General features: G+C 42.1%; 5 protein-coding genes across 6 annotated transcripts; all 5 read right to left on the bottom strand.

The window, feature by feature from the left end:
* Nucleotides 1–4049: 4049 nt before the first annotated feature.
* wnt7aa (wingless-type MMTV integration site family, member 7Aa) lies at nucleotides 4050–16812 on the bottom strand (the record flags this gene model as incomplete). The annotated part of the gene is made up of 4 exons (XM_080548212.1): nucleotides 4050–4529; nucleotides 10194–10465; nucleotides 15926–16152; nucleotides 16742–16812. The coding sequence occupies 4 exons, from the start codon at nucleotides 16810–16812 to the stop codon at nucleotides 4050–4052; spliced, it is 1050 nt and encodes a 349-aa protein (XP_080404338.1).
* Nucleotides 16813–33572: 16760 nt separating this feature from the next.
* On the bottom strand, nucleotides 33573–35638 carry LOC308173459 (H-2 class II histocompatibility antigen, E-S beta chain-like; the record flags this gene model as incomplete). The annotated part of the gene is made up of 4 exons (XM_080548491.1): nucleotides 33573–33715; nucleotides 33977–34258; nucleotides 35118–35387; nucleotides 35575–35638. The coding sequence occupies 4 exons, from the start codon at nucleotides 35636–35638 to the stop codon at nucleotides 33573–33575; spliced, it is 759 nt and encodes a 252-aa protein (XP_080404617.1).
* Nucleotides 35639–40383: 4745 nt separating this feature from the next.
* On the bottom strand, nucleotides 40384–56904 carry LOC308173653 (H-2 class II histocompatibility antigen, A-U alpha chain-like). 2 transcript variants are annotated; one of them, XR_013937905.1, is made up of 5 exons: nucleotides 56768–56904; nucleotides 55772–56020; nucleotides 54932–55213; nucleotides 54330–54669; nucleotides 40384–40456 (listed from the first exon to the last, which is right to left on the bottom strand). XR_013937905.1 is itself a non-coding variant. In XM_080548692.1 (4 exons), the coding sequence occupies exons 1-4, from the start codon at nucleotides 56823–56825 to the stop codon at nucleotides 54548–54550; spliced, it is 711 nt and encodes a 236-aa protein (XP_080404818.1). In that variant the 5' UTR covers nucleotides 56826–56904; the 3' UTR covers nucleotides 54207–54547. The 2 variants fall into 2 exon arrangements, 1 of the variants encoding a protein (XP_080404818.1); XM_080548692.1 differs by lacking the exon at nucleotides 40384–40456 and having other exon boundaries at nucleotides 54207–54669.
* LOC308173460 (H-2 class II histocompatibility antigen, I-E alpha chain-like) lies at nucleotides 40475–42926 on the bottom strand (the record flags this gene model as incomplete). The annotated part of the gene is made up of 3 exons (XM_080548492.1): nucleotides 40475–40802; nucleotides 41040–41321; nucleotides 42869–42926. The coding sequence occupies 3 exons, from the start codon at nucleotides 42924–42926 to the stop codon at nucleotides 40681–40683; spliced, it is 462 nt and encodes a 153-aa protein (XP_080404618.1). The 3' UTR covers nucleotides 40475–40680.
* Nucleotides 47418–51098, bottom strand: LOC308173234 (H-2 class II histocompatibility antigen, E-S beta chain-like). Its single transcript, XM_080548232.1, has 6 exons — nucleotides 51030–51098; nucleotides 50279–50548; nucleotides 49101–49382; nucleotides 48725–48838; nucleotides 47652–47678; nucleotides 47418–47555 (listed from the first exon to the last, which is right to left on the bottom strand). Exons 1-5 carry the CDS (start codon nucleotides 51091–51093, stop codon nucleotides 47653–47655), a joined length of 756 nt encoding a protein of 251 aa, XP_080404358.1. The 5' UTR covers nucleotides 51094–51098; the 3' UTR covers nucleotides 47418–47555; nucleotide 47652.
* Nucleotides 56905–72089: the final 15185 nt, after the last annotated feature.

Genomic DNA, 72089 nt, shown 5'->3' on the forward strand with positions numbered 1-72089 from the left:
GTTGTCATCTCTCGATTCTGACAACACTCGCACACACTGATCTGTGTAGCATTACTGCATTACAGCATTACACACGTGTGTGTGTGTGTGTGTGTGTGTGTGTGTGTGAGGGGGGGTAGGGGGTTAAGCTATGTGTATATGTTGATGTTCAGTTAATCTGTATTACGTCATTTTATCTGATCTTGACAAGAGATGGAGGTGTCATTCTTCATTCTTCCAGGCCTTTCCGGAACGTTCCGGGGGGAAGAAATACTACAATGAGTCGGGACTAATTCCGATTAGTACTAAAATATGTTAAGTAGTGGTAAACATCTCATTCACACTCCTCTTCTCTAAGAAGCAGGGGATAATGTTATTCAGCTGTGAGTAACAGAGCCGTGGTGTTACTCTAACCAGCGCTTGTTTGGCCAGCTGCCCTGGGTCTTTTTTAAAAGCGTCCTTGTCTATTGATGCGGTTTAGCTAAAGGAATGTTTTGTGCCGATTATTCCGGAGGAGTTAAGATCTTCTTCTCTATCGTCCAGGATTGAAATTCTCCCTCTTGACATCATCCTTCACAATTGTAAAAAGCTTTCTCTTTTTTCTTTTTTTTTTGTCGTCCCCCTCTTTGGCCTTTTCGGGGGGGAACAAAATAAATAGCATCCCAAAAGTTATCTTGGGGTTTTGCATAGTTAACATTTTGCTAATGGGTAGCCTGGCCTTCTCCGGGAGACCGAGGAGCATTTTCGGGGGGCGTGAGGCGTTGTCGTAGCAACGCGGCCGAGGAGTGAATGAAGCAGATGTCAGAGCCATCCATCACCCCCGCAGCTCCCACTCTCTGAGACACCCTCAACACTGCCTCATCAATTACCTCTCTCTCTCCCCCCTTCTCTCTCCCTCTCTCTCTCTCTCTGTCTCTCTCCCTCTCTCTCTCCCTCTCTCTCTCTCCCTCTCTCTCTCTCTCTCCCTCTCTCTCTGTCTCTCTCTCTCTCTTTCTCCCTCTCTCTCTTTCTCCACCCTCTCTCTTTCTCTTTCCCTCTCTCTCTGTCTCTCTCTTTCTCTGTGTCTCTCTTCCCCTCTCTCTCTCTCTCTGTCTCTCTCTCTTTCTCCCCCCCTCTCTCTTTCTCTCTGTCTCTTTCTCCACCCTCTCTCTTTCTGTGTCTCTCTTCCCCTCTCTCTCTCTGTCTGTCTCTCTCTGTCTCTCTCTGTCTGTCTCTCCATCTCTCTCTCTCTGTCTGTGTCTCTCTCTCTGTGTCTCTATCTCTCTCTCTCTCTGTTTCTCTGTGTGTGTGTGTTTGTCTCTCTCTCTCTCTCTCTCTCTTTTTCTCCACCAGTCTACCATTACACTCCAACTTTCTTTCAGTATTGTCCTGTCCTCCAGTCGTCTAGATTGTAAATGATGTCAAACATACCAGGCGACAATCATTTAACAATCTCTCTCTCTCTCTCTCTCTCTCTCTCTCTCTCTCTCTCTCTCTCTCTCTCTCTCTCTCTCTCTCTCTCTCTCATCGTCTGGCGTGAGAGTCAGTTACAGATACAGGAAAAGACCCCACGCTTTCTGGACTGCTGAGGCGACATTTATTAACACTGTTTGACACATAACTCATAACTCTGTTAAATCACATATGACAATACAAACATGGACTAAAAAAATCAATTTGGCAAAACATCAGTTGGAAAATGAAACTTGCAGTATTCTTAGACATTTTGTAATTCAATTAGTCTTTGGTAAAACTGTGTCACTTTACCATGTAAGAAGTACCATGGTGGTGTGTATGACGTGGATGATGACAAGTGACTAACATGACACCACATCTCTTGTTGGTTTAATGACTTTTGGGATACCAAAAGACTCAGTTAGGTCTCTATGTTTCTAGGGGTGTTTTCATTAAGACTGAGCGATGACACATACCCATCCTGTTCTGCCTACGCAGTGACAAGGCACATTCTGTGTGACAGATACGCTACAATTTCAAAAAAGGTACATAACAAAATAAAAATCTCATTCTTTTCGTCCAGGTATCGGCCATCTTCCATCTCTTCTTCTAGACTCAAACATAATGGAATACAAGTTATGAAAAAGTGTGTGTGGATAATTTGTACACAAAAGGAAATAAAAAATAAATAAAATATTCATATAAAAATAATCTCTTACAAAATATATTTCTATCAGCCAAAGTCAACGACGGGTCAATTTTGTCTGGATGGATCGTGGGTGTGCTGCTCACGGTTGTATCAGGGAGAGAGTTAGCTTCGAGACTGTTGTTAAGAGAGAGAGAGCCAGCGTTGGTTGCACATCAATCACAACCTGCATGATTTTTCCCAGACAACTCGTGAGCTTAGAATGATAAGGTTCTATCTCCGTTTAGGGCAGTTCAGAGATATTGAGCGTCAAAGTTTTTACATTCCATTATGTTTTGTGAGATGGAACCTTTGTATTTTTATTAATTACTAACTCAAAAATGTCAATTTTTTTTAAATAACACCACACAGGCATTAATAAACACCTAATGGATCAGATTATGTAGAAAACTCAATTTTGACAAAAATGGAGATAGAACCTTATAATTCTAACGTCACGAACTAGCAGCAAACAGGGGGGGGGGGCTGACAAGCACAATAGGGTTATTAATAACAGCATCAGTCTGCCCGCACATTTCAGTAGTTAAGACTCTTCCTGCTCTTTCGTATGGAAGCTATTTTGTGCCAAAATGATCATCTGTATGTGTGAACTGTGAATATCTCTGTACGTGTCGTTGAGGACCTCCGCCTCCTTCGTCGAGCCAATCACATTGTCATGTTTGTGTTAAGCCATAACAACGATTTTAAGAATGTTTGGATTTTTGCTGCATTTTTGTTTTTTTAATTCTCCAAAATCCAGATGGATGTACTTGTTATTCATTAACGTTGTTTTGGCACAAATTAGCTTCCATGCTGACAGTATGTGCAGCTCCAGTGTATTACGTTTTTTGTTCATATAGCTATACAGTAAAGAGGTTAGGTAAAAGGGTGAGTGTTTGTACATCTATGGTTATGTGCACATAGTGTGTGTGTGTGTGTGTGTGGGGGGGGGGAAAGGTGGGGGTGGGGGGTTTGCGGGGAGGGGGGGAATGTGGGTCTTAAGTATTCTTTACAAAGAAAGACTCGACAGTTAGTTAACAGTGAATTCTGAAAAACATCAGTAGTTTTCTCATTAAATAAATTAATATTAGTCTAGTTTCTACATAAAAATAAAACAGTTAAATATTGCCATTGCTGTTGCAGCTGATTCATGCCAGAGGAACATAGTGTATATCCACCTGCCCAACAGTCTGTGTGAGCGGGTGTGTCTCTATAGGATCCTATACATCCATGCAGTATGAATGTGTCACATGGACAGACAAGGTGTTTGTCCAGGCTGGCAATAGTTTAGAAGCAGGTCCAAAGAGCAGCTTGTCCATAGAGCAGCTTGTTCAAAGAGCAGCTTGTCCATAGAGCAGCTTGTCCATAGAGCAGCCTGTACCAGTCAGTGTGTTCAGAGGCAGTACTGTCCAGGGCTCTGTCCTGGTACCTGGTCCACATGGTACCTGGTCCAGTGGCATCAACACGATCAACACAACACAGGGAAACCAGAGTCCAGAGTCCTCGCTGACATCACCTGGTGTTTGTCTGGTGGACCAGCTGACATCACCTGGTGTTCCAGACAGGAAGAGTCCAGCTGACATCACCTGGTGTTCCCCAGACAGGAAGTGTTCCAGACAGGAAGTGCGCCTGACAGGCAGTGATTGGCCGTAAACACCAACAGCATTAGAGAAGAAGAAGAAGAAGCACCTGGAGATGCGACGAGGATCAGACGAGGAAAAACACGGTGGAAGTTATTCCACTCCTCTCATACCTCTCTGTGTCTTTGTCCAGCCCAAGCCAACGCTGTGTTTGAAGTCAGGCACACACAGAAAACACACACACACACACACACACACACATACACAAACAAACAACACAACCAACCAGTCCTATGAGCAAGACAAGACGTTGCATATAAATAAAAAAAACGGTCCCAATAAATATCTTCTTTCCGTGTTCGTGTTTCTCCTCATTTACACGTGTACACCTCTGTCCTCTCGCTGCACGTGTTGCACTTGACGTAGCAGCACCACAGGAACTTGCAGTTGCACTGCCACACCCGCGAGTACTGGTGCGTGTTGTAGCCCCGGCCGCAGCACATCAGGTCGCAGCTGTTGGTCTGCTGCGCCGTCTTGTTGCACATGCGGCCCTGCGTGCCCATGCTGCCCGACACCGGGTCCTGCTCGCAGTAGTTGGGCGACTTCTCGATGTACACCAGGTCCGTGTCCATGGGCTTGCGGTAGGAGTCCTTGCGCTTCACCTTGAGGAAGGTGGGCCGCTTGTTCCGGCTGGCCCGGACGGGCTCCACGTGCACGGCCTGGTTGTACTTGTCCTTCAGGATGTAGCCCAGCTGGCGGAACTTGGGCAGCGTGGTCCAGCAGGTCTTGGTGGTGCAGGAGCCCGACACGCCGTGGCACTTGCACTCCAGACGCATGTTCTTCTCCAAGATCTGCAAACGAGAGAGAACGAGAGAAGGAGAGGGAGGGGAAGGGGGGTTTGTTAGTAACATTCTGTGTTGGAAAAGATATATTTAACAGTACCAGTCAAACGTTGAATTGTATAGGGTGTGTAGGAAGTGTGTCCAAGCTTTTGACTAGTACAGGATAGGATAGAGGATGTGGTATATGCTAGGGGGTAGTGGTGGCCCAGTGGATCGGTTGAGTTGGACTGGTGATCAGAAGGCTCACTCCAGATGTATGTTCTTCTCTAAGATCTACAATGGTCGACGAGAGAACAACGTTTTTTTTTTGGGTGACATTCTGTATTGAGAAGTTAGATAGTATAGGCTAGGGGAAATGTGGACACACTTTTCCATTCAATTGAATCGGGAAGTCTGTCTAAACTTTTGACTGGTACCGTATGGGATATAGTATAAGCTAGAGGTAGTGGTGGGCTGGCCCAGTGAATAGATAGTGAGTTGGACTGGTGATCAGAAGGTCATGAGTTCAAATCCCCACCTAGGGAACACCACCACTAGTGTGCCCTTGAGTAAGACCTGGGAACACCACCACTAGTGTGCCCTTGAGTAAGACCTGGGAACACCACCACTAGTGTGCCCTTGAGTAAGGCACTTAGCTCTGAGTTGCTCCAGGGAGACTGTAACCCTATAATCTCTAATTGTAAGTCGCTTTGGATAGAAATCCATGCTGTTAAATGCTGTAATGTAATGTCTCATGCTATGGAACACCCTCAACCTTCCTTATGAGTCACCTGACAGCAGGTAGCATGCGTACAGTGAAGGAATTCTAGCATATCTCTTAAATAGTTCCACAGGTTGAGACAAAGACTCTAATACATTCCGATAGATCTTAAACATTCCAGAGATCCTAAACTTGCTACGTCACCCGAGCGCCCTGTTCCATAGTATTAACTATCCGATTGTCTCGTAAAAGCTTCCCTCATTTGTGTCTTAAGTAAAAATGCATGGGAAACGCTTTTGTTTTCACAAAGCAGTTACTGTAAATGCAAGGCTGCTGTTGACTGTAATTCCCCAGTGTGTTGGGCAGACCCCTCTGTACAATGCCAAGAGGAATTAAGCAAAGGTTTGACATCAACACAGTATGAATGAAAAAACTAATTCTTGTGTGTGGTGTACACAGTCAAACCCAGGGATTCAGGTTCGTATAGTATCCTCTGTGTTGCCTATGTTTCCATGTATATGTCCACAGTCCACACCACGCAGCATTATGGGTAACTTTCTCATTTTGGCTGGTTTCCTAGACAGCGATTAACTAAGCCTGTTTCTGTACTAAATAACATTTTCGATAGAAAACGTCCATTGAAGATACATATCGGTCAGACTTTCCATTCTGTGTGAACATGTCAGTCAGCAGCAACTGAACAAAACATCTAGCTAAATCCAAAAAACGAGAGAAGACGCACACGCACACACACACACACACATATAAGGTAGTGAATTCACACACACAGAAGCTGGATGAACTTATGAATGCATGCGACGCACAGAAGGGGGGCAATTTACTTGTCTAGATACAGACGCATCTATAGAGCGCTGATTGGCAGGGCTGAATGGGCTTTTCAAGGTTAAGAGTGGAATCTTTTAGTGTGGTTGGCAGGGCGCTCGGCGCATTCTCTCTCTGCCCCGCGCTGAATGACATCAGACCGCCCCTGCGCCGTGTCTGGGAGAGGGACGCCGTACGTGCCGTTAAAAAAGAAGAAGCTTCGCCCGCCCATCTGTTTAATTATTCCGCTCCCTCTTTCTTCAACCCTCAGACTTCCTGGAGTCTCTCGGGGGTAGTTGTCAGACGCCTTTTGGGGAGCATATCTAGCTTTAACATAGTCATGCTTCCGATCCCTGATAAAAAAAACATTTAATTCAGGGAGGGGGGGGGGGGGGGCTATTGAAGTCAAATGCCCATGAATCTGGCACCGCTTGTTTAGAATTTAGAAGACCCCCCCCACCTCCACCCACCACCACCACCACCCCACCCACCACCACCACCCCATAAAAGCCTGCCATTGGCACCGTTTTACATCATTGTTTATTCTTCGGAGAAATTCCAAGGTTGGTTGGCTCAAAGCGCGCTGCTGACATCATTATATCTTTACAATATGATCACTGTGCCAAAGTTATTTGGCCAGGACAACGACTTCCTGGTCGGAAGACCCAGATGAGAGGCGACGTGTTAATGATTGCTAGGCCAGGTTAAACTCCCACTCACGCCAGTCGCTTAGGGTTATAGCCCCAACGATCTCTGTCCAGAGTGCTGAAAAACATCTCTATTTTCTGCAGAATGAATGAAGGCTGTTCTCAATGTGGAGCAAGCTACAAAAAGTTGTCACCCTTGTACTTATAAAATGAAAACCTTAGTGAGTACCGGTACAGTACGACCTTCCCTCATCTGTAACCTAAAACCAGAACTAAGATTTGAAACAACCCTCCTCTCAAATGTTCTAATAACCTTCAGTATATGCATCATGGGCACCCCCTCTGAAAACGATTACTCTACTCAATTCGTGCTTTTCTGAAAAAGAGGTAAAGATCTCTTAAAAGGAAGGAAGGAAGGAGGACATCGAAGGAAACACTTTTGCAGCACCCGAGCACACAGCTGCCCCAACCAACTGGCTAATGAGTAATCGACTACTTGGGCAACCTCCTTCTCCGACAGTCACTGTGATGGAGCTGAGAGGGAGGGCATTCTCCTCGTACCGTCGTGTTTAGACGACAGCATAGAGATCGAAGGCTGTAATCAAACTCCCCTGGTTTCCTCTGAAAGGCTCCTATCGTTTCATAACAGACAACCTCTTTAGTCTGTGTGTGACTCTGTGTAGCTCCAGCTGGATCTGATGGAAGCGCGTGCAGGGGATGATAAATAATCGCCAAGGTTACACGCTGTTTCCTACGATGGCTAACCCCTTGGCTACGATGGCTAACCCCTTGGCTACGATGGCTAACCCCTTGGCTACGATGGCTAACCCCAGCACCAGCACCACCAGCTGAAGGGTTCTGAAGTGCTCGCTCAGTGCTTCTCTACACACAAAACAAGATGCTTTAGAATTACAACCCACATGAAAAGAGGAGGCCGTGTTTCTGCTTTGCATTTCCATGTGAGGTAGAAAACCCTCCGTGTCTGTTCATCACATTTCTATCAATTCCTCTGTTATGTAAATGACGACGGTTTTGTCATCAATAAAGACCTCCTGTACCGTATCTGACGTCATTCTGGTCTCTGTGAAGATGTATTTGCTACAACTACACATGTATGGTTTTCACATTGGACATGCCGTTGGTAGGGTAACCACATACATTCCATTAAGTTGACCCTAGACATGAGTTCTAACACTCTACTAGAGTGGCAACATTGTACATGTTGTTAAATAGTGATTAGGTAATTACACGGTTATAACACAAGTGGAGTAAGGAGCAGTTCATAAGGAATAAAATCTAGTTAAGGTGGGAGGTGTGTTAAGGTGGTATGTTAAGATGGAAGGTATGTTAAGATGGGAGGTATGTTAAGGTGGTATGTTAAGGTGGAAGGTATGTTAAGGTGGGAGGTATGTTAAGGTGGTATGTTAAGGTGGGAGGTATGTTAAGGTGGGAGGTATGTTAAGGTGGTATGTTAAGGTGGAAGGTATGTTAAGGTGGTATGTTAAGGTGGAAGGTATGTTAAGGTGGTATGTTAAGGTGGTACGTTAAGGTGGGAGGTATGTTAAGGTGGTATGTTAAGGTGGGAGGTATGTTAAGGTGGTATGTTAAGGTGGGAGGTATGTTAAGGTGGGAGGTATGTTAAGGTGGTATGTTAAGGTGGTATGTTAAGGTGGGAGGTATGTTAAGGTGGTATGTTAAGGTGGGAGGTATGTTAAGATGGTATGTTAAGGTGGTATGTTAAGGTGGGAGGTATGTTAAGATGGTATGTTAAGGTGGTATGTTAAGGTGGGAGGTATGTTAAGGTGGTATGTTAAGGTGGTATGTTAAGGTGGGAGGTATGTTAAGGTGGTATGTTAAGGTGGGAGGTATGTTAAGGTGGTATGTTAAGGTGGTATGTTAAGGTGGGAGGTATGTTAAGGTGGTATGTTAAGGTGGTATGTTAAGATGGTATGTTAAGGTGGTATGTTAAGGTGGGATGTATGTTAAGGTGGTATGCTAAGGTGGTACGTTAAGGTGGGATGTATGTTATGGTGGTATGTTAAGGTGGAAGGTATAGGAGCCAACGGACCCCCATGTGGATCCGAAGTGATATAAAGAGTTTACCTCGATCAATTCTCTTCATCGATATCACATTTTTTTCACAATTTTGCATGCTATACGATGCCACCATTTTTTTCCCGAGACGGTAAACACGGCCTAAGTCACATCCAGTTTTCTCCAACTGGAGAATGTGTCATGTCCGGTTTCAACGCCGAATTTCCATACCATTGGTCGGCCAACCCAAAAAAATCCCCCCCCCCCAAAAATTCTGATACATGAGAAAGGTCAAAGGTCAAAGATGGTGCCAAAATATCTCCAAATGGCTTAAACATATAGGTGTCCGCCTAAACATACCTGTACTAAAACAGGTACAAAGTTGCATTTGCTCACATTACTAGCATCGACTTTGGCACAAGTACTAATAAGACCCTGGAGTACTGATTCCTAGATGATTTGGGCTTCGTTATCAGGTTTCCAAGGTGATATTCACTGTAAAAGCTGGGGTTTTTTTAGGCGGAGACTGAATTTGAGATGTTTTATAATGTTCTAGCTCTATTTGCTCTGACACAGTAACATAGATTTTGATTCTGACACTTCTACAGCCACCCCACAGGTGTTAGCTTTCATTTGATAACAAGATCATTATGAAGGCCCTTGTGATTGTGGAGATATTCTATATTCACTGTGGGCATGTCATTTCGAGCACAAAACCAGAAAAATGAGGTGGATAAGATGAGGTTAAGGTGGTATGTTAAGGTGGGAGGTATGTTAAGGTGGTATGTTAAGGTGGTACGTTAAGGTGGGAGGTATGTTAAGGTGGTATGTTAAGGTGGTATGTTAAGGTGGTATGTTAAGGTGGTATGTTAAGGTGGGAGGTATGTTAAGGTGGTATGTTAAGGTGGGAGGTATGTTAAGGTGGTATGTTAAGGTGGTATGTTAAGGTGGTATGTTAAGGTGGGAGGTATGTTAAGGTGGGAGGTATGTTAAGGTGGTATGTTAAGGTGGGATGTATGTTAAGGTGGTATGTTAAGGTGGTATGTTAAGGTGGAAGGTATGTTAAGGTGGTATGTTAAGGTGGTATGTTAAGGTGGTATGTTAAGGTGGTATGTTAAGGTGGTATGTTAAGGTGGGAGGTATGTTAAGGTGGGAGGTATGTTAAGGTGGTATGTTAAGGTGGGATGTATGTTAAGGTGGTATGTTAAGGTGGTATGTTAAGGTGAGAGGTATGTTAACGTGGGAGGTATGTTAAGGTGGGAGGTATGTTAAGGTGGTATGTTAAGGTGGTATGTTAAGGTGGGAGGTATGTTAAGGTGGGAGGTATGTTAAGGTGGTATGTTAAGGTGGTATGTTAAGGTGGTATGTTAAGGTGGTATGTTAAGGTGGTATGTTAAGGTGGGAGGTATGCAGCAGCAGAGACAGAGTGACGGACTCTCTAACTGCGTCATCCCACGGCGTCACGCCTACCTTGCGGCCCACTTCGTTGTTGTGGAGGTTCATGAGCGTCCTGGCGTTCTGCTTGATCTCGCGGGCGTCCACGAACACCTTGGAGAAGTCCAGGCCGTAGCGGATGTCCGCGGAGCAGCCGCCCCACTTCCAGCCCTCGTCCTGGTTGTAGAAGCCCTGCTTGTCCTTGTCGCAGCCGCAGTCGCTCAGGTTGCCCTGCGTACAGGCGGCCGTGATGGCGTGGGCCACTCCCGCGGCGATGATAGCGTAGGTGAACGCTGCCTCCTTACTGCCTGAGGGGGATTAAAAAGGATACATTTATATCAGAATCGCTGACAACAAGATCCACTGTCTCAGGCGGTATCGAGCCTCCTTTACATACCTGACATAGCTCGTTCAAACGAAATCATAAAAAGCAGGAGCTAGGCCAAGCCTCGGTTCATCTATCATGCTAGCTTTAAACAGCTTAATGGCAGGAGGGCACTGAGAGAGCGCTCCTCTGTATATTGTGCTAACGATGGTTCGGGGAGATAAAAAATAATACTTTGCTAACTATAAGGAAACTTAAGAAAGGGTCGTGACGACTCCAGGGGGATGGACCTACAGGACATACAGTACCTAGGCAAACATGGACTGTGTAAAGTAAATTGTCCGTCATCCTTGTGTGTTGTCAAACGAGAGGAAACGTTAGGTTAGCGGAACCAGACTCAGAGGCAGATTCAGGCATTCGCCGTTTCGGACACAGGAAGGGATATAGTCAATCTATCGCAGGAGGAGTACAATGGGCACAGGTTTATTTAGAAGACAATCCGGGGGGAGATACGGTATTATATGTTTAGACTTCAGTCTGGCCCCGGTCCCAGGTCCTGTCACAACGGGGTGGAACCCTGTGGAGGTGAGGCCGAGAGGCATGCAGGCCCTCCCTAGATGGGCAGGCAGATAGAATTGATTTCCACTCTATAAATCAGAGTGCTTCCAGGTCAACCGCATTCTTTTAAAGGAACATTTCACCGATGGTCACCATGACTCAACAATAGCAGGTTATAAGTGGTCTTTGTTATTATAAATAGCCAGGAAATACTTTTTTTTTTTTATCAAATGTTCAAATTAGCAAGTTAAATAGCCTTTTATCGGACCAGGAAGTAATATGTGTGGATTGTAAAATCCTACAACGTCCATAGTATCGTAGTCCCAGGGAGGCAGCCTTGGTGATGCACCGTGCTTGGATGTAAACACACCCAGGCAGTCGCTAGGCTAATTCAGGGACGGTAAACCTCACTCCTCCCTAAAGCTCCTATCCTTGTTGTTTCCAAAACGGTGTGATTACCCCCAAATACATGACTCAGGGTAAAGTCATCGGAGTAGCTATGCCGACAGCGGCTGTTAATCTACAGGACGTGTTTGGAAGCTGTTTTCATTCGCCCCTCAGGTGATCTGGACAACGATCTTAGGTCAAAACTCTGTGAAAAGTCCCCTTAATTAAATTGAGATCGCACAACAGGGAAAAGAAGACAGCAGGACTGCTTGTTGACGTATGATGACTAACATCATATAATACAGTATATAGTATATTATAGGTTTCACACAGGTGATGAAATAGAGAAAATAATAATAATCAAGAAGATGCTAGTAGTGCATACTTTTAGCTTAAAACATTTAAACGATGAAATGATCTACTGACCTGATAAGACATGGAATTGTCTACAATAACAACATTCATTCAGGAGGGACCCCATGTAGTTTGAATGCGTTCATTAACTACCAGTCAAACTGGTTCACTTTCAATAACTACCAGTCAAACTGGTTCACTTTCAATAACTACCAGTCAAACTGGTTCACTTTCAATAACTACCAGTCAAACTGGTTCACTTTCATTAACTACCAGTCAAACTGGTTCACTTTCAATAACTACCAGTCAACCAGTCTTTGTGTACCAGTCTTTGTGTGCTAAGCAGTGAGAATCCTGTAATCAGAGAGAATTAAAAAAAAAACTATTGATAATATAGTTAATATAATATACACCACTGCACTGCTGGGTGAATGCTACAGGAAGTAGAACTCCTCATTAGCCAGATTAATGGATCATCACCTACTGTATTTACCCTCCTAATGAATCATTTACATGCCCAGGACACAGTAGCAGCAATGGTTAACTTTGCTAACTGACTTCTGGCCACTTCCAGGTGTTAGGAAACACCCTTGGTCTGATGTCAAGGAAACGTAGAACATTTGACTGTGTCGTTCACCTGAATGAGCAACATGTTTTCCTTGTGTCAGTTGTCAAAGTTCCATGTTATTGAACCAAAAGCGTGACGCTACAATGCATGAGGAGACAACGCTACCTCAGAAAGTCCTTCAAACACAACCCATGTCTTATCCTTGTTTTACATGTGCAAGAAGCGATTTGGAGATATTAGGTTGAATATCGTTTTATGTTCCGTCCTGATGTATGTCCTGCACACCGTCAGTCCATGTTTAAATGGTAAATGGACTGCACTTATATAGCGCCTTTATCCAAAGCGCTTTACAACGGCCTCTCATTCACCCATTCACACACACATTCACACACCAATGGCTGCAAGCTACCATGCAAGGCGCCGGCCGGCCCGCTCACTGGGAGCAATTTGGGGTTCAATGCCTTGCCCAAGGACACTTCGACATGTGGCCAGCAGGGGCTCGAACCGCCGATCTGCCAACCTTGCGATCATTAGACGGCGGCTCTACCTCCTGAACCACAGGATGTTTAACCTAATTTGCCTTGAACATTTGCCTTATGTTTAAGATGATACTAACCCCCACAGACACTAGAACACGTCCTGAGGAGCACAGGTAAGGTGACGTCTTGGAACATTGCCTTGCATTGAAAAAAGAAGCTAGCTAAAGGAAAATGATGTGTAGCTTGTTATGCCTTAGATGCCTTATACCTTAGGGCCTGATGCCAAAGGAGACGGTATGTGTGTGTGTGTGTGTGTGTGTGTGTGTGTGTGTGTGTGTGTGTGTGTGTGTGTGTGTGTGTGTGTGTGTGTGTGTATGTGAATGTGTATGTGTATGTGTATGTGTATGTGTGTGTGTATGTGTGTGTGTATGTGTATGTGTGTGTGTATGTGTGTGTATGTGTGTGTGTGTGTGTGTACGTGTACGTGTATGTGTATGTGTATGTGTATGTGTAGGCCTATCCTAATGTTTAGGCTGTTAGAATGCTCGCGTCAGCAATAATGAAATGCAAGATGCTGTTTTTCTCAGTGTGTTGGTTCAGCAATGTTTACTTAAATCAAGATCAGAGCACAAACCTGACTGATAAAAAGGCTATAAAACTTCTCAGTTATGACAAGAGTTTCATTACTTTTTCCAGAGGTATCTGAATCAGTGGCATAGAAATGATTCTGTGTCAAACTTCCCCAGCCAAAACGTGCAAATGCAAGAGGTTAATTTATTAACCTAGCACAATGTACTTGTCTGGACTTGAGGCATTTATGCTTCTAGAGGGGAACATACTTTATGAACTTACAGGAGGGTGGTTATTCAGAGCTGAGAGGCAAAAGGGGAAGAAGAAGAAGAAGAAGAAGAAGAAGATTATATATATAGAAAGTTACAAACCATCTTTTTTTAAATAATCTACTGGAAAGAAAGTGATCGGGACTGATTCTCATTAACTAATCATTCCTTTTATATGTAGGAGTTACCAGATCAGAGCTCCTGTAATGGAACAACACACAGTTATGTCACGTGTTATGTTATATTGTGGTGTGACCAAACTAGAGAGGGATGGTCTACCAGTCGATGTCATTGTCAGCAATAAACTATGGAACCATTAGACGACACCACTGAGTCTACAACCACGTCCCTCCTCGCTCCAGCAGGAGCAACAATGCCTTTCATCCTGCACCTCATCTGGCCGGTGTAGCCAATCTTGTTAGAACGGTTGTCCAGACTATCCCCCCCCCCCCCCACCCCCCCCCCCCACCCCCACCCCCCAACAAAGTCCAATGGCGACACAACAGCAGCAGTCAAAGACCAATAAACAATCCTCCCTTGAGATGTGGTTTTGCGGCTACTGATATTCAGAACGATCTGGAATGATTCTCTGTCTGTGGGGAACAAGTAGCTCTGGCTCCCTCCCTCCCTCTCACACATGACTGTACAAGACTGTTGGTCTTCCCTCTGACGCCTGGATCACGCAGACACTGTTTTGTATACAACTGCTATTTGACTTTTTCAACGTGTAAGAAGTGGGGAAAAAAAGAACTGTTTGTTCTCGTGTATACCTACAGTGTGCAACACGCAGGCAACTGTTGTCGTCTATGATCTATGAACAGGCCAATCGGGAGGGAGGGAGACAAGCACATTGTGTTTGAATATGATCCCTTGGTTAATTTCCGGGACAATCCACAAGTCATTTGAGCATCCATTCCCCTCCAGCCATCTTCCACAGACAAACAGGGCCAAACGTCTTGCCCTCCTTTCCCACCCGCCAAAGAGGCTCTATCCCTCACGCAGCCATTTGTCAAAGTGTCAGAGCGCTCAATAGCACTGAACAACCTCAGAAGAAAAAAAAGAAAGATAACAATTTGCCTAAGGAAAACAGACACCCTTACCAAAGAGGAGAGGAATCACTCCACTTAGTTGGAGTTGTTTCCATGTCTCTAAAGCGCTGGATGTTTTTCTCTCCCATCTTGTTATTAAGCAGACGTAACATATACCCGTGGTTAACCTAACAGCCACGTCATTAAAGTCTGCTGATAAGCACAGATGATGATGATAATAATAACAATAAAACGTTCAATACTTTCCTTGTGAGACACAACTTGTTTAAAAGAAGAAAGTGCCCCCTTGATGATGTTTTCACAATGAGAGCAATGCAGACAACCCAAGTTGTCACAGAGGTATTACATTTTATACTGTTGCCTAATTTGCCTTGAAACACTACACATGTTTGTCCACTTTTTTCCATGTTTTCCAGCCATAACTCCATATCAAAGCATCATATGATATTATAGGCTTAAATACAAAAAACGCTGCTTGCTGTTGTTCATCCAGCAAAGCTCTCTACCACAATTCTAGTCTGCAGACTAGGTACCCAAGTGATAACCTTAATAAAACAAAGAAAAAAAGAAACATAAAAAAAAAAGAAGAAGTCAAGATGATTAATCATCTGAGTCATGGATTTCAAATGAGGGCCTTTGAACTCGACACAAACGGGAAGATAGCCTAAAGGTGAGAACATCATGAAAGGGATATACGTTGCATTAATGAAAGATAGAGCCCACAATCACTCAGCAAATAGATGTCCTAGATAGGAGGGTTGACAGGGATGTTTTAAGTTGGACAATTATGAAGGTCTGAACGTATGAATAGGTTAGGCCTATAATTGGCATGATCTTCTTGTTTGACAAACATCTGGTAATAACATTTAATTACAACATTATACTATTCAGTTAGAACAATGAAACTCTAGACTAAAGACTTTCATGAAAAAACAGACTAGACCAATTTCCAGTATATAGAAATATACAATAAAAACATAGCAGAGTTAGCTAGTTAGGCGTTAGTTCGCCTTATTATTGGGATATTATCAAGCCCAATCAATTACATCAATAATATCGTTACTCAAATTCAGTCCATCCCATTCTCATAATGACTTACTATAATACAAATAAATAAATACATGTATTTATTTAAATGCATTAAATAAAATAAATAAAGGTTGTTGTTATTATTATTATTATTATTACTAAAATAAAGCTGTAACATACCCACTTTCAGCTCTTTTCCAAAGACAGTTCTCTCTCCCAGGGCAGAGCAGTTCCACCGTCCATTTTTAAATTGGAATTGGCACTCGTTGATGCCCAGCTGAGCGCCCTCTCCGATCACGATGATGGCGTCAGGCCGGCTCTGACAGATCGTCCTCTGCCGAGGGGCCAGGCCAGGGATTTTGTTACAGATTATACTGGCTCCCAACGCGACCACGGACGAAAAGCCCCTGGAAATAGTAGATAAATAAGAGTCATGTATAATAATAATAATAATAATAATAATAATAATAATAATAATAATAATAATATCAATATTAATATTATTATTATTAATAATAATGATGATGATCTGTCCACTATTGCAATATTTTCGATATTTCATAATTATTATTAATCAAATTAAAATATCAGCATGAATATCTATTGGTAATGTTCATGTTAGAGTTAACAGGCATAACATACAGTAGATGTAGGCTATAGGCTTATATTTAAATGTGTTGTACAACATTTGCCCTGCTGATATAGGCTGTATAACCTATATATACAAAACCTGGTGCTACTTTTTAAGCCAATTTCCCAATTGTATGTTGCTTATTTAATCCGCCTATAGTTCTACACAAAACAATCTAGATGGATCATGTATCTCCAACCCATCTCTGTGTGCTATCTTTCCCTGACATGCGCCAGCTATCATATCCATCCCTTAAACCTCTTAAACCATCAGGTCTGAACATGCTATTGTAGCAGACTGGACATGCAATATCCCACAGAGTATGCACTATGCAGGCTAATAAATACAAAATAAATAAAACTCACCCAATTTTCAAATACACAATTCCCAGGCAAAGAAACATATGGAAAATCCAGCGGCGTGTTTTCCTGCTCATGGTGGTGTCCACCTCTGGACGAGATGTTCAGCTGGTAACACGGGGTTGACAGACGGGGACCCCAGGTGAAGTTATCAAAACCTCCTCGGGACAGTAAAAGTTCCTTTGCAATCGAGTGGAAGTATCCTAGAGAAGGTCTGGAGCTGGGGTTGAAGTCGCATCGGGTTGCTGCCTGCCTGACCCAGGTGACTTCAGAGAGCTCCCCGAGAGATCAGGCGCACTTTACGCGCACTGGCTTGAACCTCCGTCCGGCGGTGTCTCCACCTCTCCTATCACAGGGCTGCGTTCGTGAATACGCTCTGGACCTCTGATCAGCACTCATGGGATTGCCTCGCGTCCAATCACATTACTTGGGGCCCTTTATGACGTCGGACCCAGTGTGCGCCCCGGCGGTCTCTGAGCGGATCGACGAACGCAGTCTACCTCTCCTACCAGGGCGTGTTCAACCCACCAGACATGGCTCACTCCCACAGTGGAATAAGACCCCCGACTACAAGTGCGTTAGCCCCCCTATTCATAAACACCTTATTGCAGAATCCTCCGACCACGTGGCTTCAGTGAAGCAGTAGACCTGCTATAATTCAATATCTGTGGTAGAACCTAGAGCTTCTCAATTGTTTAACTGTTAATCCAAAATAAAAAATTAATGTAAAAAAATATCGCGTTTACAATAAGTTCTAGGTGTAATTATGTTTTCAATTGCATAAGATAATGAAAAGATCCCTGCATTAATTGCAGAATGGAGTGGATGATTAAAAGACACCCTCTGCCTCGGCTTAACAGGTCCCTGATCAGCCCTCTGGAGCTTCAGGGGGGTTTTATTCACTCTTAAACACTTTAAACGCTCCTCCCTCTTTCAGCAAGACAATTTATTTAACTTGTGATACATGGGCATCCCTGTCCCCCAAGAGGCTCTGTGCATCATAGCAGAGATGATCATAATATCCTATAATAACCTTTGTATAGCACTTATCCTGCAAACGTTGCAGCTCAAAGTGCTTTAACACATCCACACAGCATAACAACAATAGTAGAACAATAGTAAATAAAACACAATAGCAATAATATAAACTACATACTAAAACAAGAATAAACCATAGAACCCAAGGGGCATAGAACAAAGATAAACAAAATAATATAAGAATTACTATGAGATTTAACAAGTAAATACATTTGCAAATATATACAATATATAGATTAATCAACTAACAGTAAAGAATTAAAGAAAGCATTTAGAAATAGTCATTTAAAGGCAATATTAAAAAGATGAGTTTTTAGTCTTGACTTGAACATATTTAAAATGTTTTATTATTATTATTATTATAGCTATGACATTTTTTTTTTTTTACAAAAATTAAATATGTTAAATGATAAAGATGCCCAGTGGTCTAGTGGAGGAGAGTGCATGGTGGACACCTTGCTAGTGGATACAGGCTATCAGCCGTGTCCGTGCTGCGCTGTCTATCATCTTATCACCTTCTCATACTGCGATGAACAAAGCTATTCAAATTTTGCGTGACGTTAGTGTACATACAGTAGCCTCGGATATCCCAATCTAGGCTTCAGTTGTCTATCAGCTCATATCCTTTACTATTGCGCCATCTGCAGGCGAGGGCGTGACGTTGCTGATACAATGACTCGTGTCTCTTGACTGAACTCATGCAGTAAACTATTCAATCAAGCCCTGACAACATTCTTGTTATTGTGCATTAAGACCAAACTGTGCTTTCACATACTAGAACAACATTTAGAGTGTCATATCAGTGTCCTTTTCATATCAGTGGCATACAATAGCCTAGATTACAATTTCAACTTCAAGTGTAGTATAGAGCCAATTCATTTGTGACATAACCAGCCAATGCTAAATGGTCTTCATTGTTAGTTACCCTAACCTTTAAATATAATCCTTATCTGATACTAATCTGATCATGCATCCAAATCAGAAGGATAACACTTACTTAACCTCACGTTTATGTGTGCATGCAAAGTGTAAGGGAAACCTTGCTTTTTTAATGAATAAAAACACATCTGATCTTTTCAACACAGGAGCAGTTTATATCATACAAACACAACCATAATAACAACTTTTATTTGTATAGCGCCTTTCCTGCAAACGTTGCAGTTCAAAAGTGCTCCTATCATTCTATAATCATCATTTAATTATTTAGTCATTTAGTAAAAAGATGGGTCTTCAGTCTTGACTTGAACATTTGCTGAGGTTGCATTACTCCCATAATGAAGAGAACTCCTGCTGGATTCCCAGGTATAGTTCATTAACATCCTTGAGGCTAGCAAACATGGTACATAAAGGGTGGATAATAAAACAAAAAAGAACATACCAAAGATGTTATCATTTATCCCCCCAAAAAACCAGAGTTCACAAACCAACACATCTCTTGCTGTCCCGTCTGAGGTTGGAGACAGTCGTATAGATGAAGCCCAGGGATAGGCAGCAGGTTGTATAGTTATCTCCACCAAGACAAAATTCCTGCCTCACAACTATGCAATCTGCTACCTCTACCCAGGAACTCACAGATCACCGATACTCTTTTGCTCTGCGTGTGTTCAATGTTTTAGCAAGCATGTTAAATGACATGTAAAGTGACAAATGAAAGCGACTGCCTTCAAGCATGGCACATGTTGTAAGCCGTAATACAGGACTGGTTGGAGATACAGGTTACAGGTAAAGCAATCTTCCCATCAGACCTGGGGGGTGTCCCTTCAACGTCGCTAAAGGAAAATGATCCCTGGCTTATTTTGATAAGTTTCGCGAAACTCACAAGACTTCTCTCAAAAAGAAGCCAATAATGGATTGTCCTTACGCGACGTTGATGGAATACCCCCCTGGAGTTGAGAGAAACAGGTCATGCACACTGGTAATAACATTCAGCCCGCTGTCGTGGAGAAAAAACACAACTCAGAGTAGACGCTCTTTCTGCCCCTCGGGGAAGGCAATAGATTGTATAGTTATCTTCTAAACAGGGTAAAATCACTACCCTACAACTAAACAATCTACTACCTCACACCGCCTGGGCAACCACAGGCGAGATCCGTGAATCCCTCGGTAAAAACGGATGAAAAAAACATCAGTTGTAATCATCACGATTAGCAAGAGCTCATCGATGATTGTCGACAGATTGTTCCAGGTGTGTTACTGTCACTTTGAGAAAGACAGTAGGTTATATAGTTATCTCCCAGTGTGGGTGTGACCCTAAAACTATACAACCTACTACCTCATCCCACAGCGCAACGTGGTCTTCTCTCTGCCTGACAAATGAAGGGGAAACACTTTCACACAACGTTAAAAACACTCCCACGATTCTTCGATGATGAAGTCCAAGGCCTCTGCTGATTGGTTGGATGTTCTCTGTTCCACCTAAATCAGAGCTGAGCGATAGCACCTGTAACGATAAAAAATTAATATTGTGAAATTATACTTCAAAATCAACATAACTTGGTCCACATCCTTAGCATTTGTAGGATTAATCTAACAACAGCTAAAACTGCTGAGGCAGTTGGTTTGAATTCGGTTGCAAAATGCTCTCTTGCTCTCCATTGACGAGGGAGTAAAATGGAGGGTCTGGACAGGACACCATGTTGGTATCGGGCCATCGCACCAGCACCCACAATGCACCAGGACACCATGTTGGTATTGGGCCATGGCACCATGACACCAGACACCATGTTGGTATTGGGCCATGAGACCATGTTGGTATTGGGCCATGGCACCATGGCACCATGGTGGTATTGGGCCATGATGACGCCATGTTGGTATTGGGCCATGACACCATGTTGGTATTGGGCCATGGCACCATGACACCATGTTGGTATTGGGCCATGATGACACCATGTTGGTATTGGGCCATGATGACACCATGTTGGTATTGGGCCATGATGACACCATGTTGGTATTGGGCCATGACACCATGTTGGTATTGGGCCATGGCACATGCCAGCTAGTTTTGCCATTGGTGCTTAACAGTTCAACGCCACCGGACTGAAGGAATCTAAACACACTGTTGACTGCCTCCATCCAGGACGCACTGGGTAACATTAACCCTTAGTGCCCCTTTCACAAACTGGACTGGAAAGGGGGAATAATTCAGCATTCTACAGTGCAGAGCAAGCAGCCAATCAGTCCCCTAACAGCATTAAGAGACATCTGAGACATCTACTGCCCCCCAGCACTGCGTCTCCTGAAGACACCCGCTTTTCCCCTTTACAGTGTCCCCTAAAACGTCTATTCCCCCCTTGTGCTGTGTCTCTGTTTCTCCAGTGTCTATATAACATTTAAAACAATTATAATAATCTAGGTTTAGAAGAAGGTGACAGAAGAAGATTTTTCCTTCTATCAATGGCCCCGGGCCTGAGCTGGATTACTCTTCCTGCTACGACTGGTGGATTGATGATTCACTTGCTTAGTCAAATGTATTCATTGTAAGTCGCTTTGGAACAAGGCGTCTGCTAAATGCTAAAAATGTAAATGTAAATGTAAATAAAAGATTAAAAAATGTTTAAAAAAAAATAGTGGCACTGGAACAGAAAAAGCCCCACTAGGCATAGGCTAGTTAAGCTTTGACAGCAGGCCTATAATATATATTATTCCTTTTAAAGGATCTTGCTTGGCCGATGGGGAACTTGCCACTTCATTTTTGGAAGTCCCTGGTTCTTTTGAAGTCGATAAATTCACCCTCAGAAATGTGTAAACTCCTGTTGACTATTGTCCCCGTCCGTATGAGCAAGCTGCTGAAGCGTCTCCGCTGGCTGGGCTGGCCTGCGTCAGAGGATGAGCCACACCAACCGCATTGTCATAAATCTGTCCACTCCTCACACTGACTCAGCCCTATGGGAATGTCTCGTTAAATCAGGTAGGATCATTAATAAGCCAACAACATGAAACGGTGCTTGATGAGAGAAGCTAACACTCTCGCACCTCGTTGTATTCCATCCCATAGAGTCTGTAGATAAAAAATGATATAGATAGGCCTCTTAGGCTAGTGTTTAGGCTACATAGGGCCGGTTTCACAGACAAGGCTTAAGCCTAGTCCTGGACTAAATCACACTTTCAATGTAAAATCTCCATTGAAGATGCTTTTTAGTCTAGGATTAGTCCTAAGCCTTGTCTGTGAAACCAGCCCATGATGTTCTGTGCTATTGGTTTAATTATAAGCCATGCCAATAAGTGACTTTTTTTTGTGTATATGACTTCCATCTTCTATTTATACAGCGACACAGTCAGTGAAAACTTGTGCGCTAGTCTTTATCAAACCAATTTCTCACTGGTAAAATAAGACAATAGTTATGTCATATCTGGTCCTTGCAGGGTGTGCACATTGTCCTGGCCCTGCTCTCACCTGCATATCCAACGAGCCATTTTGGTTGGACATGCCTGGGATAGATATCATCAGCAACGTTGACGTTAACTAGCACTTAACCTAGACTAGAGCTAGGCTGCTCTGTTTGACTGACTTGCTAACTAGGTACTGGGTTGCCTTATCTAATGCAGACCCCCTAGTTAAGAGGTACTAGGTCATCTAATCGAGACCACTAGTTAAGAGGTAGTGGGTCATCTAATGCAGACCCCTAGTTAAGAGGTAGTGGGTCATCTAATGCAGACCCCTAGTTAAGAGGTACTGGGTCATCTAAGGCAGACCCCTAGTTAAGAGGTAGTGGGTCATCTAATGCAGACCCCTAGTTAAGAGGTAGTGGGTCATCTAAGGCAGACCCCCTAGTTAAGAAGTACTGGGTCATCTAATGCAGACCCCTAGTTAAGAGGTACTGGGTCATCTAATGCAGACCCCTAGTTAAGAGGTAGTGGGTCATCTAAGGCAGACCCCTGGTTAAGAGGTAGTGGGTCATCTAAGGCAGACCCCTAGTTAAGAGGTAGTGGGTCATCTAAGGCAGACCCCTAGTTAAGAGGTAGTGGGTCATCTAATGCAGACCCCTAGTTAAGAGGTAGTGGGTCATCTAAGGCAGACCCCTAGTTAAGAGGTAGTGGGTCATCTAAGGCAGACCCCTAGTTAAGAGGTAGTGGGTCATCTAAGGCAGACCCCTAGTTAAGAGGTACTGGGTCATCTAATGCAGACCCCTAGTTAAGAGGTACTGGGTCATCTAATGCAGACCCCTAGTTAAGAGGTAGTGGGTCATCTAATGCAGACCCCTAGTTAAGAGGTAGTGGGTCATCTAATGCAGACCCCTAGTTAAGAGGTACTGGGTCATCTAAGGCAGACCCCCTAGTTAAGAAGTACTGGGTCATCTAATGCAGACCCCTAGTTAAGAGGTACTGGGTCATCTAATGCAGACCCCTAGTTAAGAGGTAGTGGGTCATCTAAGGCAGACCCCTGGTTAAGAGGTAGTGGGTCATCTAAGGCAGACCCCTAGTTAAGAGGTAGTGGGTCATCTAAGGCAGACCCCTAGTTAAGAGGTAGTGGGTCATCTAATGCAGACCCCTAGTTAAGAGGTAGTGGGTCATCTAATGCAGACCCCTAGTTAAGAGGTAGTGGGTCATCTAAGGCAGACCCCTAGTTAAGAGGTAGTGGGTCATCTAAGGCAGACCCCTAGTTAAGAGGTAGTGGGTCATCTAAGGCAGACCCCTAGTTAAGAGGTACTGGGTCATCTAATGCAGACCCCTAGTTAAGAGGTACTGGGTCATCTAATGCAGACCCCTAGTTAAGAGGTAGTGGGTCATCTAATGCAGACCCCTAGTTAAGAGGTAGTGGGTCATCTAATGCAGATCCCTAGTTAAGAGGTACTGGGTCATCTAATGCAGACCCCTAGTTAAGAGGTAGTGGGTCATCTAATGCAGACCCCTAGTTAAGAGGTACTGGGTCATCTAATGCAGACCCCTAGTTAAGAGGTACTGGGTCATCTAATGCAGACCCCTAGTTAAGAGGTACTGGGTCATCTAATGCAGACCCCTAGTTAAGAGGTAGTGGGTCATCTAATGCAGACCCCCTAGTTAAGAGGTACTGGGTCATCTAAGGCAGACCTCTAGTTAAGAGGTACTGGGTCATCTAATGCAGACCCCCTAGTTAAGAGGTACTGGGTCATCTAAGGCAGACCCCTAGTTAAGAGGTACTGGGTCATCTAATGCAGACCCCCTAGTTAAGAGGTAGTGGGTCATCTAATGCAGACCCCTAGTTAAGAGGTAGTGGGTCATCTAAGGCAGACCCCTAGTTAAGAGGTAGTGGGTCATCTAAGGCAGACCCCTAGTTAAGAGGTAGTGGGTCATCTAATGCAGACCCCTAGTTAAGAGGTAGTGGGTCATCTAAGGCAGACCCCCTAGTTAAGAGGTACTGGGTCATCTAATGCAGATCCCTAGTTAAGAGGTACTGGGTCGGCAGATCGGCGGTTCGAACCCCGGCTGGCCACACTCATAACATACAGTTAGATAACTGGTATTACACACTCATATTCATAACATACAGTTAGATAACAGTTAGATATCATAACATGCAGTTAGATAACAGTAAGATATCATAACATACAGTTAGATATTCATAACATACAGTTAGATAACAGTTAGATATCATAACAGACAGTTAGATAACAGTTAGATATTCATAACAGACAGTTAGATAACAGTTAGATATCATAACATACAGATAGATAACAGTTAGATATCATAACATACAGTTAAATAACAGTTAGATATTCATAACAGACAGTTAGATAACTGTTAGATATCATAACATACAGTTAGATAACAGTTAGATATCATATTCATACAGTTAGATAACAGTTAGATATCATAACATAGTTAGATAACTGTTAGATATCATAACAGACAGTTAGATAACAGTTAGATATCATAACATACAGTTAGATAACAGTTAGATATCATAACATAGTTAGATAACAGTTAGATATCATAACAGACAGTTAGATAACAGTTAGATATCATAACAGACAGTTAGATAACTGTTAGATATCATAACATAGTTAGATAACAGTTAGATATCATAACATAGTTAGATAACAGTTAGATATCATAACATAGTTAGATAACAGTTAGATATCATAACATAGTTAGATAACAGTTAGATATCATAACATAGTTAGATAACTGTTAGATATCATAACATACAGTTAGATAACATAACAGACAGTTATATTATATTATATTATATTAGTTATATTAGATAACTGCCATATTGAGAGCTGAAGCAATCCTGTGAAAAGGGGCCAAAGCACTTGACTCCCAGGACGTTTTCTGACACTTTTACAGCCATAGAAACAGCATAAACCCAGGCGGAATGTTTTGATTGATAATTATTAATAATAATAGGCTAGGAAATGACTTACTAGATCGACCGTCTGCTTTTCTTTTTAGCTGTAATGATGAATATCTTCACGCAGCTCCATCGTAGCTAAAGCAGGCTAGCGCATACCAGGATGCGGGCTGCGTTCGTAAACTCGCTCCGAGGGCGCCGGAGCGCACACTGCGTCCGACGTCATGGAGGGGAGCGAGTGATTTGATTGGACGACAGGCGTTCCGTGAGTGCTGGTTCAGAGTTCCAGCGCGAGTTTTACGAACGCAGCCCTCCTCGAATGTTCCCTCGCGCGGCTTGTTCAGGAGGAGAAATGGCGGTTGCTCTCTAGGGCCGAACGTTCGTAAATTAGCTCTGAGAGCGCCGGAGTGTCCCACGTGACTGCCTCTTGTCCAATCAAATTACTTGGTCCCTTTATTTTGATTGGACGGTGTCCACGTGACTGCCTCTTGTCCAATCAAACTACTTGGTCCCTTTATTTTGATTGGACAAGAGGGAGTCACGTGGGACACTCCAGCCCTCTCATTCGCTCATTTACGAACGCGGCCTAGGTAGCCAGTCGAGCTAGCCTGAAACAGCTACGCTTTTAGAGCATAAAAAGCATAAAAAGACATACTTTTAAACACACACGACACCTGTTTTAACATCCACAGTATTGACATAACTACACACGGGTAATTTCTAGACAGGCAATTTCCCCTAAAACCACCTTTAGTCTTTGTTTTAACCAAGGCTACCTTAGAGAGGTGCAGAGGTTAGCTAGCTTAGCTTAGCATAATCATGTCAGCCAGATGACGTCAGAGACCTGGTCTGTTAACTCCATTAGTAATACTAACCTGATTAAAAACGGACATTAATAGGTCAACAATGGACAATAACTAACTTACTAAATCCCCCCTACCTATCCAATCCTTATATCTATCCATGTTTATATCTATCCATGTTTATATTTATCCATGCTTATATCTATCAATCCTTATATCTATCCATGCTTATATCTATCAATCCTTATATCTATCCATGCTTATATCTATCAATCCTTATACCTATCCATGTTTATATTTATCCATGTTTATATCTATCAATGCTTATATCTATCCATGCTTATATCTATCCATGCGTATACCTATCCATGCTTATATCTATCCATGCTTATATCTATCCATGCTTATATCTATCAATGCTTATACCTATCCATGCTTATATCTATCCATGCTTATACCTATCCATGCTTATATCTATCCATGCTTATATCTATCCATCCTTATACCTATCCATGCTTATCCAATCCACTTAGATCTTCAGAGGAGTGTCGAGGTATAGGCATCCTTTACCATCAAAAGAATACAAATGTTGCCCGCCCCCCAAAAATAAACAACCTGCCTGGAGCCACAAAACATATTTGAACCTTATAATGGAGGAAACACAGCCTATTAAGTCTAAATTAGCCTTATCCGTGGTCTATGATAAGGTTTATGGAGCAGACGCCAGTCAGGCCTACCCGTGAGTCCTCATAGTAGACCAGTGGTAGATCGAATAGGCCTTTTTATGACTGTCAGAGTCCCATCTATGATCCATTATCATGATGTCTCTTGAAGAGGCTGTGTCAACTCACTATACTTATGCAGCAGTGCTCAAAACAAGGGCTCGTCCGCGCCCTAAGCGAGAATCATACCCCTAGACCAACGAGCCTGACTGTAGGCTAGGCTATACCTCATCTTTCATCAGGGCTGTGTTTGAACCCAGTGTTAGTGATGTGGCATGTCTCTGCTCAGAGCTCTTCTGCTGTTAGACTGCCCTCTAGTGGTACGCTCAAGCAATGTTTGAATGAATGAATGGTCTTTATTGTCATTGATATAGTACAGGTACCAAACAACGAAATTTGGGGGGGGGGGGGGCTCCCCTGGTGCTAGGAAAGAAAAAAACTAAAAACAAGAAGGGAAAAGAGCTGGTTTACATAAATAAAGGCTATTACACTATCCACTATACTATACTATACAAATAAAACACTGTGCTGTACTCTATGCTATGCTATGCTATACCTATTCTAACATTTCCTATCTCTGAACCTTATGTACCCGAGGGTTGTCATATTGCACATAGTGTTATTGCACATTCATTTAAAGTGTCGCAGTTTGCAGGTTTGAAATGTTCACAGTTGTGTTTCAGTATTGCACTTGATTTCAATCTAGTAGCTGCCATCAAATTGTCTAGATTGTCCAGGGCCTAGAACCTAGGTCTTTGCTGTGTTCAGGGCCTGAATGGCCCTGGGGTAGAAGCTGAGCTTCAGTCTGTTTGTCCTTGCGAACATGGTCCTGAACCGCCTGTCCGAGGGCAGCCGAGCAAAGTGTATATTATATGTAAGGGGTGAACAGACGAATCAACTAATGCTTTAGTTGACAACTTATTTTAGAAAATAATTATTAACATTTATATATATCAGACCAATGACAAGAAGTGTACAATGCTTTGAAATCACCTCTGTTTGAGATTCTTTGCTGAGGCCCAAAAAAACTTGATTAACTGCTTAACAGATTCCCTGTGTCCCTTTCAAAACCAAAACCAAAACAACTGGACAGTGAACATATGTGAGAGTAAACAAAACGATTGAGGCTAATGATCGCAAGGACTGCTCTTTGGCGGTTCGATCCCCGGCTGTCGAGGTGCCCTTGGGCAAGACACTGAGTCCCTAGTGTAACATTAGGTTAGGTACATTGTGTGATCTGTTGGTCAGTGTAGCTAAAATAAACAGGATTTTGCTGCTTTAAACGTATGTATACGTCTATTCATTGATTCACTCGAATACCAAATCCATTTGAATTGAAAACTGTTACTTCTCTCTAATGAATTAGATTTTTTTAATTTTTTTTTATTTAACCTTTATTTAACCAGGCAAACATGTAAGAACAAATTCTTATTTGCAAATGCAGCCTGACCAAAAAGCAATGGCTCTTTGGGGGGGGGGGTGGGAAGCTAGAAATAAAACAAGGTTAAGTAATACAATAAACAATAAAACAATAAAACACTGGCAAACACAGATGCATTTAAAATACTAACAGTCAGAGAGAGGGGAGAGAGACGGAGGAGGTAGGGGTGAGGAAGAGCGGAGGTGAGGGATAGCGGGGGTAGTGGAGCAGGGGTACTTAAGATGAGGCAGTGATGGGTTATTATGGGATGGGTGAGAGACGGTGATCAACAGGTGCATTGATCGACTATGGTTCGCTGCAGGATTAGTTTGAAAGCAGTGAGTGAGTTTTAATCGCGTGACACCTCTAATTCTAACGCTACCATTCTTTGTATTTTTCATGTCAACAGTTTGTTTAAAAGAAAGAATACACATTTCCTTCAAACATTACAAACACATGTGTGGAGCAACATACCTGAGTGGAAGACATGCAACACGTGTCTTCCTGGTGGTGCGATTCTTTTAAATCTGCAAAATAAAATACAATACAATTGACTGAGCTAGCAACCAAAACGCGGGTATAATGCAAAACGTTCATAAACTTATAATCAGTGGAACTATATAGAAATCATCTCAATACATGTCAAAACAAATAGCATATCAACATTCACACACATAATAAAATACAAGGAGCATTTGACGCAGCGCTCATCCCTCTCAGAAGGTCGTCTATTCTAATGCTATCATTGGGTACGGCAACACCACAGGGACAAAAGAACACGCAGACCTGCAGTACACCACAACGCCAAAGGGGGCTCCTCAACAACTAATCCGCTTGTTAAGTCTGACGTCAAAGGTGACGTTTAGCCATTTCCGAGTCCAAACCAGAAATTCCCTGCACCAGAGTACCTGTGAACTACAGCGGTAGAATGACAGTTTAATCGTTTTTTAGACTCGGATCTATTCATACAACAAGCGACGCAGCACTTTCCCGTTTTCTCCATATTGTCAGGGTATTTGAGCCTCGGAAAAGCGCTATATAAATATAATTTATTATTATTATTATTTCGGCATTTCGAAGACAGCGCCTCAGCCAACGTTGGACCCGGAAACACTTCACGACTTAACAAGCGGATACTGGCTCGGGCTGCTCAAACACAGCAAAACTCATACATCTACTCATACATTTCTAACTCTGTTGCACCAATGATATGTTGAATAGGCTGTATCAACTTCACAGGCACTAGTAGCCTATTCGGTTGTTAAGTCTGACGTCAAATGTGACGTTTAGCAATTTCCGGGTCCAAACCAGAAATTCCCTGCACCAGAGTACCAGTGTACTACAGCGGTAGAATGACAGTTTAATCGTTTTTTTGACTGGGATCTATTCATACAACAAGGGACACAGCACTTTCCTGTTTTTCCCATATTAAATATGTCAGCGTCTTTGAGCCTCGGAAAAGCGCAATATAAATATAATGAATTATTATTATTACTGAGGCATTTCGAAGACAGCGCCTCAGCCAACGTTGGACCCGGAAACACGTCACGACTTAACAACCGGTAGTTGACGTCACACAACCCGGAAATCCAAGTAATGGTCCTTAACGCCACCATTTTGGCAGAGGAGCGCCAGAAAGCGGGAGAGCGTCCAGTCTTCCATTATTATTAATAATACATTTTGTTGGAATTTTTCTGATCGCACAAACTGTTTAGGAATTACGGTAATGACAACTTCACGTGTACAAGTCACCGGCTTTTATTGCAAAAAATACTCCCAAGAATTACTCTCAATAAAATATATCAAAACGTTGTTTGATCCGGTGGCAAAAAAAGCAAATAAAGGTGGTTCATATGGTTATATTTGACTTTAGTGCTAACTTGACTCCGGTGCTAACTTTACAAACAGGCTAGCTACATCACACTTCAGAGCTCTGTAGGTCTTCCTTTGTTGTACTGACTCATAAACAGGAACATTGTGAATGAAGCAACACGTGTGTTATTTTAGGGCAGCAGAGAGAAGCACAACCCCAGCCTCTGTATTCCACCTGCAGGTTCCTGTTTCTCTGACGCTGAAATAAGTTCTCTGTAATATCACACGTCTGTGATTAACCACACGCTTCCAGTCTAGTCAATACACCAACACACTTGTTCTTTTGCTGATTGTCTGGAGAGTATTCCAGAATATTCCTCTCAGACTCAGGAAGGGAAGGGTCTGTCGAAGAGAAATTATGGATTTGTTTTCACATAAAAGCAGCGTCCAACTCTATAAACTACGTAGATAGTCATCATGCATGTTCCCTGTTACTGTGCAAACAGCAAGGCCTGTTCAGTGTGTTAAATGAATACTCTTAACGGCTCAGGTTAAAACCTGTCATCGTTCATCCATTACCCCTCAAACACACATTAAAACATAACCATCTCCAGTTGCTGGGTTTCTGGTTCACAGATCACATTCTGAGCTCCCAAACTGGAATTCAGCATTGTCAGCTCATCCGTGATGTGATTAACTGAAACTCAACCCCAGTAAAAGTGAGAGACAAAACAACAATACCTTTAAAATTGTTTATTGAAAATCTGTTGCCGTATTCTTATAAAGGTTAGATATGAATATATCAACTGGTTAGATCAATTCAGCAGGAACATAACGGTCTCAAACCACCACCACATTCTATCAGAAGATGAGCAACACAAGCCTTTGAGGGAAGCTGGATATCAATCACATAAAACCTGCTTTTACTGTCAGATTAAGGTTTACGAAGCGTTTTACTACAGTGTGATTGTACCTTTAAAAACATATCAGAACATAAGAACAACAGCAAAACCTGTGTATTAATCAAACAGTTTACTTTACCCCCTCTCCAAAAATCACACACACACACACCTGGGTTTCCGTTAACCGGTAATTCCCGGACTTTGTCCGGTATTTTTTTTTGAAGTCCGACAAATTGAAAAGTCGTCGGACATATTTGTCCGGACATATTGTCCGGTGAAAATAATTCCCTTTGAATACAATTCGCTAAAGTTCACATTCTGATTCCTTCTATTTTAAAAAAGACGAATATATAGGCTATGTACTTCTTTTATTATGATATGATTTGACACCGGCATGATGATGACTCCTAATGTGTAGGCCGGCCTATGCGAAACAGCGCACAGGTGCCACATGGGATTGATGCCAGATGGGATTACAGCTTAACCAGTCTATTACCGCTTAAACACAGTAGCCCATTCGGCGGTAACCCATGCCTATCTGGCAACCCTGCCAACCCGTCCACCATAGTAATACGGTTTCTTGATTTCCCATCTATGGGTGCGTTCGTAAACACGCTCTGGAAATCCGATCAGCACTCGCGGAACGCCTCTCGTCCAATCGAACGACTCGGTCGCTCTGTGACATCGAAGCCAGCGTGCGCTCCGGCGCTCTCAGAGCGTGTTTACGAACGCACCCCTAGAAGTTTCTAGCCAGCTAGCTGAAGCTGCTACACACACTAGAGCCATGGCGACCGAACGGCAAGTTAAACAACATACTATAAAAGTGACATTGTTTTACTCATTACTCATACATTTGTTGTCATTCAGTTATACAGTTATGTTCTTCCCATTGTCATACTCCCGAGCTAAACGAAATGCCTTCCCAACCAGCGAGACTTATAGAAATGACGTTGTTTTATTGATTTAAAAAAAAAGGGTAAAACTGGAAAGAGAAAATAGAAAACTCACATTAATCCCAAACAATTTAACAAACTTCAGTTAACGTAATGTGGAGTCCGTTCATTGATCGATGCTGTCTGTTCAGTTCCCAGTGAGGCGCCCGTTCAGCGCTGGACCCGTTCAGCGCTGGATTTGACGCATGGCATAGAGCGCATCCGTCAAATCATGTTATATTATTATATATTATATAGCTCGCATCTAATCGTATCGGATGAGAAATAGACATTAAATGGCATATATAGGCCGCTACACAACAGTAATCACCGCGACAAACAGCTATATTAGATTTGGAGAAAAAAAATATGATTTTGCAACAAAAAAAAATTTGTTATATTTTAATATGATGACCGGAATATATCACGTTTGTCCGGTAAATCGAATTCTTCCCGGACACGATGTCCGACGGCAAATTTTTCTAACGGAAACCCTGACACACACACACACACACACACTACTCTCAGAATTCACTACTCGTTCACTTTAGATCAGTGCAGAGAAAATATAAAATCAATAAGTTGATCTGGCCTGTCCAATACAATAGGAAGACACACAAAGACGTGCCTCTAAAGTTCCTAAGCTCAGTTGCCAACTATTGGGCTGCTCACTCAAATATCCCAACACCAGTGAAAGGCTTTAGGTCCATTTCATGATGATAGAAAATGGACTAGAAATTACAAAAGAAATGCAAAACAGTGACAGTAACAATCCGTCCTACATATTATATTTCATCCGTGTTTTCAAACATCCCCACTAGATGTCACCATGACATTCTTCTTCATTGCCTGTTCCTGTCAGTTGAGTCATATTCAGATGGACTTGACCCCAGACCTAATCTTCATCACTCCCATTCTAACAACGTAGAATTGTATCATTTCATATCTCACTGTAGCTGATTTATTGCATTCAAGTTTAAGATAAAAAATAATAATTGTGGAAAAAGTAAAGGAATATAACTTCTACCAATACACAGTGTATAATCAATCTATTGGTATCTGAGAAGTTAAAGGCAACAGCAGCTATTGGTTCAGTAAAGCTCTGCATTGTAATCAGCTTCTATGACAAAGCCTCATTTCAGGCCTACTGTGATCTAAGGACAGCTGTAGTGGGTCCACCTGTCAGCAGTGGTTACAGCAATGTGCCTGCAAGCCTGAAAAGATAACAAACAATTGACAATCAACTGAATGACTATCATGACATATTTTACAAATGAATAAGTAGTCATTCATTTGAACAGGATTCTCACATTAGTTATTTGGTACCAGAATCCGCCCTGTTACGGAAATAAACGAGAGAGAGAGAGAGAGAGAGAGAGAGAGAGAGAGAGAGAGAGAGAGAGAGAGAGAGAGAGAATTAGTAATCTTGATATTTTTATAAATGAATCAACATACTGTAGCAGTGACCTCCTGATGTAAAAAGGAAACTGTAATGTACAATTGTATATCACACCAAATGTATACAAGACAGTAGCGATGTGATGTATAATGTTGAATAAAAATGACTTTCAGTAATAAAGACTCATAGGCAGAATGATGTTTCTCCAAATGAATGTTTGTAAAACTGTAAAACTTGATCAGCTTGACAGTTATATTCGGATGGTTAATGTGTCTCCACAGATAACCCTTAATAGAGCATGGATGGTTAATGTGTCTACACAGATAACCCTTAATAGAACATGGATGGTTAATGTGTCTACACAGATAACCCTTAATAGAGCATGGATGGTTAATGTGTCTACACAGATAACCGTTAATACAGCATGGATGGTTAATGTGTCTACACAGATAACCCTTAATAGAGCATGGATGGTTAATGTGTCTCCACAGATAACCGTTAATAGAGCATGCAAAACCAGATGGATGTTTGCAGATTGTCTATGTTTTCATCACAAGACGACCCTCACCATTGGCTTTCCTCTTGTAGTAGATCAGCCCTGCTAACGCTAACACCAGTCCCAGCACCAGTCCTGACGCTCCGATCGCGATCTTACTCCTCTCAGACTCAGGCAGGGACGGGTCTGCCAAAGAGAAATGATGGATTTGTTTTTTTACACAAAAGCAGCAATCAGATTCTATAAACCACGTAGATACCATAAGGCATGTTCCCTGTTACTACAGCAAGGCCTGTTCAGTGTCTGATAAACTAATACTCGTTTATCCTTCACCACTCAAACACACATTAAAACACTTTTTAAAACACCCAACTCACATATCTGATAACTTCCTTACCCAAAACACCATTATAACACTCATAAAAACCTCCCTGTAATAACACTTACTCCACTCTGTCACTAGGGCGTCTTGGAGGCTGGCGTGGTGCACCATACAGGAGATCTTCTCTCCAGATCTGGGCGTGTACTCCAGGTGGGAGTGGACCTGGTAGTACCAGTCCCCATCGGCCAGCTCCTCAGTGGAGGTCACATCTGTCTTCACGTCCTGTCCGTCCCTTGTCCAAGTCACAGTGATTTGTTTGGGGTAGAAGTCGTAGACGCTGCAAATCAGCATGGCAGGGTGTCTTCCACTGGGGGGCGCCACTGAGCTGAGTCTGACATAAGGCTTAACTGATGGAAATGGACAACTTTAATGACAACTCAGATTACTGTTATTTAGGGTTAGTCCTGATCACCAGACTGCATAATATCACATCAGAACCATCGAGCTCGGATGCAAATCATTCATATTGTCTGTAGCATCCAACAGGGCTCTGTTCTCATGTGATTAAACTTGAATGTTTAATTCTTTAATGAGAAGTGAAATCTCATAATATTTTACAGACTGCTATTGTTGTAATGCTCTCTGAAGATTCTGTACATTCAAAATGAGCCAATAGAAATGTTTGTTTCTGATGCTTCCCAGAGGAAAACAACAGTATAACATAACAGTGATGTACGTGTTCAATGATTGTAGCTACAGTATCCATGATCATTCAAGATAAAACCTCCCACAGAAAGATGTACAATATAGAACAAAATTTCTGATCCTATTATTATTATTAGTTCTATCGTCATATCCATCAGGAATCTCTACAAATGTTTTCTTATTCACAAACGACACACTAACATCACATTAACATCACATTAACATCACACTAACATCACATTAACATTAACATGACATTAACATCACACTAACAACACTAACATCACATTAACATTAACATCACATTAAAATCACATTAAAATCACATTAAAATCACATTAACATTAACATCACATTAAAATCACATTAACATCACATTAACACTAATATCACATTTACATTAACATCACATTAATATCACATTAACACTAACATCACATTAACACTAATATCACATTAACATCACATTAACATCACATTAACATCACATTAAAATCACATTAACATGAACATCTGGTCAGTCAGGGATGGTAAACTGCTGTGGTCAGGAGGGCTGCTCACCTGACTTATCCAGTATGGCTCTGTAGAGAGCATCAGCGTGAGGCTTGCAGAACCTCTCCAGCTCTGCTTTCTCTACAGCCAGTTGAGGACCATTATTCATGAGCTCTGCATTCTGTATACCAATCTCTGTGTACCCAACAAACTTGCCCACAGTGCTGTTGAATCTCATTAACTCTACCTGATTAAAAATATAAGAGTCTATAAACTCTATATCATGCAGATCAGGAGAGCTGGACAGGCAGTGTGTCACATGGTCTGTATAATATCCATCTAAAAGAGAAAAACAATACAAATAAATGTTGGGAAAGGCTCTGGTTTTCACTAGTTTGCCATACAAGAATGTATAAAAACATTCCCCATTTGCCTTCTATTGGGCTATGTATAATTATTCAATTACCAGATACATTATACTGTTCAAGTTAATCAGTTAAAAGCATCATGTTATAGTGGAACGTACCTGCTCCATTCAGAGTGGATAATCCCAGGGCAAAGCAAATGTGTAAGAGAGTTGACATCGACATGTTCCTCTGCCAAGCCACTGTGTTCAATAAGAGGAAACCGAGCAGGACTTTAGCTACTCTTCAGACAAACAGGCCAATCTACTACCCCAGAAACAAAGAGTCACATGTTGCTAGGCAGACATTGTAAGGACTGGGGCCTCATTTATAGAACGTGCTTAGATCAAATTTTGTCCTGTCTTTTTTCTGGGAGGGGGTGCTGTAAATAAAGGAAGATTTTGATGTTCACAAATCATCTTTATTATGACAATAGAAAATGGTTCATATCAAAGAGGCATAGCCTATGTCACGCATGAATATATAAATCATGAAAAATCAAAACACATTAGGCAATTCATATGCCCTTGAAGGTACAAATAATTGTAGCCTACAAGCATCCAGTTACCTAAGGATGTCACCACAAAACATATGAAGTGTCTCAGACTTTGCAAACAATAGTTAGGGGGGGGGGTCAGAATATGCCAGCATGAAAGGCAGGCTGCCATATTCTGACCCCCTCCCTCAAAATGCTCCCTGTTCCAACTACAAACATATGCTTTCTAGCAGTGGTGTAGGTGTCTGAAGTGGGTAGTCTATATTATAAAAGCAAACATTCTGAAATTGTTCGGTTTTTACATCAGTGGTGGATAAGAAGTGCAGTGAGCAAAACATGTAGGCTAACCACAATACATGTGAGGGGGGATAACTAATATAATACATAAACGTATTACTTGTAAACTATTATGTATTCTAAGTGCTCTCGTAGTGTATTATTGTATTTGCTGAGTGGTATAAACTGTATAAACACTCATCTTGTCGAAAGAACAGCGCAGATCACCGGCCAATCAGATAGCGCCTTATAATCAGCTAATGAATATTACGAGTTACCAATCGAGACGGCAAAACAGGGAAATGTTTGTCTCAAAAATACATACGTAAATCCAAGCAGAGCAAAACACGGTTCACAAAACACGGTTCACGAATGGAGAGATATTTGCGGGGACGATAGCAAAACACGCTTGCGTGGATCTGTTCACGCAAGCATGAATTCTTTTTACGACACAGGACTCGAGAGATGTGTGCGGATGGATAGCAAAACACGGTTGCGGATAGCAAAACACGGTTGCGTATTATACTTTCGTACGTGTGTATTTATGATATAAATCTATCTCCATAGAGAAGTGCTTATAATGCAACGCAATGCAAGCAAGCAGAATAGCGAGTGCTTACTCCTGCAGGTGGCGCCAAAATGAATGACTCCTGCTGCCCTGGGACCTAAAATACGACTCTTTTAATGAAAACAAACAAACGGTTACATGCACTTTTATTTTAATATTTTCACTGTCCTTTTTTATTTTTTCGTTGGGTAAGCACTGCTTACTATGCTTATATGGACGACGCGTCCTTGGTACATAGCCTTTATTTATGTAAACAAGCTCTTTTCCCTTTTTTATTTTACCCTTGGCCCTCTTGTTTTTAGTCTTTTTTCCAAGCACCAGGGGAGCCCCATCTACTAAATTTCGTTGTATGGTACCTGTACTGTATTAATGACAATAAAGACCATTCATTCATTCATTCATTCAAGATTGTGCCCGAGTGTGCGCGCGCGACGCGAGAGAGTTTTTGCAGGGTGAGATGTCTGCAGATGGAAAGTAAGCAAGTAAGCAAATATAATTGCTGAGTGTTCTAACAGAGCAAGTTGGTTCAAATTGGTCGTTATTATTGTGACTAGAAAGTGTCTGATTATAGTTCCATGGTATGTAAAATAGTGTCAAAGAACTAGCAAGCTAACTAGCTAGCTCAGAGGTGATTAGATGAGCTAGTCTGCTGCACACATGCCAGCTAAAGAGATAACTGGATGCACTTCATTATTTTACTTAAAGTAGATATACAATCTTTCTTACTCTGCTAGAATTGGGCTTTATGGTAATACCATAATGGCATATTTACAGTACATGGACAGTGGATTGAAGCATTGGAAATGTCTGTTTTTTATACGATTTTTTTTCAGGTGAGAGAGTAAAGTCAAAAGGACATTATCTGACTGCATTGCCCACAGCAATCCAATATTCAATTATAATTATGTTATAAATTGATATGGATCAATTTATACCTCTTTTTAGATTATAAATACTCTGGTTGTTATGTTTGCCTTTTGGTTGACAGCAAAAGAGGGAGAGAGGAGGATAGGGAGGGAGAGAATGAGAGAGAGCAGGATGGTGTCGGCACACCAGAGAGAGACAGCAAGAACCAGGTGAGAAAGTGGACAGGTAGTCAAGACCACATAAGTAAGTAGCCTTGAGAACCTAATGGCCCATAGGGCAGGAGCCTATCTCCTGTTTTTGTAGCGTGAGGCGGCTTAATGTACAAGTTAGTAGATCCCCTGGACATGACGCTGGTATGTCGCAGGGTCTTACCCCCTGGGGGGGTGACCTGTTAATCAGCCTGTATCCTATAGTGAGAATGATGCCAAAAAGCATGTTGCCCCATAGAAACGTACTATAAACGTTGTATTTCATCTGGCCAACTATATGTTACAGTAACTTAGGGTTTCAATATTTCCATCTGCTGTAACAAGTGTTTTTTATTGCCAACAAGGGAAATATGAGAATTTATGTGATGCATGTAAAGACCCGGGCAAAATGGATCACCTCTATGAGGGTTAGGGTCACCTCTATGAGGGTTAGGGGTAGGGTCACCTCTATGAGGGGTAGGGTCACCTCTATGAGGGTTAGGGTCACCTCTATGAGGGGTAGGGTCACATCTATGAGGGTTAGGATCACCTCTATGAGGGTTAGGGTCACCTCTATGAGGGTTAGAATCACCTCTATGAGGGTTAGGATCACCTCTATGAGGGTTAGGGTCACCTCTATGAGGGTTAGAATCACCTCTATGAGGGTTAGGGTCACCTCTATGAGGGTTAGAATCACCTCTATGAGGGTTAGGGTCACCTCTATGAGGGTTAGAATCACCTCTATGAGGGTTAGGGTCACCTCTATGAGGGTTAGGGTCACCTCTATGAGGGTTAGGGTTAGGATCACCTCTATGAGGGTTAGGGTCACCTCTATGAGGGTTAGGGTTAGGGTCACCTCTATGAGGGTTAGGATCACCTCTATGAGGGTTAGGATCACCTCTATGAGGGTTAGGATCACCTCTATGAGGGTTAGGGTTAGGGTCACCTCTATGAGGGTTAGGATCACCTCTATGAGGGTTAGGGTCACCTCTATGAGGGTTAGGATCACCTCTATGAGGGGTAGGATCACCTCTATGAGGGTTAGGATCACCTCTATGAGGGTTAGGATCACCTCTATGAGGGTTAGGATCACCTCTATGAGGGTTAGGGTCACCTCTATGAGGGTTAGGGTCACCTCTATGAGGGTTAGGATCACCTCTATGAGGGTTAGGATCACCTCTATGAGGGTTAGGATCACCTCTATGAGGGTTAGGATCACCTCTATGAGGGGTAGGATCACCTCTATGAGGGTTAGAATCACCTCTATGAGGGTTAGGGTTAGGGTCACCTCTATGAGGGTTAGGGTTAGGATCACCTCTATGAGGGGTAGGATCACCTCTATGAGGGTTAGGATCACCTCTATGAGGGTTAGGATCACCTCTATGAGGGTTAGGGTCACCTCTATGAGGGTTAGGATCACCTCTATGAGGGTTAGGGTACCCTCTATGAGGGTTAGGGGTAGGATCACCTCTATGAGTGGGGTAAAGGAAAGGAAAGGTTACAAGGAAAGCAAAAAGATTGCATTCCCTGTACAGTCTGAAATGCAGCCCAGGACTGACACTTTGTGCTTTACTGATGACGTCAGCATGCAGTGCTTCAACAAATGTTCCCACAGAATGCCATATTTTTTATTATCGCAGCATTAGGGTTAGGGTTTCCTGGCCTCATGAGCCATCCATTTATATTTTGGAGATGGATATGTTAGATATTATATAAGACAATGGGTCAAAACTATTTGGTCACATTGTTGTTGTGACTAATATAGGGTCCCTGCAGAGGAGAAGGTTAAAGGTTAAAGGGGGGTGAAGTGTGAATGGGCTGACTTATATAGCACCTTATTCCTGAGCGCTTTACAACGGCCTCTCATTCACCCATTCACACACACATTCACACACCAATGGCGGCAAGCTACCATGCAAGGTACTTATTGGGAGCAATTTGGGGTTCAGTGTCTTGCCCAAGGACACTTCAACATGTGGCCAGCCGGGGCTCGAACCTCCGATCTGCCAACCTTGCAATCATTAGACGGCAGCTCTACCTCCTGAACCACAGCCGCCCAATGGATTCTAGGCTATCCATGTATCCATTTTCTTTGTTTTCGGGCAAAAAAAAAAACTGTCACCTTTTTGGACCATGACCAGTTTGCACCCCTGTTTAAAGACCTAGATCTATATTCTGTATTGTTATAGAGATAGTGTCTTAATAAGTGATGCAATCATTTGGCCTTAAGGGATTTAATCAGTTTGTTATTTTAAAGACATCTAAATATATTATTTTATTTTGTATTGACTATAAAATAGTATTAATGCATTTAAATATATTATTATATTTTGTATTGACTAAGTGTAAGGCAAGAGTATCCTTGTTTTGGTTATTTTTCAACACGATATACAATTGTGTACAAACTGTCAAATGTTAAGTAAAGCAAAATTCAAATAGTTGTATTGATATTAAGTTTTATTGATTTTGATCAATAACAACAACAAAAACTACAGAAAACACAATCCTACAATCTTGAAAATCTGATTTAAAATTAAGAGCAAATTATTATTTTTATTTTTACAAGCACTCTCTGAATGTAGTAGAATAACTGACATTAGATTGGCGACCTATTCTTAATAGCGCACAAGGTAAGCATTGATATTGTGTTAGTATGTTATGGCTATATCAGTACACCAGTAGACACATTATGATATACGTTTAATTAAGTACAAAAAAGCTAAATGCTAAAACAGCTTGATTTCATCTTCCCATGATGTTTCCACATTACAAAGGACTTTAACAGATTCAGGTGTTTGTCCCTAGTGTCTTCTCAGCCCCTCTGATTGAGATCTTAGTTGCACTCGTTTCCTTTGATGAGGAAGAATGTTCCAGTAGCCACTCCCAGCAGCCCCAGAGTCAGGCCCACGCCACAGAACACAGCAGGACCCACACTGGGCTGGTTCACCTCGGGCTCTGGGGAGGGACACACACACACACACACACACACACACACACACACACACACATTCATGAAATAGCTTACCTATTACTGTAAACAGTAAACTGTATTTTTACAAATTACTGTAAACTGATGGTATGTTGAAAATGAAGTGTTTTCCATGGCAGTACACTTTGCGGTAAAATTGTGATATGATACTGTCAATTACACTTAGGTACACACTAAACAGTCCATTAAATGAGACTTCTCACCCCATATCCGTGTAAGGGGCTCAGTGAGAGACTTGTGTCCCACACTGCAGCTGTAGATGTCTCCCTCCTCTGGGGTGATGGTCAGGCTGGAGAACTGGTTGTAAGTTCGGTCCTTGTTGGGGTAGGGATTGCTGATTCTCACCCCCGCTGTCACATTATTGTTGTTCTTGGTCCACCAGACTGTCACAGGTGGAGGGTAGTATCCGTTGACGTGACAGATGAGAGTGTTCTCCGTCCCCAGCTCCACATCGTCCCTGGGATAGATGGAGCTGTGAGGAACGACTGTAGGGGAACCCAGTTAGTATCACCTTCCCCTCTGAAAACACTGATCATGCTGTCATATCTGGACACGGTGGGGAGCCTTGGGTAATCATTAGGGTGCCATCTTATGAGCATTGAATCAATAGTGTCAGTTCATGAGTAGGCTATATGAGTAGGCTGTATGAGTAGGCTATGAGTAGGCTATATGAGTAGGCTATATGAGTAGGCTACATGAGTATGCTATATGAGTAGGCTATATGAGTATGCTATATGAGTAGGCTATATGAGTACGGTATGCTATATGAGTAGGCTATATGAGTATGCTATATGAGTAGGCTATATGAGTACGGTATGCTATATGAGTAGGCTATATGAGTAGGCTATATGAATAGGCTAAATGAAGTGTATTACAGATAAAGACTTATTCTTTAGTTTGCTATTCATGCTGGTGTCATTGTCTTATATCCTGAAGAACTTGAAATTCTACTGTTTCATACAAAATACGTACAATAGTTTGAAACAAATGAAACAAAATCTGAGATTTGAATTAAATGTATCTGAAATGTTCACTTACGTATGGCCTCTGTTGGGTTCTTGAACACTTTGATAAAAAGAGCCAAGTTTGCTTTGCATATGTGCTGCTGACCTACAGCGTTCTGATAGGTTCCATCTTCCATTACAAATGGGTCAGCAAACGGAGGAAGTGCCATCTCTCCTTTCTCTTTCACAAAGTCTGCATACCAGTACTGATCACCATCAAGTCCATACATATCAACTCCAGTTATATCTGAGCATCCTGATATGCCTATATCATCATGCAGAACTGAAAACGGACACAAGAAACATGATGAATATAGATATATCAGATTCAGATCCATCAATGTTTTACAGAGTAGCATCACATTGAAATTGTAATGTCAATAGTAGGGTTGTAGAAGATTATTATGCATAATAATAATTACAACATTTTGATTCTCAATTTCATGAAGAGTGGTTAGAAATACATGACATAGTGTTATGAAAGATACATTTACATTACATTTGACATTTTTACCATTTAGCAGACGCCTTTATCCAAAAACAATTTACAATTACAGATTACATTCTCCCTGGAGTAATTTAGGGCTGAGTGCCTTACTCAAGGGAACACTAGTGGTGGTGTTCCCAGGTGGGATTTCAACTCCTGACCTACAATATACCCCTTCAAGGACAATGATACCATCGGTCCTTAGGCCTCAAATGTGGTACAGCCTAACCCTTATGCTAACTTTAATATAGTATACCATGCACTCATAAATTATTTGTGAAACACCTACTAATGTAGGCCTAATGACAGGTTTATGAAGCTCTGCTAACACTTTGTTAAAGATGTGACCGCCTGCATCTGTGCCACTCGGCTTACCTAGTGGTGGAACCAACATTTGAATGATCTCCTCATAGGCCTACATGAAGTAGCTGCAAATGTTTAAATCAGGCTGACAAACATGACCATACTGTAGGTTTGGGGAAACCTAGCAGCACTTTTTGGTGACAGAATCATCTCAATAATCACCTGTTCAGACACTTACCTTTGGCCTCCACACGGAGCAGGCAGGAGAGGATGAGGACGGTCACAGAACCCTTCATGTTCACTTTACAGACAGCCGTGTAGAGACAGGAGGACACAGAGAACCAGAGTTACCTTCTGACCAGCGTCAAACTTCCCTGAGAGGGAACTGAGGGTTTTTTTGTTTCCCCGGAGGCAGCAATCAGGACCAATCAGAGTTTGTTTGTCAGTTGTTGCTAGGTAGACGCTCACATTGCTGTTCAGGCTTGTCTTGTATATGGAGAATCATCTGAGGGGTGATTGACTAATTATTGCCTAAACAGCATCAATTGCTTTTTTTTAAAGTTATTTTTGCTGAGTGGGGCAGTCCCAGTCATATTTTTCATTTTAAAATATTGCATTTGAGTTGAATTTAAGTTGTGTATAGGTTGCTGTACAGTACTGTATGAAGTGGATCACTTATGACATATCATCAATGATGTTAGTTGTGACTTATGATGTTAGTTGTGACTTATGATGTTAGTTGTGACTAGTTGTTAGTTGTGGCTTATGATGTTAGTTGTGACTTATGATGTTAGTTGTGACTAGTTGTTAGTTGTGGCTTATGATGTTAGTTGTGGTTTATGATGTTAGTTGTGGTTTATGATGTTAGTTGTGACTAGTTGTTAGTTGTGACTAGTTGTTAGTTGTGGCTTATGATGTTAGTTGGGGGAGATGGGAGGGGGAGATGGGAGGGGAAGATGGGAGGGGGAGATGGGAGGGGGAGATGGGAGGGGGAGATGGGAGGGGGAGATGGGAGGGGGAGATAGGAGGGGGAGATGGGAGGGGGAGATGGGAGGGGAAGATGGGAGGGGGAGATAGGAGGGGGAGATGGGAGGGGGAGATGGGAGGGGGAGATAGGAGGGGGAGATGGGAGGGGGAGATGGGAGGGGGAAATGGGAGGGGAAGATGGGAGGGGGAGATAGGAGGGGGAGATGGGAGGGGGAGATGGGAGGGGGAGATAGGAGGGGGAGATAGGAGGGGGAGATGGGAGGGGGAGATGGGAGGGGGAGATAGGAGGGGGAGATAGGAGGGGGAGATGGGAGGGGGAGATGGGAGGGGGAGATGGGAGGGGGAGATGGGAGGGGGAGATGGGAGGGGGAGATGGGAGGGGGAGATGGGAGGGGGAGATGGGAGGGGGAGATAGGAGGGGGAGATGGGAGGGGGAGATGGGAGGGGGAGATGGATCGCAAGTATCCAAGGTGTTCTGGTGAGCTTCACTTGTAGGATGAGTGTGTACATCCAAGGCCCACCTTAAACACAGGCTTTAATGAACTGAATTAAACACAGGCTTTAATGAAGTGAATTCCAAATATTGCATCCAATTGAAGTTGTGTATAGGTTGCCCTACAGTACTACATGTGAAGTGGATCACTTATGACATATCAATGATGTTAGTTGTGTGACTAGTTGTTAGTTGTGGCTTATGATGTTAGTTGTGACTAGTTGTTAGTTGTGGCTTATGATGTTAGTTGTGACTAGTTGTTAGTTGTGACTAGTTGTTAGTTGTGGCTTATGATGTTAGTTGTGACTAGTTGTTAGTTGTGGCTTATGATGTTAGTTGTGACTAGTTGTTAGTTGTGGCTTATGATGTTAGTTGTGACTAGTTGTTAGTTGTGGCTTATGATGGTTAAATGATTGAATTGCGTCCCAGCAGCCTGAGCCAGTGGATCCATCCCATCAGCTGCTGTACAGGATGGCAGATCTGCTCGTCTGATGGAATGCAGTTGTTGTGATAAGCTCACACAGGACCCATGTGACCACAACAAGGAAACATACCTGTCCAGACAAACCAGTCCATAAAAGTCCCTAAAGTTATTTTTAAACTGAACCCATAGAAATCAGTTACTAGGTAAAGGAATGTTTGAGAGAAATGTTATTTGGGCACAGATAGGACTGATAGCTCCTTAGAACCTGTTGTGTTGTGTTCTGTTGTGTTGTGTTGTGGTGTGGTGTGTTGTGTTGTGTTGTGTTGTGTTGTGTTGTGTTGTGATGTGTTGTGATGTGTTGTGATGTGATGTGTTGTGTTGTGTTGTGTTGTGTTGTGTTGTGTCGTGATATGCAGTGCTGTGTCATGTTGTGTCGTGTTGTGTTGTGTTGTGTTGTGTTGTGTCGTGATATGCAGTGCTGTGTCATGTTGTGATGTGTTGTGTTGTGTTGTGGTGTGTTGTGTTGTGTCGTGATATGCAGTGCTGTGTCATGTTGTGTCGTGTACGTTGGTGAGACTTTACAGCTTAGGAACAATTCAACAAATGAGAACAGAAAAGCGTGTGGATGAACATACATGCAGTACTAATCTCATACTCTGAAAGTGGAGAATTGTTGAAACTGTCACCTACAGCCATTTTTTAAATCTGCACAACGATAACCTGTTCTAACCTGTTTAAGCGTCTGTTATTGGAGGCTAAACAAAACTCCACCCCCCAGAGCCAAGCAAGCTAAACCCAATGAGGTTGTATCACATGACCATTTAGCTGACATTGTGAACATCAGTCATGCTGGTTCATTATTATTGATAATGAAAACAGGTGGATAAGCAGGGTCAGAGGTCGTATTTTAGAAGCCAAACATTGATATGATCTGAATCAGCATCGACGCCCTGATGGTAAACGAGCCCGTCAGCGTGGCTTCAGGAGCCACAGAGCAAAGTGATCGTTCCTCCAGCTGACCTGAAACAACCCTGTTGTGTAGAGAGAGTCTGTCTGAGGCAGAGAGGGGGACCCACCCATGACATCACAGGTACCTGGCCTCATCGGGAGGGTGTCTGTTACCATGGCAACCAGTGGCAACAAAACAATTAACTCCAGATAGTAGCAAAGGTAGAAACATTACAAATTCTCTATCCACACAAATTATGTTTGACTCCCTAGGTTTAATGTTCTGTATAGAGCCCTACTAGAGGTAGCATTTATGACATGCTGCAAGAATTGCGATTGATATGTGGAGTGATTGTGTCTTGCAGTGTGTGGGCCTGCTCTCTTTCTAGACACTCTCTTTAGCTTACACGCTGAGCATCTTTTGACACAGCGGGTGCAGAATGTCTTTTATCTGATAGAAAATAATTTGAGGTGGCCTAGGGTGGTCCAGTGGTCTAGCACCATGGCCTGGGGTGGTCCAGTGGTCTAGCACCATGGCCTGGGGTGGTCCAGTGGTCTAGCACCATGGCCTAGGGTGGTCCAGTGGTCTAGCACCGTGGCCTGGGGTGGTCCAGTGGTCTAGCACCATGGCCGGGGGTGGTCCAGTGGTCTAGCACCATGGCCTGGGGTGGTCCAGTGGTCTAGCACCATGGCCTGGGGTGGTCCAGTGGTCTAGTACCATGGCCTGGGGTGGTCCAGTGGTCTAGCACCGCGGTCTACAGTGCACACATATGCCCATGTCGGCGTGGGTTTGAATCCGGCCCGTGCCCTGCTGACATGCCCTCTCTCTCTCCCTTCTTCTCCTTACTTTCCTGTCTGTCTTCACTGTATCTGTCCAATAAAATGAAAAATATGAGTGGGACTGTCCGACTCAGAAAAAAATTATTTAAAAAACACAACAATCTCCAGTTGCTCAGTTTCTGGTTCACAGATCACATTCTGAGCTCCCAAACTGGAATTCAGCATTGTCAGCTCATCAATGATGTGATTACCTGAAACTCAACCCCAGTGAAAATGAGAGACAAAACAACAATACCTTTAGATTGTTTATTGAAAAGCTTTTGCCATATTCTTATAAAGGCAACTGGTTAGATCAGGAATATAACGGTCTCAAACCACCAAGCAGAAGATGAGCAACACAAGCCTTTGAGAGAAGCTCAATATATATCAATAACATCAAACCTGCTTTTACTGTCAGATTAAGGTTCACGAAGCGTTTACTACAGTGTGATTGTACCTTTAAAAACATATCAGAACATAAGAACAACAGCAAAACCTGTGTATTAATCAAACAGTTTACTTTACCCCCTCTCCAAAAATCACACACACACACACACACACTACTCTCAGCATTCACTACTCGTTCACTTTATATTAGTGCAGAGAAAATATAAAATCAATATGTTGATCTGGCCTGTCAAATACAATAGTAAGACACACAAAGACGTGCCTCTAAAGTTCCTAAGCTCAGTTGCCAACTATTGGGCTGCTCACTCAAATATCCCAACACCAGTGAAAGGCTTTAAGTCCATTTCATGATGATAGAAAATGGACTAGAAATTACAAAAGAAATGCAAAACAGTGACAGTAACAATCCGTCCTACATATTATATTTCATCCGTGTTTTCAAACATCCCCACTAGATGTCACTAGATGACATTCTTCTTCATTGCCTGTTCCTGTCAGTTGAGTCATATTCAGATGGACTTGACCCCAGACCTAATCTTCATCACTCCCATTCTAACAACGTAGAATTGTATCATTTCATATCTCACTGTAGCTGATTTATTGCATTCAAGTTTAAGATAAAAATAATAATTGTAAATTGAAAGGAATATAACTTCTACAAATACACAGTGTATAATCAATCTATTGGTATCTGAGAAGTTAAAGGCAACAGCAGCTATTGGTTCAGTAAAGCTCTGCATTGTAATCAGCTTCTATGACAAGGCCTCATCTCAGGCCTACTGTGATCTAAGGACAGCTGTAGTGGGTCCACCTGTCAGCAGTGGTTACAGCAATGTGCCTGCAAGCCTGAAAAGATAACAAACAATTGGCAATCAAATGAATGACTATCATGACATATTTTACAAATGAATAAGTAGTAATTCATTTGAACAGGATTCTCACATTAGTTATTTGGTACCAGAATCCGCCCTGTTACGGAAATAAACGAGAGAGAGAGAGAGAGAGAGAGAGAGAGAGAGAGAGAGAGAGAGAGAGAGAGAGAGAGAGAGAGAGAGAGAGAGAGAGAGAGAGAGAGAGAGAGAGAGAGAATTAGTAATCTTGATATTTTCATAAATGAATCAACATACTGTAGCAGTGACCTCCTGATGTAAAAAGGAAACTGTAATGTACAATTGTATATCACACCAAATGTATACAAGACAGTAGCGATGTGATGTATAATGTTGAATAAAAATGACTTTCAGTAATAAAGACTCATAGGCAGAATGATGTTTCTCCAAATGAATGTTTGTAAAACTGTAAAACTTGATCAGCTTGACAGTTATATTTGGATGGTTAATGTGTCTCCACAGATAACCCTTAATAGAGCATGGATGGTTAATGTGTCTACACAGATAACCCTTAATAGAGCATGGATGGTTAATGTGTCTCCACAGATAACCCTTAATAGAGCATGGATGGTTAATGTGTCTACACAGATAACCCTTAATAGAGCATGGATGGTTAATGTGTCTACACAGATAACCCTTAATAGAGCATGGATGGTTAATGTGTCTACACAGATAACCCTTAATAGAGCATGGATGGTTAATGTGTCTACACAGATAACCCTTAATAGAGCATGGATGGTTAATGTGTCTACACAGATAACAATTTATAGAGCATGGATGGTTAATGTGTCTACACAGATAACCCTTAATAGAGCATGGATGGTTAATGTGTCCACAGATAACCCTTAATAGAGCATGGATGGTTAATGTGTCTCCACAGATAACCCTTAATAGAGCATGGATGGTTAATGTGTCTACACAGATAACCCTTAATAGAGCATGGATGGTTAATGTGTCTACACAGATAACCGTTAATAGAGCATGGATGGTTAATGTGTCTACACAGATAACCGTTAATAGAGCATGGATGGTTAATGTGTCTACACAGATAACCCTTAATAGAGCATGCAATTCCAGATGGATGTTTGCAGATTGTCTATGTTTTCATGACAAGACGACCCTCACCATTGGCTTTCCTCTTGTAGTAGATCAGCCCTGCTAACGCTAACACCAGTCCCAGCACCAGTCCTGACGCTCCGATCGCGATCTTACTCCTCTCAGACTCAGGCAGGGACGGGTCTGTCAAAGAGAAATGATGGATTTGTTTTTTTTACACAAAAGCAGCAATCAGATTCTATAAACCACGTAGATAACATAAGGCATGTTCCCTGTTACTACAGCAAGGCCTGTTCAGTGTCTGATAAACTAATACTCGTTTATCCTTCACCACTCAAACACACATTAAAACACTTTTTAAAACACCCAACTCACATATCTGATAACTTCCTTACCCAAAACACCATTATAACACTCATAAAAACCTCCCTGTAATAACACTTACTCCACTCTGTCACTAGGGCGTCTTGGAGGCTGGCGTGGTGCACCATACAGGAGATCTTCTCTCCAGATCTGGGCGTGTACTCCAGGTGGGAGTGGACCTGGTAGTACCAGTCCCCATCGGCCAGCTCCGCAGTGGAGGTCACGTCTGTCTTCACGTCCTGTCCGTCCCTTGCCCAAGTCACAGTGATTTGTTTGGGGTAGAAGCCGTAGACACTGCATATCAGCATGGCAGGGTGTCTTCCACTGGGGGGCGCCACTGAGCTGAGTCTGACATAAGGCTTAACTGATGGAGGGAAAATTGAAAACTTTAATGACAACTCAGATTACTGTTATTTAGGGATAGTCCTGATCACCAGACTGCATAATATCACATCAGAACCATCGAGCTCGGATGCAAATCATTCATTATGTCTGTAGCATCGAACAGGGCTCTGTTCTCATGTGATTAAACTGAATGATTAATTATTTAATGAGAAGTGAAATCTCATAATATTTTACAGACTGCTATTGTTGTAATGCTCTCTGAAAATTCTGTACATTAAAAATGAGCCAATAGAAATGTTTGTTTCTGATGCTTCCCAGAGGAAAACAACAGTATAACATAACAGTGATGTACGTGTTCAATGATTGTAGCTACAGTATCCATGATCATTCAAGATAAAACCTCCCACAGAAAGATGTACAATATAGAACAAAATTTCTGATCCTATTATTATTATTAGTTCTATCGTCATATCCATCAGGAATCTCTACAAATGTTTTCTTATTCACAAACGACACACTAACATCACACTAACATCACATTAACATCACATTAACATCACACTAACATCACATTAACATTAACATGACATTAACATCACACTAACAACACTAACATCACATTAACATCACATTAAAATCACATTAAAATCACATTAAAATCACATTAACATCACATTAACATTAACATCACATTAAAATCACATTAACATCACATTAACACTAATATCACATTTACATTAACATCACATTAATATCACATTAACACTAACATCACATTAACACTAATATCACATTAACACTAATATCACATTAACATCACATTAACATCACATTAACATCACATTAAAATCACATTAACATGAACATCTGGTCAGGTAGGGATGGTAAACTGCTGTGGTCAGGAGGGCTGCTCACCTGACTTATCCAGTATGGCTCCGTAGTGAAGATCAGCGTTAGGCTTGCAGTACCTCTCCAGCTCTGCTTTCTCTTGAGCCAGTAGAGGACCATTATTCCAGATCTCTGCATTATGTATACCAATCTCTGTGTACCCAACAAACTTGCCCACAGTGCTGTTGAATCTCATTAACTCTACCTGATTAAAAATATAAGAGTCTATATACTCTATATCATGCAGATCAGGAGAGCTGTACAGGCAGTGTGACTCACGGTATTCACAATATCCATCTAAAAGAGAAAAACAATACAAATGAATACTGAAGAAGGCTCTGGTTTTCACTAGTTATACATTATGGATAAAAACATTCCCCATTTGCCTTCTATTAAGTATAATTATTCAATTAAGTATAATATAATACTTTTATTTAGGGTTAGTCCTGATCACCAGATTGCATAATATCACATCAGAACCATCTAGCTTGGATGCAAATCATTCATATTGTCTGTAGCATCCAACAGGGCTCTGTGCTCATGTGATTAAACTGAATGTTTAATCCTTTAATGAGAAGTGAAATCTCATAATATTTTACAGACTGCTATTGTTGTAATGCTCTCTGAAAATTCTGTACATTCAAAATGAGCCAATAGAAAAGTTTGTTTCTGATGCTTCCCTTAGAAAAACAACAGTATAACATAACAACTCAATTACCAGATACATTATACGGTTCAAGTTAATCAGTTAAAAGCATCATGTTATAGTGGAACGTACCTGCTCCATTCAGAGTGGATAATCCCAGGGCAAAGCAAATGTGTAAGAGAGTTGACATCGACATGTTCCTCTGCCAAGCCACTGTGTTCAATAAGAGGAAACTGAGCAGGACTTTAGCTACTCTTCAGACAAACAGGCCAATCTACTACCCCAGAAACAAAGAGTCACATGTTACTAGGCAGACATTGTAAGGACTGGTATCTTTCACTGAAAGTTGTCTGAGAGAATAGTAAGCCAGTATGTATACAGTTCACCCACCAGCACTATTTGATCCAATACCATCAGGTTTATCAAAGTGCTGCTGAGTGAAGCCCGTCTCACTAACCCTAAACCTGCCAGGATACTGTTGTGACCACCTGACCTGTTAATCAGCCTGTATCCTATAGTGGCCCTACCTGACCTGTTAATCAGCCTGTAAGTGGCCCTACCTGACCCACCTCATCACCAACAGGCAGGCTGTATCCTATAGTAGCCCTACCTGACCCACCTCATCAATCAATCAATCAATCACATTTTATTTGTATAGCGCATTTCTTACAAGATGCAACTCAATGCGCTTCAGACAATGAACATTTTCAGTCAATCAATCAATCAATCAATACTGACAGAGCCGCGAGCAGGCAAAAGTAAAAACCTGTACACTATGTAGCCAGGAAAATTCCCTTGCAGCCCTCTACACATAGAGCGACTACTAGCCAGTTTGCCTACCAGCACCCAGCGGTGGGCCCCCACACCCCCCCCCGGGGAGCCCCCGCCGCCCCACACACCCGGCCCGCCCCACCACCAGCACACCCGGCCCAGCCAAGCAAGCACAGACCAAAGAGGCCCCGCACAAGGACGGCCAAGCAGGTGCCCCGGCGGCGGAACAGACCAGGCGAGGGGGGGCCCAAGGACCACCGGCGCAAAGCAAGCAAGCAAGGGCAAAAAACCTGTACACCAGGTATCCAGGAAAAGTTCCTTGCATATTATCGGCGTACACACTGTCCATACATTTAGTGTTATATCTGCATCGTTCTGCATCCAGCATGGGCACAGGTCCTGCCAAAAGAGAATCTTAAGCACAGTTATGATGCAACAACACAATAAAGATGACAGCAATACAACCTGATGGTAGTCCTGGTACACCCTTGTAATGGTTCCAGTACTGCTCTAGGTGCTACTGGGAGCTGACAGTGCCTCATCAGCACCCGGGTCCATTTTCCTGTCAACACAAATCTCAAAACACGAGTATGGTGTAATGGCCTAGTGATCCTAGTTCTATAATGTCCAATGTCTCCCTTAGTAGCAAAAGGCGACATTGAATAAGTAGGTTTTGAGGTCACGCTTAAAAATGTCCTGAGTTTTAGACAACCTCAGGCCCTCAGGTAGGGTGTTCCACAATCTAGGAGCATATATGCTAAAAGCTGATCCTCCAAATCTCTTTGTCCTAGCCTCTGGCACTATTAAAAGTTCCGTGCCACTAGACCTTAGGGGTCTAGCTGGTGTGTATCTTATGAGCATGTCCACCATGTAATTGGGTGCATCGCAGTGGAGTGATTTATAGACTAGTAAAAGGATCTTAAAGTCTATTCTATAACTGACAGGGAGCCAGTGTAGTGATCTCAAGACAGGTGTGATGTGTGCTCTTCGTCCTCGTAAGGACACGAGCAGCAGCATTCTGAACCATTTGTAGTCTATTAATCATTTTTTGGGGGAGACCTGTCAGGAGAGCATTACAGTAATCTAGCCTACTAGTAACAAACGCATGCATTAATTTTTCGGTGTCTGCCTGGGAGACAATCACCAACAGGCAGGCTCAACTCTCCACAAGGAACAGCAACAACACTGTCTCAGGGAATCACGCTCACATGCTGAGTGAACCTGCTAGCAGGAGACCTGAAGGTTAAACCAGAGGAACAGCTAGAGAGAGTTTGAAGCCCCTGATCGGCCCTTGGTTACTTGGGGGTACTGCAGTCTTATTGAGAATGATGCCAAAAAGCATGTTGCCCCATTGAAATGTACTATACACTTAGTATTTAATCTGGCCAACTATATTTTACAGTAAATTTGGGTTCCAATATTTCCATCTGCTGTATCAAGTCGTTTTTATTGCCAACAGAGGAAATATGAACATTTCTTTAAAATGGATCACCTCTATGAGGGTGGTAAAGGAAAGGAAAGGTTATAAGGGAAGGAAAAAGATTGCATTCCCTGTACAATCTGAAATGCCGCCCAGGACTGACACTTTACTGATGATGTCAGCATGCAGTGCTTCAACAAATGTTTCCACAGAATGCCATATTTTTTAAGTTCGCAGCATCAGAAACTGCTTTTCCTGGCCTCATGAGCCATCCATTTATATTTTGGAGATGGATATGTTAGATATTATATAAGTCAATGGGTCAAAACTATTTGGTCACATTGTTGTTGTGACCAATATAGGATCCCTGCAGAGGAGAAGGTAAAAGGTTTAGGGTCAAGTGTAAATGGGCTGACTTATATAGCGCCTTTTTCCAAAGCACTTTACAATGGCCTCTCATTCATCCATTCATTCACACACCAATAGCGGCAAGCTACCATGCAAGGCGCCGGCCCGCTCATTGGAGCAATTTGGGGTTCAGTGTCTTGCCCAAGGACACCTTGACACATGGCCAACCGGGGATCGAACCGCAGACCATGCGATCATTAGATGCCGGCTCTACCTCCTGAACCACAGCCGCCTCATGTGTAAGTGTAAGGCAAGAGTTATTTAACCCCTTTGGTTCTCTTGGTGTGAAATTGATTAATATTGATTAATATTAATATTAATATTAATTAATTAAAATAAGATTGTGTACAAACTCTAAAATGTTAAGTTAAGCAAAAGTCACATAGTTGTATTGATATTACGTTTTATTGATTTTGATCAATAACAACAACAAAACAATAAAAAGTAAGTAAGGCAAGAGTTATTTTTTAACCCCTTTGGTTCTCTTGGTGTGAAATTGATTAATATTGATTAAAATTAGATTGTGTACAAACTGTAAAATGTTAAGTTAAGCAAAAGTCACAGTTGTATTGATATTACTTTTTATTGATATTGATCAATAACAACAACAAAACAATACAAAAACACAATCCTACAATCTTGAAAGACAGAGCTAATTAAAATTAAAATTCAGAGCATTCAGAGCAAATTCCCTTTGTGTGAATTATTGATTAATATTGTAATTTGTCAAATCATATAATGGCATCTGTTTTGCATTTAAGCTTACATTACCCTTTAAGCTACACCTTTTGTATAGCTCTCTCTGAATGTCTGAATGACATTAGATTGGCAACCCATTCTTAATAGTGCACAAGGTAAGCATTGATATTGTGTTAGCATGTTATGACTATATCAGTACACCAGTAGACATTATGATATAAGTTTAATTAAGTACAAAAAAGTAGCTAAAACAGCTTGATTTCATCTTCCCATGATGTTTCCACATTACAAAGGACTTTAACAGATTCAGGTGTTTGTCCCTAGTGTCTTCTCAGCCCCTCTGATTGAGATCTTAGTTGCACTCGTTTCCTTTGATGAGGAAGAATGTTCCAGTAGCCACTCCCAGCAGCCCCAGAGTCAGGCCCACGCCACAGAACACAGCAGGACCCACACTGGGCTGGTTCACCTCGGGCTCTGGGGAGGGACACACACACACACACACACACACACACACACACACACACACACACACACACATTCATGAAATAGCTTACCTATTACTGTAAACATTCAATGTGATGATGGTATGTTGAAAATGGAAAAAGTATTTTCCATGGCAGTACACTTTGCGGTTCAATTTTTATATAATACTGCCAATTACACTTATGCTGCGTCATTGACCATTTAATAATTCTGGACAATGAAGTTGTTCAACAGTCCATTAAATGAGACCCACCCCATATCCGTGTCAGGGGCTCAGTGAGAGACTTGTGTCCCACACTGCAGCTGTAGATGTCTCCCTCCTCTGGGGTGATGGTCAGGATGGAGAACTGGTTGAACGTTCGGTCCTTGTTGGGGTAGGGATTGCTGATTCTCACCCCCGCTGTCACATTATTGTTGTTCTTGGTCCACCAGACTGTCACAGGTGGAGGGAAGTATCCGTTGACGTGACAGATGAGAGTGTTCTCCGTCCCCAGCTCCACATCGTCCCTGGGATAGATGGAGCTGTGAGGAGCGACTGTAGGGGAACCCAGTTAGTATCACCTTCCCGTCTGAAAACACTGATCATGCTGTCATATCTGGACACGGTGGGGAGCCTTGGGTAATCATTAGGGTGCCATCTTATGAGCATTGAATCAATAGTGTCAGTTCATGAGTAGGCTATATGAGTAGGCTGTATGAGTAGGCTATGAGTAGGCTATATGAGTAGGCTATATGAGTAGGCTACATGAGTATGCTATATGAGTAGGCTATATGAGTAGGCTATATGAGTACGGTATGCTATATGAGTAGGCTATATGAGTACGGTATGCTATATGAGTAGGCTATATGAGTAGGCTATATGAGTACGGTATGCTATATGAGTAGGCTATATGAGTAGGCTATATGAATAGGCTAAATGAAGTGTATTACAGATAAAGACTTATTCTTTAGTTTGCTATTCATGCTGGTGTCATTGTCTTATATCCTGAAGAACTTGAAATTCTACTGTTTCATACAAAATACGTACAATAGTTTGAAACAAATGAAACAAAATCTGAGATTTGAATTAAATGTATCTGAAATGTTCACTTACGTATGGCCTCTGTTGGGTTCTTGAACACTTTGATAAAAAGAGCCAAGTTTGATTTGCATACTTGCAGGTTAACTACAGCTGCCTGATAGGTGTCATCTGGCTGTCCAGATGGGTCAGCAAATGGAGGAAGAGACATCTCTGCTTTCCCCTTCACAAAGTCTGCATACCTGATCTGATCACCATCAAGTCCATACATATACTCTCCAAATATATCTGAGCATAGTGTTATGAATAAATCATCATGCAGAACTGAAAACAGACACAAGAAACATGATGAATATAGATTTATCAGATTCAGATCCATCAAAGTAGCATACAGAGTAGCATCAAATAGAAATTGTAATGTCAATAGTAGGGTTGTAGAAGATTATTATACATAATAATAATTACAATATTTTGATTCTCAATTTCATGAAGAGTTGTTAGAAATACATGACATAGTGTAATAAAAGACATATATTTACATTACATTTGACATTTTTACCATTTAGCAGACGCCTTTATCCAAAGCAATTTACAATTACAGATTACAGGGACATTCTCCCTGGAGTATCTTAGGGCTGAGTGCCTTACTCAAGGGAACACTAGTGGTGGTGTTCCCAGGTGGGATTTCAACTCTTGACCTTATATATACAATATACCCCTTCAAGGACAATGATACCATCGATCCCTAGGCCTGATGGTTTGTCAAATGTGGTACAGCCTAACCCTTATGCTAACTTTAATATAGTATAACATGTACTCATAAATATGCCTAACGACGGGTTTATGAAGCTTTGATAACACTTTGTTAAAGATGTGACCGCCTGCATCTGTGCTGCTCGGCTTACCTAGTGGTGGAACCAACATTTGAATGATCTCCTCATAGGCCTACATGAAGTAGCTGCACATGTTTAAATCAGGCTGACAAACATGACCATACTGTAGGTTTGGGGAAACCTAGCAGCACTTTTTGGTGACAGAATCATCTCAATAATCACCTGTTCAGACACTTACCTTTGGCCTCCACACGGAGCAGGCAGGAGAGGATGAGGACGGTCACAGAACCCTTCATGTTCACTTTACAGACGGCCGTGTAGAGACAGGAGGACACAGAGAACCAGAGTTACCTTCTGACCAGCGTCAAACTTCACTGAGAGGGAACTGAGAGGTTTTTTCCCCCGGAGGCAGCCTCTTGCGCAGTAGGACCAATCAGAGTTTGTTTGTCAGTTGTTGCTAGGTAGACGCTCACATTGCTGTTCAGGCTTGTCTTCATGTTTAATGGAGAATCATCTGAGGGGTGATTTCTGGAATCATCAACAGAGTGATTGACTAATTATTACCTAATCAATTGTGACGGCTCTACATATGCTGGTGTTGTATTGTGGAATGACCATTCCCTGCAACACACTGGAGAAACCCTGTTCGTTTGTGTGTCGTAGTGAACATGGTCAGTAATCTGTCATCTCCCAGCAGAAACCTCAGTGAACAACATACTAAAAACCAACACCTGACAGCTTGGTACTATCAGGGTTATAACAACATACTAAAGACCAACACCTGACAGCTTGGTACTATCAGGGTTATAACAACATACTAAAAACCAACACCTGACAGCTTGGTACTATCAGGGTTATAACAACATACTAAAAACCAACACCTGACAGCTTGGTACTATCAGGGTTATAACAACATACTAAAGACCAACACCTGACAGCTTGGTACTATCAGGGTTATAACAAGCATAGAGTAGTGTTGCACATTAGGTTCCATAAGTGTGCAGTTCTATTCCATTGAACATGGTTAAGTTCATTAAACTGAATCAAGTTCAAGTTCTCTAATTGTCTCATATGTGATGCCTACAACAAGGAGGGACATGTGATAAGGGTTTGTTCAATAATGTCTCTTTCTATGAAAATGTAATTGATAATGCCTCATCAATTAGATGAGGACATGGACACTAAATGGAATGAATACAGTTGCAGGTGAAACATACATGTAACGAACATGTAGGACATCTGCACTCAGAGGATGTTACAAGTACAGGGCAAATGTGTTATTATGATGAAGGACTTTAATCCGTTGTTATGCCCCCAGCCTCTGGAATAACTTGCCAGAAAACCTAAGAATGGCTGAAACCGTGGGAACCTTTAAGCGAGATCTTAAGACATGTAGGCCTAGCTGCACTTGTCTCATAATTACATCTTTTCACTATTTTCTCTTAAACGTGTTATTGTCCTTTTCATATATTATCTGTCTTGCTTTGTTTTTCTTGTTTTATGTAACTACGTTTTTATTTATCTGAAACATGTTTTTATTTATCAGAACCATGTTTTTATTTATCCTTCCTTATTCTGTTAAGCACTGTGTGCTACATTTGCTTGTATGAACATGTGCTATATAAATACACTTGACTTAAATGAAACTTTCCTGCTCGCAGCACAGACCTGGGGGAGGGAGACAACCGGCTCTGAAAAAACCTGTCTGGAAAAGTCCCCAGAGCTCTAAAACCATTCAACCAATAGAGTCGCTCCAAACGGCTTCATCACTAGTTACCAGGAGAATGTTCTTTTCAGAGAGGATACAGTAGTAGTCTAGCAAGCAGGGAAGCTAGCTGCAGTATAAGACAGTTACAGTTTTTCTCTATCGCTTTAACACTAACATCGGAACCTCAAACACAACGACCAAAACCTGAAACTGGCGTATTTCATCTCACAGCAATTCTTCACAATGACAAACACATTTCTTGCTTATCTCTCATTTTGCAGCTCTAAACCACACAGTGAACAAAACACTAAATACAATTCTCTACATGGTACACTCTTCCTTGCTAAAATCTCTTGTGTTCACATGGAAAACACCACCATTCAGAATCCAACTGTCATTGCTCAGATGTGTACAGTATTTCAGAATTTAAAAAAAAGTTCTATTCTTGTATTTGTGTGTTTTATATTTGAGTATGAAGACATAACAGTTTATAACAGGCTACTGATATGTAGTGTCACACTGAAAATGCAAAAGGCCTACTGATAATCTTATCATAGTACTGTTTTCCTCTGATCATAGTGTTTTCCTTTGTGCACATCAGTGTTCAATTGGTTGTTACAAGTGTCTATTCATTTGATGGTGTGTGTGTGTGTGTGTGTCATTTGATGACAACATTTCATTTTGAGAAGACAACATTATTTTTAATGCAGTGTTTGCTTTTGCAAGAGATTTGTGGAGTTTTTGGATTTGTGTTAAGAGTACTGTATGTGCAGTGGATCACTTATGACATATCATCAATGATGTTAGTTATGACTGGCCTATGGTGTTAGTTGTGGCTTATGATGTTAGTTGTGACTAGTTGTTAGTTGTGGCTTATGATGTTAGTTGTGACTAGTTGTTAGTTGTGGCTTATGATGTTAGTTGTGACTAGTTGTTAGTTGTGGCTTATGATGGTTAAATGATTGAATTGCGTCCCAGCAGCCTGAGCCAGTGGATCCCATCAGCTGCTGTACAGGATGGCAGATCTGCTCGTCTGATGGAATGCAGTTGTTGTGATAAGCTCACACAGGACCCATGTGACCACAACAAGGAAACACACCTGTCCAGACAAACCAGTCCATAAAAGTCGCTAAAGTTCTTTTTAAACTGAACCCATAGAAATGCTGAGGGTGAGGTCATCACCAGTTACTAGGTAAAGGAATGTTTGAGAGAAATGTAATTTGAGCATCAGGGAGGACTGATAGCTCCTTAGAACCTGTTGTGTTGTGTTGTGTTGTGTTGCGATGTAATGTGTTGTGTTGAGTTGTGTTGTGTTGTGTTGTGTTGTGTTGTGTTGTGTTGCGATGTGTATTGTTGTGACACTTCAGATGCAAGAGGAAGTGATATCAACCTGTCTGCTAGAGGGATGCTGATTACTGCTCATGTCAGAGGAGTTTATGAAGCCTAAGGAAGTCTCAAGGTATCCTCATACTGCACTAATCAATCAACAACAACAAAAAGAAGCTTCTATGTGTTTGACAAGCAACAACAGAAAACGGATCTAAAAGCACACAAAGCAAGCAAAACCCCCTATGAGTTTGTATCGCTTCATCATTCAGCCAACACAGTGAAAACATCCCGTTTTATATAGACAATGAAAGTATACTGCCAAACATGCGCTTCATTGTAAATGAAGATTGAGACGACTGGAACCGTTTGATGAAATGGACTCCCTGATGGTAAACAAGCCCATCAGCGTGGCTTCAGGAGCCACAGAGGAAAGTGAAAGATGCTTGCTCCCTTGATAGGCTGCATTAGATTGTTGTCATACTGCTTATACATATTTGACTTGATTTGATCAGATCTACACAAGGAAGTAAGTAGTCTTGAGAACTGATGGTTCTCAGCGTCTTTGAGCCCCGGAAAAGCGCTATATAAATACAATGAATTATTATTATTATTATTATTATTATTATTATGGCCTCTAGGGAAGGATCCTATCTCCTGTTTCTGTACATGACGCTGGTATGTCGCAGGGTCTTACCCCCAATCCGACCCTTAATGCTGAGTGCCAAGCAGGGAGGCATCGGGTACCATGTTATTGTCTTTGGTACGACTCTGCCAGGGATCAAACTTACGACCTCCCGATCTCAGGGCGGCACTCTAGCCACTGAACTACACAAGTGCATAAGGGGTAAAGGTCAGGGAGTGATAGGACCTCTAACGTGACATCCCACAAACTATACAGGGTCTGCACAGAGCTGAGAGAGGCTGCACAGAGCTGAGAGAGGCTGCACAGAGCTGAGAGAGGCTGAGAGAGGCTGCACAGAGCTGAGAGAGGCTGCACAGAGCTGAGAGAGGCTGAGAGAGGCTGCACAGAGCTGAGAGAGGCTGAGAGAGGCTGCACAGAGCTGAGAGAGGCTGCACAGAGCTGAGAGAGGCTGCACAGTGCTGAGAGAGGCTGAGAGAGGCTGCACAGAGCTGAGAGAGGCTGAGAGAGGCTGCCCAGTGCTGAGAGAGGCTGAGAGAGGCTGCACAGAGCTGAGAGAGGCTGCACAGAGCTGAGAGAGGCTGCACAGTGCTGAGAGAGGCTGAGAGAGGCTGCACAGAGCTGAGAGAGGCTGCCCAGTGCTGAGAGAGGCTGAGAGAGGCTGAGAGAGGCTGCACAGAGCTGAGAGAGGCTGCACAGTGCTGAGAGAGGCTGCACAGAGCTGAGAGGCTGCACAGAGCTGAGAGGCTGCACAGAGCTGAGAGGCTGCACAGAGCTGAGAGAGGCTGAGAGAGGCTGAGAGAGGCTGCACAGTGCTGAAAGAGGCAAGAAAAGGTTTGTCAGAAACATCTTTCTCTTTATTTCCATTTTTGAATGACCAGTTTGATTTGCGACAATCAGCACAACATCATCTCTGTTTTTGTTTGAAAGTTGATCATATGCAGTACAAAGTTGTTGTAGTCTGTCACTCATACTCTGAAAGTGGAGAATTGTTGAAACTGTCACCTCGTCTTTTTAATCGGTACAACGATAACCTGTTCTAGCCTGTTTAGGCATCTGTTATTGGAGGCTAAACAAAACCCATACCCCACAGCCAAGCAAGCTAAACCCAATGAGGTTGTATCACACTACCATTTAGCTGACATTGTGAACATCAGTCATGCAGTTTCATATTATTGATAATGAAAACAGGTGGATGAACAGGGTCAGAGATCGTATTTTACAAGCCAAACATTCATCTGATCTGAATCAGCATTTAACTCCCTGATGGTAAACAAGCCCATCAGCGTGGCTTCAGTTCTGGTATTGAAGATATGATACACAGACTGATAATAACTCTATCTCCCCTCCCCTCCCCCCCTCCTCATCCTGGCTCCTGTCACTTCCCCTGCTCTGAAGGTCAGGTGGTTTGGAAAGTCCCTCCACTCCGCTTTCACTTCTGCTCTCACACATCAGCCAATGACAAAATCTCCTGGTGAGTTTCTCTCATGACATCATCTGTTTCTAGGAAGAGGTGAGATTCTAATGTACCAGAGGAGTGGCTGGGACAGTGTGCTGCAGAGTAACAGTGTCTGATGGCACCCAGACAGACCCAACTCTTGTAACCTTTAAACAGAGAGTGTTAAAAACCACTGTACAACATCCATGATGCTGTAGTTGTATGTCTTATACACCAGCAGCCCATACACCAGTGTCAAATAACCTCATCAGATACACAAGCAAGGTTTTGGCCATTATACTGTATCTTTATCTCTCTATCCACACATTTCTCTATCTATTTATTGATTTGAACGGTTTTTGAGATTTCACAACAATGCCATGTAACACGCATGTAACTATCTAATTGCCGATGCTCATTATGCACTTTTGAAAACCATTTTCCCATCAATTTGACCTCAGCTAGAACAAGCAGTTTTTTCCCTCAGCAAGTACAGAGATATATGTAAGTCAGAGGTGATATTATGTAGATGCAGTATGCTGTTAACTCTTTTAGAATTGGCGTTTTCAAAAGGGTAGCCTTTACATCTCTAATTTCTTTTTATAGATGTACACATTTGTTATGCATGGTCTGAGCACAACAAGTTTGAATTAAGGTTCCACTTTCAATAAAACCTGTACTATTTACATATTATGTTTTAGAGGTTTGCAATTTAGAACTAATAAACTTTATTTTATTGGGTTACTCTTATTATGACTATTTGGTGATGTAGTTCTGCCACCTGGTATTTCCCTCTCCAAATATGAGGACCATCAGAGTGAGCATTCTTAACTTAGAGGCTATTATGCCACTTATCCCCCATTCGGAATTTGACTGTATCAGAGAAGAGGTAGGCCTATGTCTAAAGAAATCTAATTTGCCATAGAACTGTATGAGATATTTCCATACAACTACTGGTTAGTGTTCAATAGCACCCTAGACAATTCAGTAATGGTACATTTTTTTTAGGGATTTCAGTTTTTCTGATAAATGAGAGAAAAGTGATGGAGTCCTATGTTCCTATCACCAAAAAGTGCAATTTCCGTCTAAGCTAAAGCTACATTTACAAGACTATAATTCAGTATTTATTTAGGTAAATAGTTGTCTGACTATTTGGTGATGTAGGACAGCCACCTGGTTCATACCTCAGCAGATCTGAAGAGGAAAGGAGTGATCCTTCTCAAGTTATGGGCTTTTTTGTCACCTTCCCCATATTCGGCCTGGTCTAATTTGGCTCTTTTTCAGGGATTGGGGTAGTTCTAAAGAACAACCAAAAAAACATATTTTCCCCCAAAATAAAATTTGACAACAATCAATGTCATTAATGGGAGACCCTAAAGATGAGAAAAATCATTGTTGTCATTTGTTCTACCTCGGGTAGGGGTATCTCAACATCTGAGGGCCCTTCCTGCTAGACTATGACACCGTGTCTGTTTCAGAGTCATGTCTCCCCAGTTCAGCCAATCACAGGAGCAGAAGAGGACCTCATCACTGGTTGCCATGGAAGGCACCTTTTGAGGACAATCTTGGTCTCTGTTCTTCATGACAAGCATGAGTTGTCTCAATACCATCAATGTTGATTCAGATATAATAATAATGATAATAATAATAATAATAATTATAATAATAATAATAATAATGATAATAATAATACTAATAATAATAATAATAATAATAATAATAATAAAATTATTATCTGAAAAGATTGAGTAGTAATAATAAAAATAAACAGAAGGTAAATAGAAGAAAGTATTGGGGCCTAATTGAGGTAGTGCTGGGGACACATGGGAAGGGGAGGGGGAGAGAGGGTTAACTGGTGAAGGCGAGCTTGAAGAGGTGGGTTTTGAGGGCCTGTTTAAATATGAACTGATCCACATTGTAATGTGAAACACTTGGCAACCAGTGTACAAAACAATTAGCACCAGATAGTAACAAGGGTAGAAACATTACAAATTCTCTATCCAGACTATATGTTTAACTCCCTGGGTTTAATGTTCTGTAGACCATACTAGAGGTAGCATTTATATAACATGCTGCAGGAAAATATAAGGGGAATGGGGAGATGAAATGAAAGTGATTGTGCGCCCCCTAATGTACTACTTTATTAAAATGATCTTTTTTTATGTTATCTTATCATACGTATCTGGCTTGAAAATGGCAATTGTTCACCTAGTCCTTCAACTTGTCAGGGAACTACTATGCCAGCAGTGTGTGTGTGTGTGTGTGTGTGTGTGTGTGTGTGTGTGTGTGTGTGTGTGTGTATGTATGTGTGTGTGTGTGTGTGTGTGTGTGTGTGTGTGTGTGTGTGTGTGTGTGTTTAAATGGATGCTACATGTGCAGTGAGGAAATGAAAATGTTCTACTGTGTGTTTTAAGACGTGACACGCGTCCGTAGGCAGGTTTTGGAAGCCAAACACACTTCAGATGCAAGAGGAAGTGATATCAACCTGTCTGCTAGAGGGAGGCTGATTACTGCTCATGTCAGAGGAGTTTATGAAGCCTAAGGAAGTCTCAAGGTATCCTCATACTACACTAATCAATCAACAACAACAAAAAGAAACTTCTATGTGTTTGACAAGCAACAACAGAAAACGGATCTAAAAGCACACAAAGCAAGCAAAACCCCCTATGAGTTTGTATCGCTTCATCATTCAGCCAACACAGTGAAAACATCCCGTTTTATATAGACAATGAAAGTATACTGCCAAACATGCGCTTCATTGTAAATGAAGATTGAGACGACTGGAACCGTTTGATGAAATGGACTCCCTGATGGTAAACAAGCCCATCAGCGTGGCTTCAGGAGCCACAGAGGAAAGTGAAAGATGCTTGCTCCCTTGATAGGCTGCATTAGATTGTTGTCATACTGCTTATACATATTTGACTTGATTTGATCAGATCTACACAAGGAAGTAAGTAGTCTTGAGAACTGATGGTTCTCAGCATCTTTGAGCCCCGGAAAAGCGCTATATAAATACAATGAATAATAATAATAATTATTATTATTATTATTATTATTATTATTATTATTATTATTATTATTATTATTATTATGGCCTCTAGGGAAGGATCCTATCTCCTGTTTCTGTACATGACGCTGGTATGTCGCAGGGTCTTACCCCCAATCCGACCCTTAATGCTGAGTGCCAAGCAGGGAGGCATCGGGTACCATGTTATAGTCTTTGGTACGACTCTGCCAGGGATCAAACTTACGACCTCCCGATCTCAGGGCGGCACTCTAGCCACTGAGCTACACAAGTGCATAATGGGTAAAGGTCAGGGAGTGATAGGACCTCTAACGTGACATCCCACAAACTATACAGGGATACTGCACAGAGCTGAGAGGCTGCACAGAGCTGAGAGGCTGCACAGAGCTGAGAGGCTGAGAGAGGCTGCACAGTGCTGAGAGGCTGAGAGAGGCTGCACAGAGCTGAGAGGCTGAGAGAGGCTGCACAGTGCTGAGAGGCTGAGAGAGGCTGAGAGAGGCTGAGAGAGGCTGCACAGAGCTGAGAGAGGCTGCACAGAGCTGAGAGGCTGAGAGAGGCTGAGAGAGGCTGAGAGAGGCTGAGAGAGGCTGCACAGAGCTGAGAGAGGCTGCACAGAGCTGAGAGGCTGAGAGAGGCTGAGAGAGGCTGAGAGAGGCTGCACAGAGCTGAGAGGCTGAGAGAGGCTGAGAGAGGCTGAGAGAGGCTGCACAGAGCTGAGAGAGGCTGAGAGAGGCTGCACAGATCTGAGAGAGGCTGCACAGAGCTGAGAGGCTGAGAGAGGCTGCACAGAGCTGAGAAAGGATGAGAGAGGCTGCACAGAGCTGAGAGGCTGAGAGAGGCTGAGAGAGGCTGAACAGAGCTGAGAGAGGCTGAGAGAGGCTGCACAGAGCTGAGAGAGGCAAGAAAAGGTTTGTCAGAAACATCTTTCTCTTTATTTCCATTTTTGAATGACCAGTTTAATTTGCGACAATCAGCACAACATCATCTCTGTTTTTGTTTGAAAGTTGATCATATGCAGTACAAAGTTGTTGTAGTCTGTCACTCATACTCTGAAAGTGGAGAATTGTTGAAACTGTCACCTCATCTTTTTAATCGGTACAACGATAACCTGTTCTAGCCTGTTTAGGCATCTGTTATTGGAGGCTAAACAAAACCCATCCCCCAGAGCCAAGCAAGCTCAACCCAATGAGGTTGTATCACACTACCATTTAGCTGACATTGTGAACATCAGTCATGCAGTTTCATATTATTGATAATGAAAACAGGTGGATGAACAGAGTCAGAGATCGTATTTTACAAGCCAAACATTCATATGATCTGAATCAGCATTTAACTCCCTGATGGTAAACAAGCCCATCAGCGTGGCTTCAGTTCTGGTATTGAAGATATGATACACAGACTGATAACAACTCTATCTCCCCCCCCTCCTCATCCGTGCTCCAGTCTGACCCCCCCCCGCCCCCCCCTCCTCATCCTGGCTCCTGTCACTTCCCCTGCTCTGAAGGTCAGGTGGTTTGGAAAGTCCCTTCACTCTGTTTTCACTTCTGCTCTCACAAATCAGCCAATGACAAAATCTCCTGGTGAGTTTCTCTCATGACATCATCTGTTTCTAGGAAGAGGTGAGATTCTAATGTACCAGAGGAGTGGCTGGGACAGTGTGCTGCAGAGTAACAGTGTCTGATGGCACCCAGACAGACCCAACTCTTGTAACCTTTAAACAGAGAGTGTTAAAAACCACTGTACAACATCCATGATGCTGTAGTTGTATGTCTTATACACCAGCAGCCCATACACCAGTGTCAAATAACCTCATCAGATACACAAGCAAGGTTTTGGCCATTATACTGTATCTTTATCTCTCTATCCACACATTTCTCTATCTATTTATTGATTTGAACGGTTTTTGAGATTTCACAACAATGCCATGTAACACGCATGTAACTATCTAATTGCCGATGCTCATTATGCACTTTTGAAAACCATTTTCCCATCAATTTGACCTCAGCTAGAACAAGCAGTTTTTTCCCTCAGCAAGTACAGAGATATATGTAAGTCAGAGGTGATATTATGTAGATGCAGTATGCTGTTAACTCTTTTAGAATTGGCGTTTTCAAAAGGGTAGCCTTTACATCTCTAATTTCTTTTTATAGATGTACACATTTGTTATGCATGGTCTGAGCACAACAAGTTTGAATTAAGGTTCCAGTTTCAATAAAACCTGTACTATTTACATACAGTACGTTTTAGAGGTTTGCAATTTAGAACTAATAAACTTTATTTTATTGGGTTACTCTTATTATGACTATTTGGTGATGTAGTTCTGCCACCTGGTATTTCCCTCTCCAAATATGAGGACCATCAGAGTGAGCATTCTTAACTTAGAGGCTATTATGCCACTTATCCCCCATTCGGAATTTGACTGTGTCAGAGAAGAGGTACGCCTATGTCTAAAGAAATCTAATTTGCCATAGAACTGTATGAGATATTTCCATACAACTACTGGTTAGTGTTCAATAGCACCCTAGACAATTCAGTAATGGTACATTTTTTTTAGGGATTTCAGTTTTTCTGATAAATGAGAGAAAAGTGATGGAGTCCTATGTTCCTATCACCAAAAAGTGCAATTTCCGTCTAAGCTAAAGCTACATTTACAAGACTATAATTCAGTATTTATTTAGGTAAATAGTTGTCTGACTATTTGGTGATGTAGGACAGCCACCTGGTTCATACCTCAGCAGATCTGAAGAGGAAAGGAGTGATCCTTCTCAAGTTATGGGCTTTTTTGTCACCTTCCCCATATTCGGCCTGGTCTAATTTGGCTCTTTTTCAGGGATTGGGGTAGTTCTAAAGAACAACCAAAAAAACATATTTCCCCCCAAAATAAAATTTGACAACAATCAATGTCATTAATGGGAGACCCTAAAGATGAGAAAAATCATTGTTGTCATTTGTTCTACCTCGGGTAGGGGTATCTCAACATCTGAGGGCCCTTCCTGCTAGACTATGACACCGTGTCTGTTTCAGAGTCATGTCTCCCCAGTTGAGCCAATCACAGGAGCAGAAGAGGACCTCATCACTGGTTGCCATGGAAGGCACCTTTTGAGGACAATCTTGGTCTCTGTTCTTCATGACAAGCATGAGTTGTCTCAATACCATCAATGTTGATTCAGATATAATAATAATGATAATAATAATAATAATAATAATAATGATAATAATAATACTAATAATAATAATAATAAAATTATTATCTGAAAAGATTGAGTAGTAATAATAAAAATAAACAAAAGGTAAATAGAAGAAAGTATTGGGGCCTAATTGAGGTAGTGCTGGGGACACATGGGAAGGGGAGGGGGGGAGAGGGTTAACTGGTGAAGGCGAGCTTGAAGAGGTGGGTTTTGAGGGCCTGTTTAAATATGAACTGATCCACATTGTAATGTGAAACACTTGGCAACCAGTGTACAAAACAATTAGCACCAGATAGTAACAAGGGTAGAAACATTACAAATTCTCTATCCAGACTATATGTTTAACTCCCTAGGTTTAATGTTCTGTAGACCATACTAGAGGTAGCATTTATATAACATGCTGCAGGAAAATATAAGGGGAATGGGGAGATGAAATGAAAGTGATTGTGCGCCCCCTAATGTACTACTTTATTAAAATGATCTTTTTTTATGTTATCTTATCATACGTATCTGGCTTGAAAATGGCAATTGTTCACCTAGTCCTTCAACTTGTCAGGGAACTACTATGCCAGCAGTGTGTGTGTGTGTGTGTGTGTGTGTGTGTGTGTGTGTGTGTGTGTGTGTGTATGTATGTGTGTGTGTGTGTGTGTGTGTGTGTGTGTGTGTGTTTAAATGGATGCTACATGTGCAGTGAGGAAATGAAAATGTTCTACTGTGTGTTTTAAGACGTGACACGCGTCCGTAGGCAGGTTTTGGAAGCCAAACACACTTCAGATGCAAGAGGAAGTGATATCAACCTGTCTGCTAGAGGGAGGCTGATTACTGCTTATGTTAGAGGAGTTTATGAAGCCTAAGGAAGTCTCAAGGTATCCTCATACTACACTAATCAATCAACAACAACAAAAAGAAACTTCTATGTGTTTGACAAGCAACAACAGAAAACGGATCTAAAAGCACACAAAGCAAGCAAAACCCCCTATGAGTTTGTATCGCTTCATCATTCAGCCAACACAGTGAAAACATCCCGTTTTATATAGACAATGAAAGTATACTGCCAAACATGCGCTTCATTGTAAATGAAGATTGAGACGACTGGAACCGTTTGATGAAATGGACTCCCTGATGGTAAACAAGCCCATCAGCGTGGCTTCAGGAGCCACAGAGGAAAGTGAAAGATGCTTGCTCCCTTGATAGGCTGCATTAGATTGTTGTCATACTGCTTATACATATTTGACTTGATTTGATCAGATCTACACAAGGAAGTAAGTAGTCTTGAGAACTGATGGTTCTCAGCATCTTTGAGCCCCGGAAAAGCGCTATATAAATACAATGAATAATAATAATAATAATTATTATTATTATTATTATTATTATTATTATTATTATTATTATTATTATTATTATGGCCTCTAGGGAAGGATCCTATCTCCTGTTTCTGTACATGACGCTGGTATGTCGCAGGGTCTTACCCCCAATCCGACCCTTAATGCTGAGTGCCAAGCAGGGAGGCATCGGGTACCATGTTATAGTCTTTGGTACGACTCTGCCAGGGATCAAACTTACGACCTCCCGATCTCAGGGCGGCACTCTAGCCACTGAGCTACACAAGTGCATAATGGGTAAAGGTCAGGGAGTGATAGGACCTCTAACGTGACATCCCACAAACTATACAGGGCTGCACAGTGCTGAGAGAGGCTGAGAGAGGCTGAGAGAGGCTGCACAGAGCTGAGAGGCTGAGAGAGGCTGAGAGAGGCTGAACAGAGCTGAGAGAGGCTGAGAGAGGCTGAACAGAGCTGAGAGAGGCTGAGAGAGGCTGAACAGAGCTGAGAGAGGCTGAGAGAGGCTGAACAGAGCTGAGAGAGGCTGCACAGAGCTGAGAGAGGCTGAACAGAGCTGAGAGGCTGCACAGAGCTGAGAGAGGCTGCACAGAGCTGAGAGGCTGAGAGAGGCAAGAAAAGGTTTGTCAGAAACATCTTTCTCTTTATTTCCATTTTTGAATGACCAGTTTGATTTGCGACAATCAGCACAACATCATCTCTGTTTTTGTTTGAAAGTTGATCATATGCAGTACAAAGTTGTTGTAGTCTGTCACTCATACTCTGAAAGTGGAGAATTGTTGAAACTGTCACTTCATCTTTTTAATCGGTACAACGATAACCTGTTCTAGCCTGTTTAGGCATCTGTTATTGGAGGCTAAACAAAACCCATCCCCCAGAGCCAAGCAAGCTCAACCCAATGAGGTTGTATCACACTACCATTTAGCTGACATTGTGAACATCAGTCATGCAGTTTCATATTATTGATAATGAAAACAGGTGGATGAACAGGGTGAGAGATCGTATTTTACAAGCCAAACATTCATATGATCTGAATCAGCATTTAACTCCCTGATGGTAAACAAGCCCATCAGCGTGGCTTCAGTTCTGGTATTGAAGATATGATACACAGACTGATAACAACTCTATCTCCCCCCCCATCCGCATCCGTGCTCCAGTCTGACACCCCCCCCCCCCCCCTCCTCATCCGTGCTCCAGTCTGACCCCCCTCCCCCTCCTCATCCTGGGTCCTGTCACTTCCCCTGCTCTGAAGGTCAGGTGGTTTGGAAAGTCCCTTCCCTCTGCTTTCACTTCTGCTCTCACACATCAGCCAATGACACAATCTCCTGGTGAGTTTTTCTTATGACATCATCTGTTTCTAGGAAGAGGTGAGATTCTAATGTACAAGAGGAGTGGCTGGTACAGTGTGCTGCAGACTAACAGTCAACACCAAGGCTCACAGGGTTAAGAGCGCCCCCTACTGGGGGGGTCAGTGCTGTATGTCATTGTGCCACTGATACCGTGTCTGTTCCAGATTCATGTCTCCCCAGTTGAGCCAATCACAGGAGCAGAAGAGGACCTCATCACTGGTTGCCATGGAAGGCACCTTTTGAGTACAATCTTGGTCTCTGTTCTTCATGACAAGCATGAGTTGTCTCAATACCATCAATGTTGATTCAGATATGAACTGATCCACATTGTTAGAGGCTTGGCAACCAGTGTACAAAACAATTAGCACCAGATAGTAACAAGGGTAGAAACATTACAAATTCTCTATCCAGACTATATGTTTAACTCCCTAGGTTTAATGTTCTGTATAGACCATACTAGAGGTAGCATTTATATAACATGCTGCAGGAAAATATAAGATGAAATGAAAGTGATTGTGCGCCCCCTAATGTACTACTTTATTAAAATGATCTTTCATGTTATCTTACCATACGTATCTGGCTTGAAAATGGCAATTGTTCACCTAGTCCTTCAACTTGTCAGGGAACTACTATGCCAGCAGTGTGTGTGTGTGTGTGTGTGTGTGTGTGTGTGTGTGTGTTTAAATGGATGCTACATGTGCAGTGAGGATATGAACATGTTCTACTGTGTGTTTTAAGACAGACAGACAGACAGACTGGCAGGCATACTAACTCAAATATAAATATATAAAAACAAAAACAAAAAACTTCAAATGTGACACCAGCCAGTGTTTTGATAAACCAGTAGCCTACTGTACTGAAACTACAGATTGTAACCTTTCAAATGACATCAGACAGACAGGCAGACAGACAGGCAGACAGACAGACAGACAGGCAGGCAGGCAGGCAGACAGGCAGGCAGACAGGCAGGCAGGCAGGCAGGCAGGCAGACAGACAGACAGGCAGACAGGCAGGCAGACAGGCAGGCAGACAGGCAGACAGACAGACAGGCAGGCAGACAGTGATTCCAAACCTATGTGCCGCGGCCCTCTGGTGGTCTGCGAGAGTACTGCAAGTGGGCCACCAAATCATGGGCAAAATATTTTTTTATACTTTTTTTTTTTTACAAAAACGTTTTAATTACTGGATTTTTTTTTCTTTAAAACCTTCAAAAATGCGTCATCGGTGTGATACTACTAGGCCTACTGCACTGTACGTATGATGACTGTATGATGACGCATATGAAATATCCGATAAGAATAAGAGAATAATAATGAGACACACAAACAAATGTACGCGTCTGTAAAATGCCTGTGTGGGCCGTGAATACTTTTGAGATTTTTAAGTGGGCCTTGAGTCCACAAAGGATGGGAACCGCTGTAAGCTATCTGACCTTTGTAGTTTAAAAAATAAATAATTATAATCCCCTCCATCTATGTTTTTACCTATGTATTTATTTTAATAATATATATTGTTGTTGTTGTTTTTCTTTTTTTTTTCTTTTTAT

The sequence above is a fragment of the Nansenia antarctica genome, assembly GCF_963989245.1.
Source record: "Nansenia antarctica genome assembly, chromosome: 18".
Taxonomy (NCBI): domain Eukaryota; kingdom Metazoa; phylum Chordata; class Actinopteri; order Argentiniformes; family Microstomatidae; genus Nansenia; species Nansenia antarctica.

Bases quoted from the DNA above. Each gene is read 5' to 3' on its own strand.
- LOC308173234 (XM_080548232.1), bottom strand. From the start codon at position 51,093: ATGTCGATGTCAACTCTCTTACACATTTGCTTTGCCCTGGGATTATCC. The intron at 49,383-50,278 runs GTGAGCAGCCCT...TCCCTCCATCAG, and splicing joins AGCCATACTGGATAAGTCAG to TTAAGCCTTATGTCAGACTC. The intron at 47,679-48,724 runs GTGAGGGTCGTC...TTTCCGTAACAG, and splicing joins CTACAAGAGGAAAGCCAATG to GGCGGATTCTGGTACCAAAT.
- LOC308173653 (XM_080548692.1), bottom strand. From the start codon at position 56,825: ATGAAGGGTTCTGTGACCGTCCTCATCCTCTCCTGCCTGCTCCGTGTG. The intron at 56,021-56,767 runs GTAAGTGTCTGA...GTCTGTTTTCAG, and splicing joins GCTCCGTGTGGAGGCCAAAG to TTCTGCATGATGATTTATTC. The intron at 54,670-54,931 runs GTGGGTCTCATT...GTCCCTCCCCAG, and splicing joins GCCCCTGACACGGATATGGG to AGCCCGAGGTGAACCAGCCC.